This window comes from Equus quagga, chromosome 13 (assembly GCF_021613505.1).
Source record: "Equus quagga isolate Etosha38 chromosome 13, UCLA_HA_Equagga_1.0, whole genome shotgun sequence".
NCBI classification, from domain to species: domain Eukaryota; kingdom Metazoa; phylum Chordata; class Mammalia; order Perissodactyla; family Equidae; genus Equus; species Equus quagga.
This window is the reverse complement of record NC_060279.1, coordinates 99,247,606-99,319,694: the sequence shown is the minus strand read 5'-3', so window position 1 is coordinate 99,319,694 and position 72,089 is coordinate 99,247,606. Positions and strand designations below refer to the sequence as shown.

At 38.9% G+C, this 72,089-nt stretch overlaps 2 protein-coding genes across 2 annotated transcripts in view; both read left to right on the top strand.

The window, feature by feature from the left end:
* The first annotated feature begins 13,383 nt into the window (after positions 1-13,383).
* On the top strand, positions 13,384-32,336 carry LOC124249934 (zinc finger protein 585A-like). The gene is made up of 5 exons (XM_046681524.1): positions 13,384-13,445; positions 15,835-16,051; positions 24,189-24,315; positions 24,593-24,685; positions 25,961-32,336. The coding sequence occupies exons 2-5, from the start codon at positions 15,974-15,976 to the stop codon at positions 28,294-28,296; spliced, it is 2,634 nt and encodes an 877-aa protein (XP_046537480.1). The 5' UTR covers positions 13,384-13,445; positions 15,835-15,973; the 3' UTR covers positions 28,297-32,336.
* A 36,133-nt stretch (positions 32,337-68,469) lies between these two features.
* Positions 68,470-72,089, top strand: part of LOC124249935 (zinc finger protein 573-like) — a 50,406-nt gene continuing 46,786 nt past the window's right edge. Inside the window, 1 exon segment of the mRNA XM_046681525.1 lies at positions 68,470-68,484. The gene's annotated coding sequence lies outside the window, so the exon portion shown is untranslated.

Here is a 72,089-nt window from a genome sequence, read left to right as displayed (position 1 = left end):
TGGTGTATATATACCACATCTCCTTTATCCGTTCATCCATTAATGGGCACTTGGATTGTTTCAAGTCTTGGCCATTGTGAATAATGCTACAAGGAACGTAGGGGTGCAAATATCTTTCTCAATTAGTGTTCTCTTCTTCTTTGGATAAATATCCAGAAGTGAAATAGCTAGATAGTAGATTGTTCTAGTCTTAAGTTTTTGAGGACCCTCCATAGTGTTTTCCATAGTGGCTGCACCATTTTACATTCCCACCAGCAGTGTATGAGGGCTCACTTTTCTCCACATCTTCTCCAACACTTGTTACTTCTTGTCTTGTTAATTATAGCCATTCTCATGGTCATGAGGTGATATCTCAGTGTAGTTTTGATTTGCATTTCCCTGATAATTAGTGATGTTGAACATCTTTTCATGTACCTCTTCGCCATCTCTATATATTCTTTGGAAAAATGTCTGTTCAGATTTCTTTGCCCATTTTCTAATCGGGTTGTTTTTTGTTATTGAGTTCTTCACATATTTTGGATATTAACCCCTTATCAGATACATGGTTTAATTGGAGAATTCAATCCATTTCCACTTAGAGTGGTTATTGATACATGAGGACTTACTGGGTTTCCAGTTCTGCATTTCCTTTGTTTCTTGTCCCATGTATTTCAGACTGCGAATTCAGTTAGGTAGTTTTCTATGCTGGTTTTCTTAGTTTTCTCCTTATTTATTATTTATGTCTTTGTTCTGATTATTTTGTTAGTGGTTACCATGAGGTTTGTATGAAAAATTTCATAGATGAGATAGTCCATTTTCTGATAACCTCTTATTTCCTTGGATCAAGCCTAATCCATCCCTTTCCTCTTCCCCTTCTAAGTTGTTTTTGTCACTTATTACATCTTGTGTTGTGAATTTGTGGTTATGATGACAAGATTATATTTCTTTTTGGTGTCTTCCTTCCCTTTATCTTTAATGTCATAATTGAGTGTTTGCTAACCTCTTCTTACATATAGCTATAATTGTCCAATTTTGTCTACCTATCTGTCTCCTTACTCAGGGCTTTATACTCCTTTCTTTTTTTTCGTCAGGTATGAAGGTCTTCTTGAGGATTTCTTGTAAGGGGTGAGGGGGTCTTGTGGTGATGAACTCCCTCAGCTTTTGTTTATCTGGGAAATCTTTTATTTCTCTGTCATATCTGGAGGAGGTTTTCACCAGATAGAGTATTCTTGGCTGAAAGTTTTGGTCCTTCAGAGTTTTTAATATATCATTCCACACTCTCCTAGCTTATGAGGTTTCTGTTGAGAAATCCACTGAAAGCCTGATAGGGATTCCTTTGTAAGTTATTTTCTTCTGACTTGCTCCCCTAAGTATTTTTTCTTTGTCATTGACTTTTGCCAGCTCCACTACTATATGCCTCGCAGTAGGTCTTTTTGCATTGATATAATTTGGAGTTATATTAGCTTCTTTTACTTGTATTTACAGCTCCTTACCCAGGTTTGGGAAGTTCTCAGCTATTATTTCTTTGAACAAGCTTTCTGCTCCACTCTCCTTCTCTTCTCCCTCTGTAATATCTATAATCCTTATGTTGCATTTCCTAATTGAGTCTGATATTTCTTGGAGAATTTCTTCATTTATTTTTAGTCTTACTTCTCCTCCTCCATCTGAAGCACTTCTGTATTTCTGTCCTCAATATTGTTGATTTGTTCCTCCATAATATCAGCTCTATTGTTCAGAGAATCCATATTCTTCTTTATCTCATCTGTTGTGTTTGTAATCTCCAACATTTCTGATTGATTCTTCTTTATAGTTTCAATCTCTTTTGTGAAGTTCCTTAATTCATTGAACTATCTGCATTTTATTGTAACTCATCAAGTATTTTTATCATAGCTATTTTGAATTCTCTGTCATTTAGATTATAGATTTTTGTGCCTTCAGGATTGACCTTTGGGTAGTTGTCATTTTCCTTCTGGTTTGGAGATTTAATAAATTTTTTCATACTGCTTGACATCATGGATTTGTGTTTCTGCATAGTGGTAGTATTTGATCGCCACTTCCACCTGCCGCCACTGGGTGGGGGTCAAGAGCTGCATATTCTGAGCCTGCTGCGATCTGCAGCTCAGCTCCCAGTGGCTGCTTTTCTGGACCTGCTGAACTGGGATGCCAGGCAGGGGGAAGGGGGGCTTTCTTTGTCCTGCACTATCCTAGGGGCTTCTCGTTCTGCCCTCACTATCTGGTCTCCTGGAGTGTTAGCTTGATGAAGACACCCCTGCAATTGCTAGTCACCTCTGTGTGGGGCTTTCCCTTGGGCTGTGAGGGACCTCAGAGAGAAATGGTGTTCCCGTGGAGGGCTGCCCTCTCCCCCCTTTCCTCTTAGAGCTGTGCACAGTCCCTGAGTCGCTGCCCTCCAGGAGGAAGAGAAAATTCCTCTTACTTCATTGCACTTCCTCAGAGGGGCTCCAGCACCTCCACCTTCAGACGTATGGTTATGTGGGTCCCTCAGACGTCTTTTCTGTTGTATAGACGTCCTCTGTTGGTATATGAATGTCCTTTTTGTTGTATCTTAGAGGGGATAGTTTAAGGGGAGAGCTCACTCTGCCATAATGCTGATGTCACTCTGTGGGCTACATACTTTCAAAGTTTTAATTGATTGCCATATTTTCCATGGAGGTTCCAAACTAATTTTCATTTGTGCCAGCAGGATATAAAAGTATCCTGTAATCCATAACCTCCCTAACATGTGATATGTGCTTTTTAAAATTTTGGGTAATTGATCTCATTTTATTTTGTATTTCTTCATGAAATTGGCCATCTTTTCATATGCTTACTAGCTATTTGATATGCCTAGGTCTAGGGTTTTTTAAAATATTTTTTCTTTTTGTTCTCTGAGCATCTTCGATCTGTGGTTTGGTGTATATCATTAATTTTGGAAAGGTTTTGGCCATAATTACTTCAAATAATTCTTCTGCTCAGCTCTCTCTTTCTTCTCCTTCTGGTATTCCACTTATGTGCATGTTATATCTTTGGAACTGTCCCATAATTCTTGAATGTTCTGTTCTGTTTTTTGCTTGTTTGTTTTGTTTTTAAATTTATTTTTCTCTTTGCATTTCATTTTGAGAAGTTTCTGTTGACCTATCCACAAGCTCACTGATTCTATCCTTGGCTGTGTCCAGTTTACAGACAAGCCCATCAAAGACATTCTTCATTTCTGTTACAATGTTTTGGGTTTTTTTTCTGCTTTATCTTCCCAAACCCCCCGTACATAGTTGCATATCCTAGTTGCAGGTCCTTCTAGTTGTGGGATGTGGGATGCTGCCTGAACATGGCCTGATGAGTGGTGCCATGTCCGTGCCCAGGATCTGAACCCTGGGCCACCGCAGTGGAGCACATGAACTTAACCACTCAGCCATGGAGCCAGCCCCTACAATGTTTTTGATTTCTGGAATTTCCTTTAGATTTTTTCTTAGGGTGCACATTTCTCTACTTACATCACCAATCTGTTATTGCATGTTGTCTACATTTTCCATTAGAGTCTTTAACATGTTAATCATAGTTATTTTAAATAACAGATGATTTCAACATCTATGGCATATCTAAGTCTGGTTTTGGTGCTTGCTTTGTCTCTTCAAATTGTGTCTTATGTGTATGGTGTGTGTGTGTGTGTGTGGCCTTTTTTTCTGCCTTATAATTTTTTGTGGAGAACCAGGCATTTTTTTCAGGTAATAAGAACTGAGGACTTGGAATTGGGCTGTGTTTAATATTTTCTATAACTTTGGGTGCCAAAGGCTTTAAATTCCTCCTGTGTCCTTGGTTTTGTGTATTCTCTAGCTTTTGGGCTTCCCTAAATATTCATCCTCAGTGAGCATGTATATCTTATGACTCTTTCAGCTGTAATCTGCCATTATCATACAGGAGCCCTATGAGTGAGGTGGTAACGTCTGGGGGACAGGGAATGCTCTATAATTTTCCAATTAAATCTCAAACTTTTTAGTGGGCCTAGGTCTCCAGCTGATGACTTTCACAACTGTTTCTTCATAGTTTAACCCCTCACTCCATTTTGGTGAGACAGGAAAGACTAGAGGGGCTCGAGTAAGAACCCCAGCTGGGATAAGGCTCTGGTAACATTATGTTTGCTATCCTTTGTTATGGAGAGCACTCTGGGTGCATTTCTCAATGATTGCTCTTCCCCTCCCTCTCCTAGAGTCATAACAGGATCTTTCTCAGATCTTCACACTGAGAACCTGGTGGGATTCCTGGAGTTAAAACCCACGAAAGTATGGGGTACCCTAAGACTGCAGTTCCCACAAGTTTCTTGCTCTCATCCTAATCCACACTCACCATTCAACAATTTGTCAGAATTGCTATGTGTGTTCCTACAAGTTTATGGCGCCAAGGTCTTCTGCTCCAGGTAAGCAGATTTTGGCTGTGACTTTCTGGATTTCCCTCTCTCTCCAGATCTCAGGGTGGTGATTCGCCCTGCAATCTCGGTTCATCTATGGGTCCAAGAAAAAGTCACTGATTTTTGGTTTATGTAACTTTATCCTGTAAGGATGAGAGCAATAACTTCCAAGCTCTTTTTATGTCAGAGCTGAACTTTACCAGCTATTTGTCTTTCTTCTATATATTTTGTGTTCATGTCTTTACCTATATATATATTTGGGCAGGAGGGCTGGGCTTTTTGCTTTTTATTGTTGAATTGATATTCCTTTTGTTTTCTAAATATGAGTGCTTTTTCTCTTGTATATGTTGAAGATTCTTTCTGCTCTGGTTGTTTAGCTTTGTTTGTGATATCTCTTGTCATACAAATGTAAATTTTGATGTACTATGACATATCTTGTCTCAAATGGCCTTTCCTTCTTCATAGTCATAAACATAGTCTTATATAATTTTATAGTATTTTATACTTTTTTATAACTTTTTATTTTGAAAAATTAAAACATAGAAAACTTGAAAGAATAGTCTTCTGACTTATATATCTACCACCTAAATGCAACAAGTATTAACATTTGGTGTAATTATCTGCTCTGCGTCTGTGTGTGTAGACATTCTGTGCAAAAAACACCAAATAAGAGGTCATTTCTCATTATTTTAACTGGATAAAATTTAAATGATAACAATAGGCTCAAATCCCCAGGCAACTTCATAAAATGCAAGTAAAACACAATAAAGTGCTTTTAATTAAAAACTGTCATGTTAAGATATAAAATGTTTAACACCTTGCTTCTCTCCTAATCACCAAACAATTAATATAGCTGTGGCTCTGCTTTGTTGACCCTTGGCACACTTTTTATACCATTACACATTGTTCTGCTGGAGTACCATTTGTATTTAAAGTGTACACAAAGACTTTTCCCACACATCATAGTTACTTTTCCTCCATGTAATTAATCATTGACTGGAAAATGTTGTATTGCGAAATAAATATGTTCTATGAAGTTTTGGTATTAAAAAATCAAAATCAAAATTAATTCTAATCCTAGAAAACTTTAGCTGGCAGATTTTCTGTTAGGTGTGCTAACCGATTTGAATAGTAGGAAACAAACACTCTTCACTCATAAATACTTCATCCTGCATCTGCCAAGAATAGGAACATTCTCCTATATAACCACAATAATATTATCACAGCTAAGAAAAATCAAAATAGTTCTTTAATATCATCTAATATTCAGTCCATGATAATATTTTTCCATTTGTCCCCAAAATTACTTTCAGAGTTTTTGTTAAGAAACCTTTTCTTTAGAGAGGGCATGGGACCAGAATTCAGTCAAGATGCATGCATTGCGTTTGGTTGTTCTGTTTATTTAATCCCACTTGATCTGGAACCATTTTTTTCCATGATACTAAATTTTTAAGAGTCCATGCCAGTTGTCTTTTGGGATGTTCCAAATTCTGGATTTTTCCAATTCCTTACTTATAATATTCTTTAACTTGTTCCTTTGTGCTTCATATTACCTGGAAGTTAGTTCTAACAGCTTGTTTAGATTCAGGTTAAACATTTTTGAGAAAAGCACTTCAAAGATGATTTCTGTGTTTTATATTGCATCGCATTTTCCACCTTTAGTGGATAATATAGGTAAATATTTATACCTTGAGATGGGAAAGGATTTCTTCAAAGATGCAAAAATAATTGAGTATAAAAAAAGAAGATAAGTATAATGTCATTACTGAATTCTAAAGTACACATGATTCTACTTCAAGTTTTTATATTCTAATTCTATTTGCATTTTTATTAAAAAATTCTGTTTTCATAGTTTAGTTTTACATTTTAATGTCTAGTAATATAAGTCCCCCCTTTTCCTTTTGTCAGAAGATTCTTAGCTATGCTTGTTACATAAATATCTTTGTATATATATTTTTAATCACCTCATCATATTATAAAAAGTCCTCTGGGCTTTTTATTGGAATTACACTGAATGTATACGTTAATTTGGCGGGAGTTGACATTTTTCCTATATCGAGCATCCCTTCCATAAATGTGGGATATCTATCCCTTTATTGAGATCTTTTATGTCCTTCATTAAGATTTTATAGTTTTACCCATGAAAATCTTTGAACATCTCTTCTAAGAGTTATTCCTCAGAACTTAGAGCTTTTTGAGTTATTATAAAGGGAATCATCTTCCTGTTATATTTCCTAATTGATTTATTGCTTTTATGTTATTACAGTTTATTTATCACAGTTGATATTTAAATCCTTCCATCCCTGCCAAATCAGTGTATCAGTTCTATTGCTTTGTCATTTAATTCTCCTGGGGTTTGTAATTTTTGATACTTCTTATTTCCTTTCCTTGTCTTAAGGACCCAGTCTCTTTTCTTCCTGCTCTACTATCTTAACATTAGCTCTGATGAGAACCCTCTCCTTGGCCTAACTTTAGTCAGGCTACTCTGAGCCCTCTTCCTAAAAATGCTTTATCCTTGGGCTTCTGTCCTTGGCCTGCTGTGCCCTCTTCAGCATGAATCCTGCCAAGCCAGCTGAGCAAGAATCTCCTCATCTTGATACCTAACCAAGTTCCTCTTAGTAATTTTCCATCCACTGACTCCCTCAGTCTGCCTGTTGGTTAGCTGCCCAGCTGTCCCTGTTTTATTTAGAGCTGAATTCATTCTCTCTCCCCTGTTGGAATAGTTTTGACCCCTATTGCAATAGTCTTGAATAAAGGCTTCCTTGCCAGTTTAACTTGTCCAGTGCAATTTTTCTTTGACACTTCCATCTTCAAGGTCACCTCGTGATGAAATGCTTGCTGCCGCTCCAGCCAACGCATCTGCCTTCTGGAAAGGAGGAAGGAGGAAAGTGCTGGTAGAGGACAAGAAGTGTCCATCTCTCATTTGGGTCAGCTCTCTTTAAGCAGCCCTCTCAGAAAATATCACAGAAAGTACCACACAACACTTTTGCTTACACTCCCAGGACCAGAACTTAATCACATGGACACACCCAACTGCAAGGGAGGCAGGATAGGTCTTCCAGCTGGGCATATTGCTGTTTCAGTTAAAATCGGGATTCTGTTATTGAGGAGGCAAAGTAGAGATGATATCATTGGGTAGCAAGTGGCAATCTCTGCCACAGCTGGTGGAAGTGAAATTAAGGAGACCATATAGGAATTGTCGTAATTCAGATGAGACATTATTTATTTTTTTCCAGCTTCATTGAGATGTAATTGACATGTGACATTGTGTAAGTTTAAGATGTACAACATATATTTATTGTGAAAGGACTACCACAATAAAGTTAGTTAACACATCCATCACTTCACATAATTACCTGTTTTGTGTGGTGAAAACATTTAAAATTTACTGTTAGCAACTGTCAGGTATACAATACAGTATTTTTAACTATGGTCACCACGCTGGACGTTAGGTCCCAGAACTTACTCATCTTCTAACTGGACGTTTGTGCCCTTTGATCAATATCTCCCCATTTCCCCCACCCTCCAGCCCCTGCAACCACCAGTCTACTCTCTGTTTCTATGAGCTCAGCTTTTTTAGATTCCACATCTAAGTGAGATTATACAGTATTTGTCCTTCTCTGTCTGACTTATTTCACGTAACATAATACCCTCCATCTATGTTGTTGTGAATGGAACAATTTTGTCTTTTTTATGGCTGAGTAGTATTCCATCATATATATACACCACATCTTCTTTATCCAATCGTCAGTTGATGGGCACTTGGATTGCTTCCACATCTAGGCTATTGTGAATAATGCTGCAATGGAGATAGGGGTGCATAAGTCTTTTTGAATTGTTGATTTCAAGTTCTTTGGATAAATACCCAGCAGTGGGATAGCTGGGTCATATGGTAGTTCTATTTTTAATTTTTTTGAGGAATCTCTATACTGTTTTCCATAGCGGCTGCATCAGTTTGCATTCCCACCAGCATTGTATGAGGGTTCCCTTTTCTCCACATCTGTCCAACATTTGTTATTTTTTGTCTTAGTAATTATAGCCATTCTAACAGGTTTAAGGTGATATCTTAGTGTAGTTTTGATTTCCATTTCCCTGATGATTAATCTTATTGAACATCTTTTCATGTGCCTTTTGGCCATCTGTAATCTCCTTTGGAAAAATGTCTGTTCATGTCCTCTGCCCATTTTTTGATCGGGTGTTTGTTTTCTTATTGTTGAGTTGTGTGAGTTCTCTATATATTTTTGAGATGAACCCCTTGTCAGATATATGATTTGCAAGTATTTCTCCCAGTTGGTGGGTTGTCAGGAAGGATTTATTATACAAGACAAAAACGTGCAAAGGATAAAGAGAAGATTGATAAATTTAACTTCAGTAAAATTAAGAATTTCTATTCATGAAAGGATACCACTAAAAAAGTGAAAGAAAAGCCAAAAGCTGTGAGAAGATATTCCTAACCATACAACTAACAGAGTAGTATCAAAAATATATGAAGAATTCCTGATCAATAAGAAAAAGATAACCCAATAGAAAAATGGACAAAAGGTATGAATGAATATTTACGGAGAAGGAACTTGAATGTCAATAAACACATAAAAAGATATTTGACCTCATTAGTAACAAGGAAAAGGTAGATTAAAACCATAGTAAGATGTCATTTTATATCCACTAGGTTGACAAAAAGTAAAAAGTCTTATGATCAACTACTACAGTGTTGGAGAGAATTCTTGTTCACTCCTGGAGAAAATATATGTATACAGTACTGTTTTAAAAATATTTTGGGATTTTCTAGAAAAGCTGAATATGTGAAAGATGTATGGAATTCCACTTTTTTATATATATCCCAGAGATTGTACATGCATTCCAAGAGACATAGTTAAGACAGTTTATTTATAGGAGCATCATTTATAATAGGAAAAATATGGAAACACCAAAATATCCATTGATATCTGTCTCTGTGTCTTTTCATCTTATAAAAACACCAGTTATTTGATTTAGGGCCCACTGTAATCCAGTGTGACCTCATCTTAAATTAACTAATTACATCTGCAAAGACCCTATTTCCAAATAAGGTCACATTCTGAGGTTCTGGGTGGACATAAATTTTGGCAGGACACTATTCAACCCAGTACAATACTCTTATTGCTGTGTGTCACTAGTGCTCATTCATTTGACTTGGTTGATGAGCATTTGGGTTTTCAGGTTTTGTCCTTGTGAACCATGGGCTGACATAAATATCCTGTACATGTGTCCTAGAACACACATACAAGAGTTTCTTTAGGATATATATTTAGGAGTGTACTCACTGGATCTTAGGGTATGAGACTGTCCAGCTTTATAAAATACTGTTGAACTATTTTCCAAAGTGATTGCAACCAGTTAACATCCCACCAGCAAAGTATAATTTGCCCCATGTTCTATCAACACTTGGAATTGTCAGACTTTTAAATTTTGCCAAAGAAATATAAAATTAAATTATCATCTTGATTTACATTTCCCTGATCACTAATGATGTTGAAAATCTTTTTATATGTTTGTTGCCTACATGAGTTTCCCGTTATATGAAATTCCTGTTCGTGTCTCTCTCGCCATATATGTATTGGGTTTGTTATGCTTCATTTAATGATTTGGATTTGTTCCTGCTACCAGTCTCCAGTAGACTTGTGTTCTATGTTTATCCGTCCTAGTTTATAACTTACCTTTTCATTTTCTTTACGAACAAAGTTCTTGTTTTTATCAATCTTTTGATTAAAATCTTTCAATTTTTAAATTGATCAATCTTTTATATTTAATGGTTCCTTTGTGTTCTGTTTAAGAAATCTTTCCCGGGGCCAGCCCTGTGGCCAAGTGGTTAAGTTCACACACTCCACTTCGGTGGCCCGGGGTTTCACTAGTTCAGATCCTGGGCCGGACATGGCACGGCTCATCAAGCCATGCTGAGGCAGCGTCCCACATAGCACAACCAGAGGCACTCACAGCTAGAATATACAACTATGTACTGGGGGGCTTTGGGGAGAAGAAGAAAAAAAAAGAAGACTGGCAACAGATGTTAGCTCAGGTGCTAATCTTTAAAAAAAATAAAATAAAATAAAGAGACTGTTTAAAATTAAAAAGAAATCTTTCCCTCCATTACCAAAAGATCTAAAAATATTTGATATTTTTTACTAAAAGATTTAAAGTTATGTTTTTGACATTTGAATCACTAATTCACGTAGGGTTGTTTTTTGCATATGGTGCCAATTCAGTTTCTTTTAAGGTGTTTGGCCAATCCAGTTTTCTCTCCTTCATGTGGCAATTTCTTCTATATTTTCCTAGAAAACTTTCTGTTTCATTAGGCTTTTGATTACTCAAAATATCCATAGAGTTCTCTTCTTTTAATTTTTCTTCTCTGTATTCATGCCCCCTTTTCTTTCCAAGTTGTTTTCTTGTATCTCTATTTTCTTCATCTTTCTTAAAAAATGATTGTCTATTTCACTATTTACAGAGAACAAGCTCATCATGGTTTTATTAATTACCTCTACTGGGGTTTTTTTTTTCCTACTTATTTTATTAATACCTGTTTGTCACATTAATTCCTCCTTTCCAATTTCTTTGAGAGTGTTTAATTGAACTTTAGTAGAATGTGATTAAATTAAAGCTTAGTTAATTTGTTTTCACTCCTTCTACTTTCTTAATGAATGCATTTTGGGTTATAGGTTTTCTTTTTGGTATCATTTTGGCCCATCTCTTAGATTTTTGATATGAGGTACTATCATTTTCCTCTTCATTCTAAAGAGCTTGCAATATCCCCTGTTATGTTGTCCTTAACCCAAGCATTATTCAGGTGTGTATATTTTAATGTCCAGGCATTTGGAACATTTTATGGTTTCCCTGTTGTTGGTTTCTATTTTCATTTTGATGTAGTTTGAGAATATAGCTTATATGATATCAGTTTGGGAGCTTTATAATTAATTTTATGGCCTACTTTGTGGGGAATTTTTATGAGTGTTCTATGTATGTTTGTAAAAGCTCATTCTCTGGTAAAAAATAAAAAGAAAATGCAGATCCTCTATATGATAAATCAAGCAAATGATTCCTGTTATCCCAATATAGCCTTATACCTACCTTTCTTCTATTTGATCTGTTTCTGAGAGATGTATTAGTTTGTTACTGTGATTGTGGGTTCCTCAAAATGTCCCTATTCTATAAGTTTTTCCTGTACGTATTTCAGAACTATTTTGTAAGATAAATGTTAGAAGTGTCGTCTGCATCCTTTTAAAATATGGAATATCTCTATTAATATTCTATGCTTTGAAATCTGTAGTACCTAATTCTATCAACACACCTGCTTTCTTCTTGATATTTCTTTGCAAATGTTTTTAAAATTCTTTTCTTTTTGAGTTAAATTTTTATTGTGAAATTTTCATACAAATACTAAAGAAGAGAGAACACTATAACAAACTCCACATACCCAACACCCTGCTTCAATATTTGTCAACATTCTGTATTCTTGTTTCATCCATCTACCTCTCCTCAGCGGAGTTTTTAAAGATAATAGTTCACCCATAAATACTTCCACATGAATCTCTAAAAGAGAAATGTCCTTTTTAACATAACCACATTACTAACAAAATTAACAGTAATTCTTAGGCCTCTCATAAAAATGTGTATTCACTAATGGACTTTCGCAGATTTTTCCTTAGACCAGGCTTTGGGAGAAGAAAAAGAACCTGCATGAGCAGAGTCCAACCCTCTAAGCGGTCCTATGATTAAGCTGAATCCCAGAGGGAACACAACTGGCCTGAAGGGACCCGACATGCCCACATCAGAGCCCAGGTCCAGTTCCCTCAAAACACCTTCCCCACCTGCTGGGACTGAAGCTGCACTTTCGGCAGGACATAGAACCTCCTGACATTGTCAGGTAGAAGGACTTCCTGGAAGAGGCAATATTTAAGCTGGGTTTTGAGAACGTTTAGGAGTTCACCAGGTAAAGTGATTGTGGCTTTGTAACTCCCACTCGCAGTCACCCAAAAAGACGGGGAGGGGAGTGTCAGCTGCTCCAGAATTTCCATGCAGGAGCAGCTAAGGGAAGAGTCAGAGACTGGACTTGCTTCATTCACATAGTAAACACATTGTTATTACTTAGATTTTAATTTACAAATACATTTTAAAAAGCCGTTTTCTTTCGGAGCTTTTAGTCACACGTTGGTCATATTAAAGACCGTTATTATTATTATTGCTGCCTGTTATTGTTTTACTCGATGTAGCGAGGGTGGAGACTAACGGAGATTAACGGGGATTCAAGTCTCCATCCCCGCGCCCTCCACCCCACCCCTTCCAAAGGTGACACCTTCCTCGGTGGTATCTCTGAGCAGAGGACTGGACTATCCCAACTTCCACCTATTTCTCCAGGCGCTTTCTCCTATTAAAGGCTGTACACCCCTCCTGCAGCAGATTGCCCATTCTGACATGTCTCTGTCTTGCCAGGCGGCTTTGCTCAGGAGCGAACTCCCATGCTGACCTCTCCACCCTTTGCCTGAGTGGTTTTCTCCATCAGCGGGCTGTACCATCCTGACTTCTCCCTCATCCCCCAGTGGTTTCTCCCAGCAGGTATTGCTCTCCGCCCTGTGCTGTATCCCGACGGGCCATTTATGTTTTCTAAATAGAACATAGAGCGCCAGACCCCATTTCCAATACCCCCCTCCTAGACAAGGGCCAGCCTCCTGCATTCTTACTGACGGTTCCTCCCTCGCTCAGTGAAAACCCGCAGGAGGTCTCGTCCTCCGCTGTACGGAATGGACAAGCTTTCAAGATGGCGGCCCGAGCGCAGGTGCTCCACTGGGTGCGGCCATGTTCTCAGCCCGACAGCGCCGTACGGAATCTGCGCAATGTCTCCAGCAGCCTGTCTGCGCTGGCCTCTTGGCTGAATGCCCCTTCCAAGTAATTCAGAAGCATGCGCAATACCAACAGCCATAAGGGGCGGTGCTACAGGCCTGACCGGAAGCGGAAGTGGCCCTCGACAGGTTTGGTTTTTTTTTTTTTTTTTTTGGCTGCTGGTGTCTGGAGCGTCTCCGCGTTTTAATCCCAAGAGGTACCTGAGATGATTTTGGTTGGTCGCGATTAGGGATTCTGTGGGGTCAGTGACGGAGGGGTTGTCCGTGGAGTCATGATGATGGCTTCGAGGTTCAGTGACGGGGGAGGTCTGTGGCGTCCGTTGATGAGTTTTGGGAGGTTGGTGATAGGGGCCTCTGGGCAGTGGGGATCTTTGGGGTGAGTCACTGGGATTTGTGGGTTCAGTGGTGGGAGTCAGGTCAGTGACAGGGCCTGTGGCGTCAGCTCTGGGGATCTGTGGGGTCTGTGATGAGTTTACTTTCTAAACATTCACAACTTTGGTGCATAGCATTTTCTTTATTGTTCAAATCTCAGTGTTTTGGGTTTTTTAAAAATTTCAGTTATTTTTTCTTTGACCCATGAAGTACATTCTCTTTCACATAATGCCTGTGGGTAATGCTCGAGTTTAAGAATTTTTTTATGGCCTAGTTCATCGTCAGTTTTCATAAATGTCACCTCTAGTACATAAAAACGGTGTGTATTCTCTATTAATTGTATTGTTTCATATTATATTAAGCAGATTTTTGTCTGCTTAATTAATTACAGAGAAAGGTACGCTCACACTGGGCAGGTGATTTGTCCACTTGTCCTTCCTTCTGTCTGTTTCTGCTTTATGTATTTGAAACGATTATTAGGAACAGCTATGTGTATTTTTAGTAATAGATATGACTAAATAACTCAAAAGATGTTATAGCAATTCAAGCTCCCACCCACAATCTGTACAAGAGCTCATTTCCCCAAATGCTTTCCAGCACGGGATTCTTTTTGTTAAGTTTCTGCAGTATTGAGGGAGAATTACATCTCATTGCTCTGATGCATTTTCCTGTTAGTAAAGTTGGCATTGTTCTGGTTAATTGCCATTTAAATGTCCTTTCCTGTGAATTTTTATATCCTTTGTCTGTTTTTTTTCTGAGCTTTTTCTTTTTTTTTGATTGCTAGATGTTTTTTTCTTTTAAATATTAGGGATAGCCTATCATCACATATTGAAAATTTTTTGTCTGTATCTTCGTTTTGATTTATAAGGTGTATTTTAACATGTAATTAAGAAACATCATATAATCAGAAATATTTGTTCTCTTATAATTTCTGGGTTTTCTCTCAGGTGAATAAAGTCCCTCCTACCCCACTACAACATTGTACAAACATATACTCCTAAAATTTATTTTAATATTCTTTGTGTTTTTTAAAGTACATATACTTAAAATATCTGGTCCTGCTGGAATTCGGTCTAACGTACAGTGTGTGACGGGGATCTGGTGTGTTTTGTTCCAGGCGGATGGCCAGTTATGTCAGCGGCATTGACACAATGAATGTCTTGTTCACACTTAATTGTATGTCACTTTTGTCATACGTATTAATCAGTATTGTCTGGTTTGTTGTTTTACTTGTTTTGATTACATTGTTTTTGTGTTAAGTTTTAATATCTAATAGTGCATGGTAATTGCTAGTATTTATTGCCGGCTTCTTGTGTGCCGGGGGTGTATTGAGTACTTTATGAGCATCATCTCATTTAATTTTCATAACTCTATCAGGTAGGCACTTCCATTTTTGTTTTTGAAGCTGAAACTGAAATAATTTCTTCACGTTCTCATGGCTGAAAGGTGGCAGAGCTGCCATTCAGATCTTCAGGAATGTTAGTCTATATCTCATGGTTTTTCTCCTATTTTACCTTGACTAGTACCTGTCACAGGTTTTATTAAACTTTGTATTCTCCACAGGACTGGTTCTCAAAACATGATTCCTGGAATAGCATCTGCATCACCTGGGCTCTGGTTAGAAATGCAGATTCTTGGGCTCTGCTGTGGTCTGAATGTTTGTGTCCCCCCACCCCCAAATTCATATGTTGAAATCCTGACCCCCAAAAGTATGGTATTAGAAGGTGGGGCCTTTGGGAGATGATTAGGTCATGAGGGGGGAACCCTCAGGAATGCGATTGGTGCTCTTATGAGAGACCCCACAGAGCTCCCGAGCCCCTTCCACCGTGTGAAGACACGGCGAGAAGTCTCGGCTGTGAACCAGGAAGAGGGCCCTCACCAAGATGTGATTATGCTGGCGCCTTCATCTTGGACCTCCCAGCCTCCAGAACCATGAGCAATACATTTCTCTCGTTTATAAGCCACCTAGTCTGTGGTCTCTGTTAGAGCAGCCCAAACAGACTAAGACAGGCCCTACCCAAGATCTGCTGAGCGATAAATTGTGAGAGTGAGCCTGAGAATTTTTAACTAGTTTAACAAACCCTCAGATGCACACTCAAGTTTGAGAACCAATGCTCTGCGGTGTCTTGCTCAGGGAACTACACCGTGGTGTTCCCAAGGAACGTTTATGTGATGAATATTAAGTGACTGACCACGTGTACATTGTCTTTCCAGGTTCCTTGGTGTCTCTGGGGAGCCCCTGGGCCAGATCTTCCTCCACACTCCAGCCTACCTCTACCCCAGCAGCCCTGCTTGAGTTCACAGATGCCCATCAAGCTTTAGGCTCTTGAGAGAATAAAGGTTGAGACCCGACATGACCATGCCAGCTAATTGGACCTCTCCCCAGAAATCCTTGGTCCTGGCTCCTGAGGAACGTGGCAGCTCATGTGAGGTGAGGAGGAGGAGTCCCAGGGGGTGGAGAATTTATCCCAGAAACAGATATCTCTGGTCTGTCGCCAGAGCCTCAGGGCACAGGCAGACGGGCCACAGGAAGCAGCCAGACTCTCCTCCTGCCCCTGAAACATCTTGTCTTTTTGCCAAGACTGAGCCACACGTGGGTAACGTCTCCACATCTAGAGCCCAACTGTATGACAGTGAGAAGTAGAATGGCAAGGAAAACTCTTCTTTAGTTTGTCCTCATGCTGTATTGATCTTTTGACTGAGGATAAAATTCGTGTTTAGAAGTCACTTTTATGCAGAATTTTGAAAATGTTTCTTTACTTCTTCCTAAACTGCTTCCTCCCAACACAAATATTTTCACTCTTCTCTTTCTGAAGTTGCTGTTTTTTAGATGTTGGTTCTCCATTTTTTTCCTCTACTATTTTGTATTTCTTTGCTACTCTCATTTTTTATAAATAAAAAGTTTGTTAACTTTGTCTTCCAGCTCTTTATGAGTTTCTCATTACTGTTATCAATATTCTAATTCAGAGTTGTAATTCAAAGTTTTAATTTTCAAAAACTCTAGTTTGTTTTATAAATATTCTGTTTCATTAGCATCCTGCTCTTTCACAGATGTAATCTATTTCTTATCTCTCTGAAGATATTGTGGTAGTTTATTAGGAATAGTTTAGTTTTTTGAATAGGTAATATATACACTTAGTTCAGAAATTAAAGAAATGTAGGAAAGAATTCAGGGGAAAACACAATAGTGAAAGAAAATCAGGGGAACGACAGGACTGTGGTTTGCCCACCTCTGTTCCCAGCTTGCCCAAGTTGCCCCCATACAAATGACCAATCCTATTAGTTTTCTTTGCTTAATTTATTTATGCAAATAAAAACCATTATAAATCTTTTTTCTTTGCATTTCACAAAAAGTGGCATACTAGACACATTTTTGCTCATGGCTTTTCTAACATTTGGTAAAATACAATACATGTTATGAACAATGCAGTGGTGGACATTCTTGTCATGTTTTCTCTTTCTATCATATATATGAGAAGTAGTGGAATTTCAGTTCAGGCTTTTAGTTGAAGGCGATGAATCTTAGCTGAATCTCAGTGAGCCTCCACTTCTGTTGCTGTTGGGCAATTCTGTGATTGGGTATCTTAATATTTCTCTAGAAGATAGGAAAAATGGAGCGAGATGATAGCTGTAATTGGTAAAGCAGCAGCAGTCACTTGTATTAGCCAGAATAAGGGGATGTTTGGTCACTTATGTGGTTTGAACAATGTTCTGATTTTTGTCTGTGCTCAGATATGATTACAGAGTTGTCTTGGTTTTGTTCTTCATCATCACCGTCAGAGAGGGGTCTTGTTTGATGTTGGTGTTCTGTATTTTTTTTTAAAGTTACTTTCTCCAATTCTTTTGTTTATTTATTTTATTGGTGAAGAAGGTTGGCCCTGAGCTAACATCTGTGCCAGTCTTCCTCTGTTTTGTATATGGGATGCCGCCATAGTGGTGTGTAGGTCCGTGCCCAGGATCCAAACCCATGAACCCCCAGGCTACCGAATCGGAGCACTCTAACTTAACCACTACACCAGTGGGCCAGCTCTGGTGTTCTGTATTTTTGTGTAACAAGAGAACACCATGACATAACTGATCCTGCCTGGCCAGCTCCTAGCAACACTGATGACGAACTGGTAGTGCCAGGCCAACTCTCAGCTGTCAGGGGCTGCTTTTCTCCTCATTTCAAAATAAAGGAATGGAAAAATTGTCTGAGAAACAAAAACCAAAAGAAAGCTAGGGCTACAATTTTAGGAACAGATCAAAGGGAATTTAAGATGAAAAACGTCCAAAGGGGTGAAGAGGGAGTTCAAACTTACAAAAGTAGTGACATATTAATTATAAAAATTGTCAACGTTATTTAACTAATGATATACTTTGAACAATATTAAGTAAAAATGAACAGAAATCATTAAATATACCACTAACCATTTTATCAACTGTTCTCAAAAACTTATTGAGCAAAGCAAAAAAATATATAAACCTTTGCTATAATATTGATTCTGTTCTCTGACGAAGAGCATTAACTTAGAACTAGAAAACAAAAGGCTTTTGTGTAACCTTGTGAATGGACTTAATGCCACTGAACTGCACATTTAAAAATGGTTAAAATGGTAAATTTCATGTTATGTATATTTTACCACAATTTTAAGAAAATAATTTTTTTTTAAAGTAAAAGGCTAGCAAAAAGAAACCCCTATATCTGAAAACCTTAAATTTTTTTCCTACATAAATATTTTTTAAAGGAAAAATCATAAAGGATCTTCTTAGAGAATTCTTTGAGTTGAATTTAAATAAAGTACTACATTTTATAGTTGTGTGATGAAGCTAAACGGTAGATGTAGGGAAAAAATATAGATTTAAATGCCTTTTTAAGGAATGCTGTAAGTTTGGGAGTAAAAAAGACCTAAGGTATGAGTTACACTTTCATTTGAAGAAGTTAGAAAAAGGTGTGTGTGTGTAGGGTGTGACTATGCAAGTGGATGAAAGAGAAAAATTAAAGCACGTCTGGAATTCATTTTGGATTGTGTCCTTGTCACGTTTAATACTTTTTCCCTAGAATTCAGCTCTGGCCACTCAGGATGGAGGCCGCTGTTTCCTTTCTGTTGCCGTTTCCAAATGGTCCTTTGCTCATCCTCTAACTGTCGTCCGTGAGAGTCCGCGAGCATTTCTTCTGTACAGCAGTGGAAAGATGCGTTTTGTGTTACACTTCTGATGTGGATGCTTCTTTTGTACCTTTCACTCTATACTCTGTATTTTTGCTTTGTTTCTGTGTCCCTTCTGGCAGTTTCAAAGGTTTGGATTCTTTTTTGTTTGGTTCTTTTAGAGACACCTTTATAACATTAGCTTGTTGAACCAAATCTTCTAATTTCTTGTTTTAGACAACATCTGTTAAATTTGTACTGTGAATAATGGTGAGAGTTCTGTACTGCCACTTCACGGATTCTTTTGTTTCTTGGATGTCTTTATTCAACTATTTTTCTTTTTTCTATTTTCCTTTAAAAATCCTTATTTCCATTTCATGTAGCTCACTTGTCTCAGTCTACTCTTTGCCATTTTTTGTGTTTTCACAGAATGTTATCATTGCTTTCAGAGAGACCTTGATTTCTGTGTTGCTTTTTCTTTCTTTTTCACTCCTTTACTGATTTCTGCCCATTTACTTTTCAAAAATTTAAATAACCATTTCTTTAGCCTGTTTTCCCATATTTCTTCCTTAGACTCTTAATATCCCTATTTATTTTAAGTAGTTAATTATTTGAGTGAATTCCTTGAATTCGTGGTGAATGTGTTTTCTTCTAACGTGTGGCAATTTATTTCTAGCATGTTCCTTTTAATCTCCTCTCTTTTTTTCTTTCATTCTTTTTTCTTATAGTATCTTTGTACATCAGCAGATGTTTATTATTATCTGTGAGTGAGATTTTTTCCTGGACAAACTGTTTATAAGAAGCTCATTTGCTAAGGAGTCAAAGATACAAATATGACATCTTGATCCCCTGTTAAATTCTTGATGACATTGGGTTTGGGGGCTGTGGGTTTGGTGTGTGTAGGGTGTGAATATACAAGTATATGAAAGAGAAAAATTAAGGCACATATATTCTTTTCAAGTATATAGGGAACATTTTCAAAGAACCAGAAGGACCTATGATTAGAATATACAACTATGTACTGGGGTCTTTGGGGAGAAGAAGAAGAAGAAAAAAAATAGTTTTCAAGCATCTTAATTTAAGACATTAGAAACCACACGTATCTGTAATACTTTGAGTATTCTTGTCCTGCCCGCATGCTCATTCCCTCCCCTGAATTCAGTGACCTGCTGTGTATGGACAACTCCTGAATCTTCATCTCTAGTGGCTCAAGCCCTTCTCTAGCCTGACTGCAGCCTTGCTCTACACGAGTGAGAAATGCGTATCCTCTCATAGGACTGTGCCTGGGGCCTTGTGACTGATCTTCCAGTCTTGCCCATTCTAAAATACCTGTTTTGAGAATATTCTTTCCTCTGCTTGCTTTGAGTTTATTTTCTTCTTTTTCCAGTTTCGTGAGGTAGGAATTTAGATTATTGATTTGAGAACATTCCCCTTTCCTTTTTTTTAATTTATATATTATTGACATATAACATTCTGTTAGTTTTAGGTATATAACATGATTCAGTATTTGTATATATTGTGAAATGATCACCACAATAAGTTTAATTAACATCCATCACAACAGTTACAATTCTTTTTTCTTATGATGAAAACTTTTAAGATTTACTCTCTTATTAACTTTCAAATATACAATACAGTATTGTTAACTATAGTCACAATGCTGTGCGTTCCATCCCCACGACTTACTTATTTTATAACTGGAAGTATGTACCTTTTGACCACCTTCACTGATTTTGCCTACTACCCACCCCTTGCCACTGGAAATCACTAATCTGGTCTCTGTATCTATGACTTAAGGGGTTTTTTTTAGATGCCACATATAAGTGAGATCATATGATATTTGTCCTTCTCTGACTTACTTCAATTAGCATAATTTCCTCAAGGTTCATCTATGCTGTTGCAAATGGCAAGAGTTCCTTCTTTTTTATGGCTGAATAATATTCCATTGTACAAGTATGCCACATTTTCTTTATCCGTTCATCCATTGACAGACACTTGGGCTGCTTGCATGTCTTGACTGTTGTGAATAATGCTGCAGTGAACATGAGAGCACAGGTATCTTTTCGAGTTAGTGTTTTTGTTTCTTTTGGATAAATACCTAGAAGTGGAATTGCTGGATCATATGATAGTTCTATTTTTAATTTTTTGAGGAACCTCCATACTGTTTTCCATAGTGGTTACCAGTTTATACGCTTACCAACAGTGCACAACAGCCCTTTTCTCCACATCCCCATCAACACTTGTTATTTCTTATATATATATATTTTTTGATAATAGCTATTCTAACAAGTGTAAGATGATATTTCATTGTGGTTTTTTTAATTTGCATTTCTCTGATGATTAATGATGTTGAGCACCTTTTCATGTACCTGTTGGCCATCTGTGTGTCTTCTTTGGAAAAATGTTCACATTCTCTGCTCATTTTTTTAGTTGGATTGTTTCCCTTTTTCTAATTTAAACAGTGCTATAAATTTCTCTTTCAGCATTGCTTTATCTGCATCCCACAGATTTTGATGTTATTTTTTTCACTTTCTTTCAGTTATTTGTATTTTCTAAATTTCTTTTGAGAATTCCTCTTTGATATGGGTTATTTAGAACTGTGTTGTTTAATTTCCAAATATTTTGTGACTTTCCAGATAGCTTTTGTTATTATTTTCTAATATGATTCCTTTGGAGATTTTTCTGTTGTCTTTCTGTTGTTGATTTTTAGTTTGATTCCATTATGGTCAGAGAACATGCTTTGTTATTATTTTAATTCTTTTCAATTTGTTGAGGTTTGTTTTATGGACTAGGATATAGTCTATCTTGGTCATTGTTCTGTGGGTGCTTGAAAAGAATGTGTATTCTCTTGCTCTTGGATGGAGTATTGTATAAATATTGATTAGATCCTGTTTGTTCTTCTGTAACGTTGATAATTTCCTGTCTGTTATTTCTATAACTTGCTGAGTGTGGGGTGTTCAAGTCCCTATAATCATTTTTTTAAATGTTTATGACTCCACATGGAAATCACTATTCCTTCAGTTCTCCATTTTCAGATTAGATTTTTTATATGGGTGATTATGTTTATTTAGAAACATTTTATTATGGAAGAAAATGTAAATGTATACAAAAGTAAAGAGAATAGTATAAGGAGACCTTGTGTCTTTTGTACCTATTGCCCAGCTTTATTAGTCATCAACGTTCTGCCATTCTTAGGTCATCTAAAACTACCGTCTCTCCTCCAAATGCTGGGTCATTTTCAAGTACATCCCAAACACCATGTATTATCTGTAAATACTTTGATATGTATCTCTAAGAGATGAGAATTCTTTTTTCCTTCCTTTTTGTTTAACATAACCAGTAAGCCATTATCACACCTAAAACATAATAATGTCAATTTCTAGATATTATGTAATACCCAGTTATTGTTTTAATTTCTCTAAACATGCCATAAATGTCTTTTTACTGTTGGTTTGTTTTAATTGAGAGCCAAACAAGGTCCACAAGTTGCATTTGGTAGTATGAGTCTGAAGTCTCTTTTAATAAAGACAAGATTCCCCTCCAGGGACTGGCCCCATGGTGTAATGGTTAAGTTCACGCACTCTGCTTTGGTGGCTGGGGTTCACAGGTTTGCATCTCAGCCATGGAACTACACACCACTCATCAAGCCATGCTGTGGCAGTGTCCCACATACAAAATAGAGGAAGATTGACACAGATGTTAGTTCAGGGACAATCTTTCTCACCAAAAAAAACCGAAAGAAAAGAAAATTCTCCTCCATATTTTTTCTGTTTGAATTTAATTTTTGAAGAAACAGTTCATTTTCTGCCTTCTGGATTTAGCTGACATTTTGGTCTTGATATTGTTTAATATGTTCCTCTGTCCTTCACGTTACCTATGAGTGATTTGTTTGATCTGGAGGCTTAATGAGATTTAGGTTAGATTTTTCTCTTTTTTTTGGCAAGAATACTTAATGGATGGTATAATGAAATTAATTACTGTGTCATGTCCGGAGGCACATAATATCTGGTTATCTCTCTTTTTGTGATATTAAAATCGATCAGTGGATGCAGATGTTATTAGCTGATCTATCCATTATAAACTTCTCTTCAGCGTTTCACCTGAAACAGTTGAGCAACCATCAATGGTCATTGTCTAAATCTATTTTTCATTAGGAGTTACAAAATGATGATATTCTGATTCTATCCTAAGTTCTTCATTTATTAGCTAGAGTCATCCTATAAGGAACTTTGCCTCATCATTTATTTGGTTATCCTGCAATACAGATCTTATAGAAAGAAATTTTAATATAAATCTGATACCTTAATTACCTTTTCTTAAAGTAAAAAATCCAGACTTGTTCTTTGATCAGACTGTTTTTCCCACAACCACCTTCCTGACGTGTCATGCAGACTTCTCTCCATTTGCAAAGAGCTGTTTGCTGTTCCTCAAACTCATCATGTATTTTCCTTTCTCCACAGTTTCACTTTTTTATTTTCTGGGAAATGAACTACCTCTCCTCTCCATTCTGTATTACACTTCTCATCCTCCAACTTAAATTCTTCAACTAATATAAACTTGTTCCCCCATGCAGCCCTTTTTGGGCCCTGAGTGTGTTGCACATAGAGGTTTACTTTTTGTCACCTTAGTGAATTTGTGTCTTCTTTTTCTCTTCTTTTAAAACTTAGGTCTTGTTTACTTTCCAAGTCTTTTAATTGTTAGACGATTAGAAACATATATAATTATCTCTGTGTTCCCAGGACTAGCATAATGGCTGGTCCTAGATTGCTCAGAAACTGTATCGCATGTGGTTCATCTAGTTGCTGGAAGACTATAAAAGAGCCTATTTCAATCTTCAGTTTTGAAAAACAATTGACTGTAATATGGAACAAATAGCAGAAGTTCCTTATTGGATTTCTTTCTTCTACAAGATATTATGTAAAAGTAGATATTTAGTATGCACCCTATATGAAATATCATTTTTTAAAAGTTCCTGGATTATGCAGGTATATGCATTTGTCAAAACTGAAAATGGTACCCTCAGGATTTGTACATTTCATTTTTTGTAAATTTTACTTTAAAAAAAGGTAAACAAATGTTATACTCTAGTCAATGTTTTGCATTCTGAAGTATTTAGGAGGAAGTGTACTGGCATCTACAGTTTACTTTGAAATGCTCAAAAAAGTAAGATATCTCTACGGATGGATAAAAACGTATGGCTAAAATGTGTGATAAAACAAGTAAAATGTTAGTGATAGAATCTAAGTGTTGGGTATATAGGTTTTCACTCTGCAATTCTTTTAAATTTTCTGTATGTTTGAAAACTTTCATAGTAGCATATTAGGGAAATGGGAGTGAGTTAAAAAGAGGGGGTAAATTAACAAAATCTGCATTCCATATTCTTATAGTTTTTCCATCCCCCAAAGGTAACCATTCACATTGAACAGGAATCTGCTCTTACAGGGATCAGTGTCCTTCAAGGACGTGGCTGTAGATTTCAGCAGAGAGGAGTGGCAGCATCTAGACCTTGCTCAAAGAAACCTGTACCGAGATGTGATGCTGGAGACCTACAGCCACCTGCTCTCAGTAGGTAAGCACAGTCACCTGCGTGTCTGAGAGAAGGCCCCACTGAGAGTGTTTCCAAATTCTCAGTTGCTGAATGCTGTGAGACATCTGAAATATGTGATGATCTGTCCTTGATTTGTCCAGGATTCTTTATCCCTTTTGAGCACTCTGAATATTCCTCTATTCCCATAGATGTATGGTAACTTTCCTGAAGAACAAAGCCTTGTTGAACAAGGCTTTATTGATTGGGCTCAGAAATACAGTTAGCTGGACCCAGACCTTTTCTCCTTTCTCTTGAACAGGGTATCAAGTTCCTGAACCAGAGGTTTTCATGTTGGAGCAGGGGAAGGAGCCATGGGCACTGCAGGCTGAGAGCCAGTATCAGAGCTGTCCAGGTGAGTGAGTATGACGCAGACTGATGGGAGACAGGGGAGTAAATCTCAGCTGTCTTGAGAAAGACTGGCATCTTTGAAATGTGATTAAGATGACTCTTCTGGAAGGTTCTAAATTTTTTGTACTGCTTGAAGACCCTTGAGATTGGCCTCTCAAATAACTAAATACCTTCTACACAAATGCCTTTTGTCATTTCTAACTATCTTCTTCCTTGGCTTTTTGGAGTCTGTATATCATGTACCAATCTGCCTCATTAAAGATTTTTTTTCTTGGTTGTGCTTCTTTTCTGTAACATTCTTTTTCTCTCTACCTTCCCCATTGTCTGAGATTCTTTCTTTATGGCTTCAGGCATTCATGGATCTTCTTTCTTTCAAAGTTCGTATATGTCACACAGTTCCACTGCTGCTAGTCCTCTTTCATTTCTTTTTTTCTCACTGTGAGACGCTTCAGAACTTTATCCAACTAGGCTCTCATCTCATTTTCTCCATAGATGCTGACATGAGATTTCTCACTTCCTCATTCCCCATGCCTTTCGTCCAAGTGATAACTTAGGGGGTCACTGTCACGTAACCTGTAGGAGTATCTGACTTTTCACTTGAGTGACTTCACCTTGACTGGAGTCTCTTTGCTTGCTTGGCTGATTATTGTAATCACTTTATTTCTGTACTTCACATGACAAGTTGACTTTGATTGTGGGCCTCATTCAGGGGATGCTATCACCATCGGTCTAAGGATTCTGTATTATTTTATTTTTTAATTTATTTGTTTTTCTTTCTTTCTCCATGCCCATCTCACTTACCACTGTAGGCAATTGTTTTATATGATGGAGACATTTTTTAATTCATGCATGTTCTTTTAAAATTTAAAGTGACTTGAGATATGTATTATTGGGTTATATAAATGTTATCGTGCTATGTATCTTGTTCTTTGTCTTACTTTTTCCACTTCTGCCCATGGTGCAATGTGTTCATAAAGTTTATTTCCTCTGACTGCTAAATTGTGTTCCAGAATGTTTCCTGTCACCACTATCACCAAGCCTCCTGGAGGAGCCAGTGATTCACCCTCATCCTTTTCTCTGGGTTCAACCTGAATGGGCCATATGACCCTCCCCTCTAGCCTCTGCTAGCTGCTCTTTGAGCTAAAATTATCTCCTCATTTTCCTTTGAGAAGGAGCATTTGGGTTTCAAACCTCACAGCAGATAATTTCTGAAAAAGCTTTCTACACTCAGAGGGAAAGTGATGCTATACAAGTGATGTTTTGTTGTATTTCATTCTAGAAGAATTGTGGCAGATTGGTGACGAGGTAAAGAGCTGTCAGCCAAGAGAAAACAAATCTTTAAGAGATGTTGCTTTCATCAAGAAAATATTGACTACAGAGAGAGATTATGAATATAAGAACATTAGGAAAATAATTCATGTGAACCGAAACATTTCTTCCCTAAGACGACCCCATCAGTGTGACTCATTTGGAAATGCTTTGAAGCATAATTTAGATTTACACAGTCATAATAGAAACAGTGCATCAAAGAACATTAATAAGATTACCGAATATGGTAAAATTTCTTCCTGTACTGACCATGAGTGTACTCCAGCAGGAGAGAAATTATGGGACCATAATCAATATGGAAAAATCCTCAGCTATAAACAAGCACCCTCTCAACATCAGAAAATTCATACTGGGGAGAAATCTTATGAATGTGCTGAATTTGGAAAGATCTTCACCCAGAAGCCACAACTCAAGGTACACCTGAAAGTTCACACAGGAGAAAAACTCTATGTATGTATTGACTGTGGGAAGGCTTTTGTACAGAAGCCAGAATTCATTACACATCAGAGAACCCACACTAGAGAGAAGCCCTATAAGTGCAGTGAATGTGGAAAAGCTTTTTTCCAAGTATCTTCTCTTTTCAGGCATCAGAGAATTCATACTGGAGAAAAACTCTATGAATGCAGTGAATGTGGGAAAGGCTTCTCTTATAACTCAGATCTCAGTATACATCAGAAAATTCATACGGGAGAGAGACATCATGAATGCACTGATTGTGGCAAAGCATTCACACAAAAGTCCACACTCAGGATGCATCAGAAAATTCATACAGGTGAGAGATCCTATATATGTATTGAATGTGGCCAGGCCTTCATCCAGAAGACACACTTGATTGCACATCGAAGAATTCATACTGGAGAAAAACCATATGAATGCAATAACTGTGGAAAGTCCTTCATTTCCAAGTCACAACTCCAGGTACATCAACGAGTTCACACAAGAATGAAACCCTTTATATGCACCGAATATGGGAAAGTCTTCAGTGGTAGCTCCAACCTCATTACACATAAGAAAGTTCAAATTAGAGAGAAATCTTCTGTTTGTACTGAATGTGGTAAGGCCTTTACCTATAGGTCAGAGTTGATTATACATCAGAGAATTCACACTGGAGAAAAACCTTATGAATGCAGCAATTGTGGAAAAGCCTTCACTCAGAAGTCAGCACTCACAGTGCATCAGAGAATTCATACAGGAGAAAAATCATATGTATGCCTGAAATGTGGGCTAGCCTTCATCCAGAAGGCACACTTGATTGCACATCAAATAATTCATACGGGAGAGAAACCTTATAAATGTAGTCACTGTGGGAAATCCTTTACTTCCAAGTCACAACTGCACGTGCATAAACGAATTCATACAGGAGAGAAACCCTATATGTGCACTAAATGTGGGAAAGCATTCACCAACAGGTCAAATCTCATTACACATCAGAAAACTCATACAGGAGAAAAATCCTATATATGTCCTAAATGTGGCAAGGCCTTCACACAAAGGTCAGACTTGATTACACATCAGAGAATTCATACTGGAGAGAAACCTTATGAATGCAGTACCTGTGGAAAAGCCTTCACCCAGAAGTCACATCTCAATATACACCAGAAAATTCACACTGGAGAGAGACAGTATGAATGCCATGAATGTGGGAAAGCTTTCAACCAGAAATCAATACTCATTGTGCATCAGAAAATTCATACAGGAGAGAAACCCTATGTTTGCACTGAGTGTGGAAGAGCCTTCATCCGGAAGTCAAACTTCATTACTCATCAGAGAATTCATACTGGAGAAAAACCTTATGAATGCAGTGATTGTGGGAAATCCTTCACCTCCAAATCTCAGCTCCTGGTGCATCAACCAATTCACACAGGAGAAAAACCGTATGTGTGTGCTGTGTGTGGGAAAGCCTTTAGTGGCAGGTCAAATCTCAGTAAACACCAAAAAACTCACACTGGAGAAAAGCCCTACATCTGTTCTGAATGTGGGAAGACCTTCAGACAGAAGTCAGAGTTGATTATACATCATAGAATTCATACTGGAGAGAAGCCTTATGAATGCAGTGACTGTGGCAAATCTTTTACTAAGAAATCACAGCTCCAAGTGCATCAACGAATTCACACAGGAGAGAAGCCTTATGTGTGTGCTGAGTGTGGGAAGGCCTTCACTGACAGGTCAAATTTGAATAAACACCAGACAACACACACTGGAGACAAACCCTACAAGTGTGTGGTCTGTGGGAAAGGCTTCGTTCAGAAGTCAGTGCTCAATGTGCACCAGAGTATTCACACTTGAGAGAAACAGTATAAGAAAACCTCAGTGAGAGCAGGTCTGATTGTACATTATTGAATTCATGCAGCAAAATAATATATATGTTATCGTAAGTAGAAATGCCCATCAGAATGTTGCATATTACAGAAGAGGACCACTGAGAGGGCCCTGAATGAGGGATGCTCTTCTCACATTGTCACCGGCCTTATTAAACCTTGGGGCATTCATACTGAGAAGGAACTTTGTCCGTTTGATATGTTAGAAGAAGCCTTCTCATGAAAAATACAATGGAACACTGTTACCAAATTCGGCATAGGACAGATTATGTTACATCATGTTAATGATAATCCTGTTTACTGTGGGATAGGAAAAGTCCAACAAGTTGAATGGTAGGACAACATAATATATACGATAGTGACAAACCCTAAGTTCTGTGAGATATTTGTTGCAGAAAACATTGTCTAACAGAAGTTGGGGTATTTTTTCTTTTTTTTTTTTCTTGACTCTAACATGGTTGTGCATATCCAATCCCCCATCAATTATTTCCATCAAGAAAGAGATACCACAATAAAAAACAGCTCTTTATGTGTACAGACACAAATCTCAGAGTATATGTTGACTCCCTGTTATCCTCTAGCACCATGACTTGTAATCCCCCTTCTATTAGCCACCAGTAGAGTGCCTCTGACCTTTATCAGTCTCCAGCACATTGCTTTCTGACCCCCATAATTGCATATGGCTGCCCATTAGTGCTCAAGACCATGTTTGCTGACTGCTGTTATCTCCCAGACAGTATTTGCTGACCCTCATTTAGCCCCCAGTGTAGTGTCTTGTGAACTCCTGCTACCCTCAGGAAAGGTTCTGAGGTAAGAATTTTCAGTTCACCTTGGTCAACTCTTCACCCTAGTCTCCCTTTTGCTGTCACAGTTCTTCTGCCTCCTTTGCCTTACTTAATGACCTGACCTGCATAATAACAAATCAATAACTCATTAAAACAAACCCCAACATATCTTCACTGTCTTCTGTGTTCATCTTCATGCCACGTACTCCACAGGCACCTTCTCCCCTATGTGTCTCAAAAAGCATCACTTTAGGTCCTGCCTCAGGGACTTTGCATCTGCAGTGCCCTCTTCAAAGAGCACAGTTCCTTATTATATCTGTGTGGTTCACTGCATGTCTGTCTTCCAGAGGTACCTCTTCACAGAGGCCACCTTTGCCCTTCCCTGCCTGCCTGGTTTAAAGTTCCAACCCCCGACCCTTCCTCCTTTATCCTTTTCCATAACACTTTCTACCATGATGCCCTGTATATTTCACTTATTTGTCTATGGCTCCCACACTAGAATGTTTGTCCCTGTTTTGTTCACCATTGTGAGCCTAGACCCATGCCTGACATAGAACAGGTATTCCATAAATGCATAGTGTGGAGTGTTGGCCCTGCTCATTCCATGACTTCCCTTAGATCCTTTCTGTGTTGCAGCATTAGATGCTCCGAAGGGGAGAACCAACTTACCTAAAACACATCAGACTTTTTCACCTCCAGTCTTTGCCTGAGCTGTGCCTCCTTCCTAGCCCTAAAGCTGTAACATCACTGTAAACCTTTTGGCCTCATGCCGACCTTTTACAGAAGAAAGAACTGAGGCACAGGAAATCCCTCATAGGTGCTTGGCGTTCCAGGATTCCCTGCCATGATTCTGGAATACTACCATCAGCTTCAAAGTGATTACGAAAGAGCCCGTTCACTCTGCCCCAGCATACACCAGCCCAGTTACACCTTGGCAGGGCCTAGCTGATCCCAGAACCTGACCTACAGACCTGCTTATCATGCCCTGACAGGTATGCCCAGCGCTAATAGTACGGAGGGGTCAAGAGCAGACGGGTGGACCTTCCTTGGAAGTTAGGTGTCTGACCCAAGACTGGGGCAGCAGCGACCTCTCAAATGTGGGCAGAGGGTCTGATTGAATGCCCAGCTGCTGGTTGGCTAAACTGGAACTGGCAGAATGGTTCCTTCAGGTCAGTCCTTTGGCAACACTGAGTAGGAAATAGTTGGGTTGTGCAGAGATGTTCTCACCTTTGTGAGTGGCAGCCTGGGAGTTGAGGATGGGGGCAGAAGCTGGTCAAGGGGACAGGGCTGGGGATTCCACTTTTAACTCCCAAATTGGGCGGTGCTTAGTGACACATCCCATTACCCCACCTTAGATCAATGTCTAATCCATCATTAGCGTCCCTTCATCTCACCCCTTCAGAGTATCTGATGATCCACCATATGCCCTTCCCTATCTTAGAACAATGTCTGGTGACCCACTATTACCTCCTTTTACCTCATCCAGCACTGCATCTGAGGCTTCACTCAATGTCTTGTGACCTACTGTTATCCCCCAAAATAGAACAACGTTTGCCACCCCCAGGAGGGTGTCTGGAGGTCTTTCCATTACCCTCTTCTTACCCCACCCCAACACAATGGCTGGACCCCCTCCATTACCCTCTTACCTTACTCTAGTACTGTGTTTGTCACCCTTCATTAATTCCAGGAAGTAGTGTCTGGAGAGCTTTTCATTACCTCTCCCACAATTACCCCCAGCATAATGTGTGTTACTTCGCCCCACTTGTGACAAAGCCTGGTAGCCTCCATGCTCCCTGTTTATTCCCACTTTCACATAAGTAGTGATTGATGACCACTTATTACAATCCTCAGAGTAGGGAACCATAGTACATATTCCCCACCCAACCCAACTATAAATATTATCTCCTGATGCTTTCATTATATGTCTAGCAGGATGGCTTGTGTCCCCCTCTTACTTGTCCATCACAGTAATGGTGACCAGTTATCTTCCATTATCCACCTTGTAGTGTCTGTAACCATCCCCAACACAGCCTGTGGTAATGGTCCCAATACTTCTCTGAACACTGGTGTGTGCCGTTAGCCTGCTTCCCTCCCCCAAGGAAGGGCAATTGACTGATACTGCACCATAAACTCCACATGAGCCATCTACATTTTGGAGCCTTCACTGCCTTCCTCTCTGTAGGACCCCCATTAACAACCAGCACAATGTCTGTTGATGCCCATTACCCACTAACACCATATCTGTGACCCCTCCATTAAATCCTTGTAGTGTCTGCTGTTTCCCTATTGGCCCCCACCACCACAATGTCTGCTGAGTCTCCATTGCCCACTGCTTCCTGAGGCCCCTCAGTGTGGTTACTGCAAGTTCCCTGTTATTGCTTCTCCACTGTTTGCATGGATAGGACCCTGGGGGATGGAAGAGGAATGAGGATGAGGTCCTAGCCTCATAGATCCCTCCAGGGAATTATTGACCTGGAGTGGGCTGGGGAGGATCTGGGGGCCCCAAGAGATCACACGCTGAGCCTCTTCCCATTTACTACACCAAGAGTGATGCAAGCAGAATAGTGAAAGCTGTGGATGTGGATTCAAATCCTGGTGCCAACACTGATCTGCTGAGGGACTCTGGGCCAATGCACCAACCTCCCCCCAGCCTCAATTGCTTGACTTGTAGAATGGAGTTATGGATGATGAAGTGACTTAATATGGGCCCCGTGAAGGGAGTAGGGCCGGTGGAGACCAGAGAGTGTCCTGTTGTTAATAATATTACTAGTTACAAGTTGACACAAGTATCTGACCAACCTCTGCATGGCTGTCCTCAAACCTCACAGAGGGAAACACCTTATTTTACTGTCAATTAGTTTCAATTATTTCTCATTTATATTTATTATAATGTTATAGTACTGAGATATTTTTGAAGTCAGATTTATGAAGTCTAATTTATATACAGTAATATTCACCCTTTTTAGCATACAGTCCTGAGAGTTTTGACAAATATATACAGTTGTGTAATCAACACCCTAATCAAAACAGAATAGTTCCTTCAACTCCCCTAAATTTCTTCTGTTCCCCTTTAGTCAGTCCCTCTCCCCACTCCCAGCCTCTCACATTCACTGATCTCTGTTTTCTACCTCTATAGTTTTGCATTTTCCACAATGTCATTTAAATGTGGAGATATGTATATATAGCCCCTTTTGAGTCCAACTTCTTTTCATTTAATGTCATGTTTTTGAGATTCATCCATATGGTTGTATGAGATACAAATGGAAAATAAGCTGATTAATAGATACCCAACATCATTAGTCATCATCAGGAAAATGTAAATTAAGACGATGGTGAGATAACCACTAATGTGCCTATTTAGAACAGCTAAAAAAATAAAAAATTAAAACATGGTACCAAAAGTTGGCAAAGGTGCAGAGCAATGGAAATTTTCATGTGTTGTTGGTGAGAAGGTAAAATGGTATACCCACTCTGGACAAAAGTTTGGCAAGTTCTTGTAAAGTTAACCATATACTTCTATGATCCAGCAATTGGTCTTCTAGGTATTTACTCTAGAGAAATGAAAACTTATACACATACTTGAATGTTCACAGAAACTGTATTCCTAATTGCCAAAAGATTGGAAATGACCCAAATGTCCATCAATGGGCAAATAAATTATAGTACATCTGTACAATGAAATATACTCAGCTGTAAAAAGGCTGATTTATGACGCCATAAAAAGGAATGATTTGACACAAGCTACAACATAGACGAGTCTCAAAGTATTATGTTTCACCATGTGACAATTTGAATTATATTTGATATGATTATTTATTAGATACTAGATTATAAATATAAATAGATTTGTATATTAGTTATAATTTTATGTGCATATCATTATATACTATAGTAATATTGTGCTTATATAGCACATTATAATATTATATATTCCTTATTACAATAAAATTTCTATTTTATATGATAGAAATATGTATTGTAAGATTATATATTAGATTATGTAATTTTTATATTTTGTATGGCAAACTTTCACATAACATTTCAGTTATTTGCATTTTTACATGTTTACATTTAATGTTTGCAATGTAAAGTTACAACTATAATAAAAGAGGGTATAAGGAGAGCCTGTTGTTGTAGCTGGTCACCGTTTTTATTATTGTCAACAAACCCAATTCTGGCCGTTCTCAGCATCAAGGAAGCCAGCTCCGCTTTGGGCCTGGCCGTATTCTCTGAGGGCGCTCAGCTTCCCAGTGCTCGTGCAGCCTGCTGGTCTTCCCCTCTTTGGAGAGCCCCCAACCTACACCATTGTATCTGAAGTAACACACTTCTTGGCATCACTTCCTATTTTGTACTGCCTTTGTGTTGCAAGTGCCACTGTCTGACCCGATATTAAATGTTTTTTTTGGTTTCTCATTCCCTCCTCCCCACTGGACCGTCAACCTCATGATGCCCGGACTTTGTCTTGTTCCTTCTGTGTCCAAAGCACAGCATGGTGCCAGCACAAAGTAGACAATCAGTACAAGTTTGTTAAGTGAATGAATGAATGATAGCAATAGCATCAAGGTTGACCAAGTGCCCCACACAGAGTGAGCTAAATGCGAGGGGAGCTGCCTGGGGGAGGGGGGTGGGTTGGTTATAGGTCCTGTAATTCGAGATCTAATGCCTCTCCCCATGCCCCAGCACACCTAAGCCCTAACCTTTCCTTGCCCAACCACCCTATCCTTCCCCTCCCCAGTGTATCTGACCTGTGTCCTCCCCCAGTGTCCACATGGTCAGTGTTATGTCTCCTTACTCAGCCTCTTCCTGGTTGTGGTGGGCAGGCTGTGTAGAGCAGGGAAGGACAATAGTGAGAATCACACAGGCAGGGGGCCATCCTGGCAGCATCCACCCCAACATTTTCAATCTTACATCCTATCATCCTGTGCAGTCCGCCCTCCCCCACTCCACCAGAGGAGCCACTGGTGAATATGAAACCCAGGGGACAAGAGAAGGGTGGCAGGGCTGAGGGTTCCGGACCTCAGATGCCCTGCTGGACAATGAATGTGACACACTGTGGCAGGTGTTGACCCCGTGGCTAAGGTCTGGTTAAAACCATGGCTGTCATAGGCACTTGCCCTAATGTCAGGATGAGCTGAGCCCTCCACCCTGAGCCTTCAATCCTGCTACTGGGGCTGATGTGACGATTATATCATACCCCACCCAACTTACCATACCATACACTATACCATACCACTTATTAACTATTTTACTTAATTCCACAGTTATATTGACTCTATTATTGATTTGAAATATAATTATACAATTATAATTTATAATTAATATTAAAAGTCTTGTCATTATTTATTGTATGCCTCTAATTATTAAGATATCATGAATAACATATCAACTCTGATGCTAAGAAATCCTGTGTTCCTTCTGCCTTCTGCCATCTTCAGGTTGGTGTTTGCCTGATACTAACACCAACAATAGCCCCACCTCTAGGGGCGATGGTTTCTCCCCTCTGTGAAATCAGCACAATTACTCTTTAGTGATATTATTATTGTGCTATTTTAATGCTTGTTATAATAATAAGCATTGCTATTAAAACAAAAACTAGTGTTCTCTACTCCCATCTGTGAAACAGGGCAATGTGAGCACCACATTAATACAATAATTTGAATTATATTAAATTTATGACTATAATTAATACCAATTCTGAGAACCTATGGTGTGTTTCATTACACTATGGAGAATGGCATTTATAATGAATTACTGTCTACAGTATTTATCGCTATGTAACAAATTACCCAAAACTTAGTGGCTTAAAACAATGAACATTTATTTATTCCTTCACAGTTTCTGAGGGCCATAAATCTGGAATAATAATAATTATTATAGCTGAGTAGCCTGGTGTTGGGCCTTGCTACTCATATCCAAATTACCTGGATGGTTTTTTCATACATAGATTTCTGGGCCTCACCACCAGTTTCTGATTCAGCAGATGTGGGCTGGGGGCCACAAGTCTGCATTTCTCACAGGTTCTCAGGTGATGCTGATGCTTCTGGTACTCAGAACACATTGTGAGCAACAGAGGCCTAGAGAGGCCAGTGGTTCACTCAAAGTCATAGAGCTTAGTAAAATGTAGAGATGGAACTGAAGCCAGCAAGTGTGAGTCTGGAACTAAGGGATATCTGAGAGAGAGGCTGGATGGCAGAGGGTCAACAAATGTCCTCCTGCCAGAGGCTTGGTAAGCTTGACCCAAGGAATCTTTCCTGGACCCCCAGACAGTGAAGTTGAAGAGCATGTCTGAGGCCATGGGGAGCGAGGGGGACACTGGAAGGGAATTTAGTTGTATTAAGAATGAGATGTTGGATGATATAGAAATAGATAAATGTGATTAAAACCATGACTATGCTTAGAAGAAAACATAGACGTAAATCTTTGTAACCTTGGATTAACCAACAGTTTCTTAGATGTGACACCTAAAGCACAGGCAAACAAAGAAAAAATAGGTAAATTGCACTTCATCAAAATTAAAAACTTTTGTGACTTTGAGGACACTATCAAGAAGATGAAAAGACAAGCCACAGGATAGGAAAAATATTTCCAAACCATCTCTCTGATAGGAGTCTATTATCCAGAATATATAAAGAACACTTACAAGGTAACAATAAAAAGACAAAGAACTCAATTTTAAAATAGACAAAGTATTGAAGACATTTCTCCAAAGAAAATATACAAATGGCAAATAAGCCCATGGAAAAATGCTCAATATCATTAAAGAAATGCAAATCAAAACCACAATGAAATACCATCTTACACCCACTAGGATGGCCATTAAAAATATGGAAAATAATGTGTTGGTGAGGTTGTGGAAAAATTGGAACCCTCATGGATTGCTGGCATAGATTTCATATACCTATTGGCCACTTGTGTGTCTTCTTGGGAGAAATGTCTATTCAAGTCTTCACTCCATTTTTTAACAGGGGTATTAGGTTTTTTGCTATTAAGTTGTACGAGTTCCTTATATATTTTAGAAATTAACTCCTTATCTAATAGATGTCTTGCAAATATTTTCTCCCAGTCTATATGTTGCCTTTTCACTCTGTTGATTGTTTCCTTTGCTGTTCAGAAGCTTTTTAGTTTGATGTAGTCTCACTGGTCTATTTTTGCTTTTGTTTCCCATGCTTTTGGTGTTATACCCAAGATGTAAAACTTTTCACCTATGATTTCTTACAGGAGTTTTACAGCTTCAGATATTACATTTAAGTTTCTAATCCATTTTGGATTGATTTTTATGTAGGTTGTAATATATGAGTCCATTTCATTCTTTTGCAGGTGGACATCCAGTTTTCCTAACACCGTTTATTGAAGAGACTATCCTTTCCCCATTGTGTATTCTTGCCATCCTTGTCAAAGATCAATTGACCTTATAAGTGTGGATTTATTTCTGGGTTCCCTATTCTGTTCCATTGATCTATATGTCTGTCTTTCTACCAGTGCCATACTGTTTTAATTACTAATGCTTTATAATATATTTGGAAATCAGGAAGCGTGATGCGTCCAGCTTTGTTCTTTCTTGAGATTGCTTTGGCTATTTGGGGGTCTTTTGTGGTTCCATACAAATTTTAGGATCATTTGTTCTATTTCTGTGAAAAATTCCGTTGGAATTTTGATAGGGATTGCATTGAATCTGTAGATTACTTTGGGTAGTATGATCACTTTAACAATATTAATTCTTCTAATCCATGAGCATGGAACATCATTCCATTTGTTTGTGTCTTCTTCAGTTCTTTCATCAATGTCTTATAGTTTTCAACATATAAGTCTTTCACCTCCTTGGTTAAATTTATGCCTAGGTATTTTATTCTTTTTGATGCAATTGTAAGTGAGATTTGTGTGTGTGTTTTTAAAGAGTGGCAACTGAGCTAACAACTGTTGCCAATCTTCTTTTTAAAAAAAATTCTTCTTCCCAAAGCCCCTCAGTACATAGTTGTATATTCTAGTTGTGAGTGCCTCTGGCTGTGCTGTGTGTGATGCTGCCTCAACATGGCGTGACGATCGATGCCATGTCCGTGCCCAGGATCCGAACGAGCAAAACCCTGGGCGGCTGACGGGTAGCACGCAAACTCAACCACTCAGCCACGGGGCCAGCCCCGAGATTGTTTTCTTAATTTCTCTTCCTGATAGTTCATTGTTAGTGTATAGAAATGATGTATATTGTACATTTTTTATATTGCTTTTGTATCCTGCAAATTTGCTGAATATGTTTATTAGTTCTAACAGTGTTTTGGTGGAGTCTTTAGGGGTTTTCTTTATATATACTGTCATTTCATCTGCAAATAGTGACAGTTTTACATCTTCCTTTGAGATTTGGATGCTTTTTATTTCTTTTTCTTGCCTAATTGCTCTGGCTAGGACTTCCAATACCATGTTAACAAAAGTGGCAAGAGTGAGCATCCTTGTCTTGTCCTTGATTTTAGAGGAAAAGCTTTCGGTTTTTCACTCTTTAGTATGATGTTAGCTGTGGGCTTCTCATATCTCGCCTTTCATATGTTGAGATACATTTTCTGTTTTCTGAGAGTTTTTATTATACGTGGATGTTAAAGTTTTTTGATGCTTTATCTACATCTGTTGAGATGATTGTATGAGTTTTGTTCTTCATTTTGCTAAGGAGGTAAATCACGTAGATTGATTTGTCAATGTTGAACCATCCTTGCATCCCTGGAATAAATCTCACTTGATCATGATGTATGATTCTTTTTAACTGTTGTTGAATTTGGTTTGTTAATATTTTGTTGAGAATTTTTACACTTGTGTTCATCAGGGATATTGGCCCATAATTTTCTTTTCTTGTGGTGTCCTTGTATTGTTTTGGTATCAGTGTAATGTTGGCCTCATAAAATAAGTTTGGAAGTGTTCCTTCCTCTTCTATTTTTTGGAATAATTTGAAAAGGATTGGCTTTAATTCTTCTTTAAATATTTGGTGGAATTCACCAGTGAAACCATCTGGTCCTGGACTTTTGTTTGTTGGGAGGTTTTTGATTACTGATTCAATCTCCTTACTAGTAATCAGTCCGTTCAGATTTCCTCTTTCTTCATGATTCAGTCTTGGTAGCTTGTATGTGTCTAGGAATTCATCCATTTCTTCTAGCTTGTCCAATTTTTTGCTGTATGATTATTCGTGGTAGTCTCCTATGATCCTTTGTATTACTGTGGTATCAGTTGTAATGCCTCCTCCTTCATTTCTAATTTTACTTATTTGAGCCCTCCCTCTTTTTTTCTTAATGAGTCTAGCTAGAGCTTTCCCTATGTTGTTTATATATTCAAAGAATCAGCTCTTAGTTTCATTGATCTTTTCTGTTGTCTTTTTAGTCTCTATTTCATTTATTTCCACTCTGATCTTTCCTTTCTTCTACTAACTTTTTTCTACTAACTTTGGGCTTTGTTTGGCATATTGTATTTCCATTTTCTTTGTCCCAAGGTATTTTTTTAATTTCAGTTTTGATTTCTTCTTTGATCAATTGGTTGTTCAGTAGCATCTTGTTTAATCTCCACATATTTGTGAATTTTCCAGTTTTCTTCTTGTAATTGATTTCTACTTTCATACCATTGTGGTAAAAAAAAGATGCTGATAGGACTCCAATCTTCCTAACTTTATTAAGGCTTGTTTTGTGGCCTAACATATTGTCTGTCCTGGATAATGTTTCATGTGCACTTTAGAAGAGTCTGTATTCTGTTGCTTTTGGATGAAATGTTCTCTATATGTCTGTTAAGTACATCTGGTCTAACATGTTGTTTAAGGCTAATGTTTCCTTATTGGTTTTCTGTGTGGATGACCTATTCATTGATGAGAGTGGGGTATTAAAGTCCCCTACTATTATTATATTGCTGTCTATTTCTCCCTTTAGGTCTGTTCATATTTACTTTATATATTTAGCTGCTCCTATGTTGCTGCATAAATATCTACAAATGTTATATCCTCTTGTTGGACTGACCCTTTTATCATTAATGACCTTCTTGTCTCTTATTAGAGTCTTTGTCTTAAAGTCTGTTTTGTCTGATATAAGGATAGATATCATGGCTTTCTTTTGGTTTCCACTTGCATGAAATATCTTTTTCCATCACTTCACTTTCAGTCTATGTGTGTCCTTACATCTGAAGTGAGTCTCATGTAGGCAGCATATAGATGGGTCTTTTTTATCCATTCAGCCACTCTATGTCTTTTGACTGGAGAATTTAGTCCATTTACATTTAAAGTAATTATTGATAGGTATGTACTTATTGCCATTTTGTTAATTGTTTTCTGGCTGTTTTGTAATTCCTCTCTCCTTTCTTCTCTCACTCTCTTCCTTTGTGATTTGATGGCTTTCTATGGTGGTAGGCTTAGATTCCTTTCTCTTTCTCTTTTCTGTATTGACTATAGGTTTTTGCTTTATGGTTACCATGAGGCTTACATAAAACAGCTTGTAATTATAATAGTCTATTTTAAGTGGATAGCAACTTAAATTTGAACACATTCTAAAGTTGTACATTTTTACTCACCTCCCCCCACGTTTTGTTTTTTTTTTTAAATTTGAGTTCATAATATTTTACAACATTGTGAAATTTCAGTTGTATATTATTTCTTGTCTGTCACCACCATAGGTGCTCTCCTTCACCCGCTGTGCCCACCCCCCACCCTCCTTCTCCTGATAACCACTGAACTGTTTTCTTTGTCCATGTGCTTGTTTATGTTCCACATATGAGTGAAATCATCTGGTGTTTGTCTTTCTCAGAATGGCTTATTTCACTAAGCATAATTCCCTCCAGGTCTTTCCATGTTGTTGCAAGTGGGATGAATTTGTCTTTTTTTCTGGCTGAGTAGTATTCCATTGTATATATATGTACCACATCTTCTTTATCCAATAATCAGTCAATGGGCACTCAGATAGTTTCCATGTCTTGGCTATTGTGAATAGTGCTGCAATGAACATAGGGGTACATATGTTACTTTAGATTGTTGATTTCAAGTTGTTTGGGTACATACCCAGTAGTGGGATAGCTGGTCTTGTGATAGTTTTATTTTTAGTCTTTTGAGGAATCTCCATACTGTTTTCCATAGTGGCTGCACAAGTTTGCATTCCCACTAGCAGTCTTTGAGGGTTCCCTTCTCTCCACACCCTCTCCAACATTTGTTATTTTCAGTCTTAGTGATTATAGCCATTTTAACAGGCATAAGGTGGTATCTTAGTGTAGTTTTGATTTGCATTTCCCTGATGATTAGGGATGTTGAACATCTTTTCATGTGTTTATTGGCCATCTGTATCTTCTTTTGAAAAATGTCTGTTCATATCCTCTGCCCATGTTTTGATTGGGCTGTTTGGTTTTTTTTGTTGTTGTTCAGTTGTGTGAGTTCCTTATATATTATGGAGATTAACCCCTTGTCAGATATATGATTTGAAAAAATTTTCTCCCACTTGCGGGTTGTCTTTTGGTTCTGATCCTAGTTTCTTTTGCCTTGCAGAAGCTCTTTAGTCTGAAGAATTCCCACTTGTTTATTTTTTCTTTTGTTTCCCTTATCTGACAAGACATGGTATTTGAAAAGATCCTTTTAAGTTCAATGTCAAAGAGTGTACTACCTATATTATCTTCCAGTAGTTTTATGGTTTCAGGACTTATCTTCAAGTCTTTGAACCATTTTGAGTTTATTTTTGTGTATAGCATGAGATATTGTCTGCTTTCATTCTTTTGCATGTGAGTGTCCAGTTTACCAAACACTATTTATTGAAGAGACTGTCTTTTGTCCATTGTATGTTCTTGGCACCTTTGTCAAAGATTAGCTGTCCATAGATGTGTGGTTTTATTTCTGGGTTTTTAATTCCGTTCCTTTGATCTGCGTGCCTGTTTTTGTACCACTACCATGCTGTTTTGATCACTATGGCTTTGTAATACATTTTGAAGTCAGGGAATGTGATGCCTCCAGCTTTGTTCTTTTTTCTCAGTATTGCTTTTGCAATTCGGGGTCTTTGCCCTGTATGAATTTTAGGATTCTTTCCTCTATTTCTGTGAAGAATGTCATTGGGATTGCCTTGAATCTCTACATTGCTTTGGTTAGTGTGGACATTTTCACTATGTTTATTCTTCCAACCCATGTGCATGGAATCTCTTTCCATCTCTTTATGTCATTATCTATTTCTTTCAATAATTTCTTATAGTTTTCATTGTATAAGTCCTTCACCTCCTTATTTAAATTTATTCCTAGGTACTTTATTCTTTTTTTGCGATTGTAAATGGAATGGTATTCTTGAGGTCTCTTTATATAAGTTCGTTATTAGAATACAGAAATGCAACTGATTTTTGTTAAGTTGATTGTACCCTGTAACTTTACTATAGTTGTTAATTATTTCTAATAGTTTTCCAATGGATTATTTAGGGTTTTCTATATATAAGATCATGTCATCTGCACACAGTGAGAGTTTCACTTCTTCACTCCCTATTTGGATTCATTTTTTCCTTTCTCTTGCTCTGGCCAAAACCTCCAGTACTATGTTGAATATGAATAGTGATAGTGGGCCTCCTTGTCTTGTTCCTGTTCTTAGAGGTATGGCGTTCAGTTTTTCCCTATTATGACCTTGCTGTGGGTTTGTCATATATGGCTTTATTATGTTGAGGTAATTTCCTTCTATCCCCATTTTGTTAAGAGTTTTTATCATAAATGACTGTTGGATCTTATCAAATGCTTTCTCTGCATCTGTTGAGATGATCATATGGTTTTTATTCCTCATTTTGTTAATGTGGTGTATCACATTGACTGATTTGCAGATGTTTAACCATTCCTGTGTCCCTGGAATAAATCCACTTGATCATGATGTATGATCTTTTTGATATATTGCTGTATTCAGGTTGCCGATATTTTGTTGAGGATTTTTGCATCTGTATTCATCAGTGATATTGGCCTCTAGTTGTCCTTTTTTGTGATGTCCTTGTCAGGCTTTGGTATCAGCATGATGTTGACCTCATAGAATGTGTTAGGAAGTGTTCCATCTTCCCTAACTTTTTGGAATAGCTTGAGAAGGATAGGTATTAAATCCTCTCTGAAAGTTGGTAGAATTCCCCAGGGAAGCCATCTGTCCTGGCCTTTTATTCTTTTGGATGCTTTTGATTACTATTTCTATCTTTTTCTTTGTGATGGGTCTATGCAGATTCTCTATTTCTTCTTGATTCAGCTTTGGGAGGTTGTAAAAGTCTAAGAATTTATCCATTTCCTCTAGATTTCCCATTTTGTTGAGGTATAGTTTTTCATAGTATTCTCTTATAATCCATTGAATTTCTGTGGCATCCATTGTTATTTCTCCTCTTTCATTCCTAATTTTATTTATCTGAGCTTTCTCTCTTATTTTCTTTGTAAGTCTGGCTAGGGGTTTGTCAATTTTATTTATCTTCTAAAAAACCCAGCTCTTGGTTTCATTAATCCTTTCTACTGCCTTTTTTGTTTCAATAGCATTTATTTCTGCTCTGATTTTTATTATTTCTCTCCTGCTGACTTTGGGCTTTGTTCTTCTTTTTCTAATTCAGCTAGGTGTAGTTTGAGATTGCTGCTTTGGGTTTTTTCTTTGTTAAGGTGAGCCTGTATTGCGATGAATTTCCCTCTTAATAAGGCTTTTGCTGCATCCTATATGAGTTTATAGTATGTTTTCATCACTTGTCTCCAGATACTTTTTTGTTTCTCCTTTAATTTCTTCAATGATCCATTGATTGTTCAATAGCATTTTGTTTAGTCTACACTTCTTTGTCTTTTTCTCAACTTTTTTCCCTGTAATTAATTTCTAGCTTTATAGCGTTGTGATCAGAAAAGATACTTGTTATTATTTCAATCTTCTTAACTTTATTGAGGCTTGCCTTGTTTTCCAACATATGGTCTATTCTTGAGAATGTTCCATGCACACTTGAGAAGAATGTGTATTCTGCTGTTTTGGGATGGAGTGTTCTATATACGTCTATTATGTCCATCTGGTCTAGCTTTTCACTTAATTCCACTGTTTCCTTGTTGATTTTTTGTCTGGATGATCTGTCCATTGATGTGAGTGGAGTGTTGAGGTCCCCTACTATTATTGTGTTATTATTAATGTCTTCTTTTAGGTTTGTTAATAGTTGCTTTATGCACTTTGGTGCTCCTGTGTTGGGTGCATAGACATTTATAACTGTTATTTCTTCTTGATGGAGTGTCCCTTTGATCATTATATACTGCCCCTCTTTCTCTCTCTTTACCTGTTTCTTGAAGTCTACTTTGTCTGATATAGATATTGCAACACCTGGTCTCTTTTGTTTGCCATTAGCTTGTAGTATCATCTTCTATCCCTTCACTCTGAGCCTGTGTTTGTCATTGGAGCTGAGATGTGTTTCCTGGAGGCAGCACATTGTTGGGTCTTGTTCTTTAATCCATCTCCCCACTCTGTGTCTTTTTATTGGAGAATTCAATCCATTTACATTTAAGGTGCTTATTGATATATGAGGGCTTAATGCTGCCATTTTATCACTTGTTTTCTGGTTCTACTGCATTTCCTTTGTTTCTTGACCTGTGTATTTTGGTCTCCCAATCGAGTTATGTAGTTTTTATGTTGTGTTTCTTTGTTTTCTCCTTATTTATTATTTGTGTCTCTGTTCTGCTTTTTTGTTTAGTGGTTACCCTCAGGTTTGTATTCAAGATCTCGTGGATAATATACTCCCTTTTCTTATGCCCTCTAATTTCCTTAGCCTTAACCAATTCAGTCCCGTTCCTCTTCCCCTCCTAAGTTGTTTTTCTCAAATCTTATTCCATCTTGTGTTATGAGTTTGTGGTTAAAATGACAAGATTATCTTTGTTTTTGGTGTTTCCCTTCCCTTTGTCTTTAATGCTATACCTGAGTATTTGCTGTCCTGCTCTGATTCTGTCTACATATTTAACTCCTTACTCTGTGCTTTGTAATCCCTTTCTCCCTTTTTTTTTCAGGTATGAGGGCCTTCTTGAGGATTTCTTGTAGGGTGGGTCTCATGGCTATGAATTCCCTTAGCTTATGTTTGTCTGGGAAAGTTTTTATTTCTCCATCATACCTGAAGGATATTTTTGCTGGTTAGAGTGTTCTTGGCCGAAGATTTTTATCCTTCAAAGTTTTGAATATGTCATTCCATTCTCTCCTAGCCTGTAAGATTTCTGCAAGAAATCTGCTGAAAGCCTGATGGGGGTTCCTTTGTAGGTTATTTTCTTCTGCCTCGTTGCCGTTAGTATTCTTTCTTTGTCATTCACTTTTGCCAGTTTCACTACTATATGCCTTGTGGTAAGTCTTTTAATATTGACATATTTAGGAGATCTGGCAGCCTCTTCCACATAGATTTCCTTCCCTAGATTTGGGAAATTCTCTGCTATTATTTATTTGAACATGCTTTCTGCTCCACTCTCCTTCTCTTCTCCTTCTTGAATACCTATAATTATTATGTTGCATTTCCTAATTGAGTCCGATATTTCTCAGAGACTTTCTTCATTTCTTTTTAGTCTTAGTTCTCTCTCCTCCTCTATTTGGAGCATTTCAACATGTCTATCTTCGATTATGCTGATACACTCCTCTATGGTGTCCCCTTGAGTATTCGTTCAGGGAATCCATATTTTGTTTTATTTCTTCCATTGTATCTTTCATCTCTAATATTTGATTGATTCTTCTTTATAGTTTCAATCTCTTTTGTGACGTATCTCCTAAACTCGTTGAATTGTTTCTCTACATTCTCTTTTACTTCATTGAGTTTTTTGATGATAGCTATTTTGAATTCTTTGTCATTATATTTCTGCATCCTCAGGACTCATTTCTGGGTACTTGTCATTTTCTCTCTGGTCTGGAGATCTAATATAATGTTTGATATTGCTAGAGGGAGTTGTTATGTTCTTTTGCATCCTGGCATTATTTAATCACAGTTACCACCTATTGCAGGGGTCAAGAGCCACATATTCTGAGCCCTCTGCTTTCAGCCGAAATCCCAGGGGCTGGAGCCACACTGAACAAGTGAAAGGAGGGCGCTTTCTCCTGTATGCTCTCAGGGTTTTCTCCCTCTACTCTCTTGGGCTGTTGACTTGATAAGGTCACCCCCTGTGAATGGTTTCACCCCAGTAGAGGGGTTCCCTTTAGGCTGCTACAGCCTTTGACATTCCTTGACGTCAATGTGAATGAACATCCCCTCCCCCATTCCTTCCCTCTCGGAGGCCCCCCATGGTCCCAGATGGCAGTCTTTAAGCGGAGGGAGTGAAGACTTCTCTTACCCTGTCTCACTCCTCTGAGGGGGGCTCCAGCCTCTCTGCCCTCCATTGTATGGCTGCGTGGGTCTTGCCAACATTTTTTGTGTTGTGTTTGGATGTCCTCTGTTGGATTATGGATTTTTTTGTGATATATCGGAAGGGAGAGATTTCTGAGAGACCTCACTCCACCATGATGCTGATGTCACTACTTTTTATGTTTTTGATGTCACAATTTACATCTTGGACCTGGAGCAAGGCAGCAGGAGGGCACGAAGGTGATGTGAACCAGCCTCTATCTTTGGAGAGTTTTTCAGTAGGCCCCTAGATTAAATTAGATTCCTGCCCCTCAGGCCAAATATTTAAGATAAACTAATAAGCCTCTTTAACAGAAAGACTGGGTGTTTTTCAGTCAGCTGCCTCTGTGATGGGCCCTCAGGTGGTTGAGTCCATGTGAGCCCCTTAAGAACTTTCTCAATTCACTAGCCTTGTGGTTCTTGCAGACATAAGCCCCATTGGTCTTCAAACCTAGATGTTTTGGGGGCTCATCTCTCAGCTGCAGGTCTTAAAAGTTGGGGTGCCAGCTATGGGATTCAAACTCTCTGTTCCTCAGGGAGAAGTTCCAGTTGATGAGTTCCCTCCTATTTATGGGGTTTATGGTGGGATTGTGTCTCACCCTCTCTTATCTGTTCAATGTGGGTTTTTTCTCATTCACCCAATGTATAGGAGTCACTCAGCTAGTTTCTGGATTTCTTTCAGAGGAAACTGTTCTGTATGTAGCTATAAATTTGACATGCCCATGGGAGGAGGTGGGTTCAGGATCCTCCTATGTTGCCATCTTGAATCCTACTACTATAGTTTTCTTTTCTTGTGATGTTTTTGTCTGTCTTTGCTATCAGGGTAATTCTGGCCTCATAAAATTAGTTTGGAAGTATATCCTCCTTCTCAATTTGTGGAAGAGTTTGAGCAGGATTGGCACTAGCTGTTCTGTAAATGTTAGATAGAATTCACCAATGGAGCCATTTGGTACTGAGATTTTCCTTCTTGCAAAGATTTGAATTACTCATTCTAATTCCTTACTACTTGTAGGTCTATTCAAATTTTCTATTTCTTTTTGATTCTGTCTTGATAGGTTGTATGTTTCTAGGAATTTATTAATTTATTATACATTATACAATTTGTTGGTTATCATCATTTACAATAATCTCTTATGATCCCTTTTATTTCTGTGGCATCAGTTATAATGTCTCTTCTTCCATTTGTAATTTTGTTTATTTAGTCTTTTTTTAGCAGTCTGCCAAAAGGTTTGTTAACTTTATCTTTTGAAAAACCCAACTTTTAATTTCATTGATTTTTCTATTTTTAAAATTTCTGCTCTAATATTTATTATTTCCATCCCTCTGCTAACCTTGGGATTTGCTCTTCATTTTCTAGTCCCTTGAGGTGTAAACCTGTGGAATGTTTTTTCTTTTTGAGATCTTTCCTCTTTTTTAATATAGGCATTTATTGCTATAAAATTCCCTCTTTGTACTGCTTTTTCTGCATCTCATGAATTTTGGTATATTGTATTTTTGTTTTTGTTTGTCTCTAGATATTTTCTAATTTCCCTTTTGATTTATTCTTTGATGCACTGGTTTTTCAAAAGTGTGGTTTTTCATTCCCACATAGTAGTGAAGTTTACATTTTCTTTCTGCTACTGTTTTCTACTTACAATCAATTGTGGTTGGGAAAGATACATCTTACCTAACCATAGTGCAAAGATCAAGAAGAGGAAAGTAACTTTGAGACAACCTTCTCAACTAAAATGCAGATCTTACAGCAAATTCACCACTTTTTCACTAATGTCCTGTTCTCTGCTCTTGGATTGGCATAGCAGTAGGAAGTAATTTCTCCTCAGCTTCCTCTAGCCTTTAAAATTTTCTCACTCTTTCATGACCTTAAATGTTGTTGATTTGGTATAACTATTAAGAAGAAAGGTTTCCTAATGAAAGAATGCCAAAATTCTTTGGTAGCAGTTTTCCTTATTGGCATATCTTTCTTTTTTATTTTTTTTTTTAAGATTTATTTTTTTATTTTTCCTTTTTCTCCCAAAGCCCCCTGGTACATAGTAGTGTACTTTTAGTTGTGGGTCCTTCTAGTTGTGGCATGTGGGACACCACCTCAGCATGGCTTGATGAGTGGTGCCGTGTCCGCGCCCAGGATTCGAACTGGCGAAACCCTGGGTTGCCGAAGCAGAGCACACGAACTTAACCACTCGGCCACGGGGCTGGCCCCTGGCATATATTTCTGAATGACTGGGCAGGTGTCTGGATTGAAATGCTTTCTGCATACAAAGCAACTCTTGATTTCCATACCAAATCACAGGGCTGCATGTAAATCACGGAATGTATATACCCCACCTAGGCTGTCCTTCACCTTCTACTTTATGTTTCTGGGTATTTCATTTGCACTTTCCTTTCCACTTTCCAGTGACAGATTTCCAGTTTCAATTTACCTGTGATTTCTTGTTCATGAGCATTTAATCTTCTGACTTTAACTTTTCAAACTGACAAGTCATCTTCGGGGGTCCTTGGGATGAGAGTTTCTCATTTGAAAGCACTCCTTTACTGCTTTTTCTCCTCCCTTCCTCCTCTCTGAAAGCCTCTCAGGTCTTGGGTTGGCCTTCAGAGCATTTCCTCTCGTGGTCCTGGTTACAGTTTCCATTCATGACAATTGTTGGGGTTCTTTGTGGGGTTAAAAGCACGATGTGGGGTCATGGTTGATCCAAGGATCCTCAAATGCTGTCTCTAAAACACACTTTCTCTTTCCCTCTTCCATTCTTTCCAGGATCCCAATTTAACATGTGTCAGACTTACATTTCTGTACCTCATGCTTGTGTTTCTCTTCACTATTTTCCATTATTTGCTCCTCCTACTTTAGGGTGCACCTGTATTATTCCACTGGGTTAATTTTTCCTTCTGCCATTTCTAACCTGTCCTTTGAGGAAACTGTTAGTGAAAATCACAGAGGTCTGGAAGAAACTGCTTTTTCTTCATGACAGATCCTTTGATAATGGCTAGAGCCCTTTTATCATTATCATCACTGTGGACATGACAACAGACTGACAGAGAATTTCAGTCAGTGGCCCAAGCGCCCACCATTGCTATATGTCTGAGCTGGGATTCAGACACAGGAGGCATCAGACTCCAGGCTCTTGACCACCAAGTTATCCCTACTGTCTGCCCTAAGACACACCTAAAACAAAGACATCTTATCCTGAAACAAACTGAGGCGAGCCAACCTCCAAACACACTTAGTTCTTACTACAGTGTCATGTCTTCCCTCCAGAAACCACTGCCTGTTGCCTAAAACACTGGGCCCCCAAACACAACCAATTGCCACCCATGACTACCTCTCTAAACAAAGTCCTGGCCACTCCCTCACTGAAGCCACTCTAACCTGGCCCTGTTTGCCAAGTCCAGTTTGGGGAGGAGATCTGCCAGCTGGTTCCACCCAGGCCTCATTTCTTTCTTGACAAAACACAATCTCACACCACAGCTTGAATGTTTCCCTCTAGGAGGAGGAAAATCCTTTTCAAGACAGAAGGCTAAGAAAGACTTGCCCAATGAATATGGGGCACTAGGCAGGCCACCTAGGAAATGGAGAACCTGTGAGGCTGGCTCTTCCATCAGCAAGTCCCACCCCCTTCTCTGGACCTCAGCCTTCAGGTGGAGCAATGCTTTCCTGCCTCCTAGGGCGCTCATCTTGGGAGAAATACATCACCAGGGGATGAGAAAGGCATCAGGAGGCTAGATGCCATTCCTGACTTCCATGCAGGAATTCAGACTAGTCCCTCCCCTGGCCCTCGCCCTGAGTGCACAGATATGGGCAGAGGGCGAGGAGCAGCATATGGCTTGCCTGCTTCGTCAAAGGGAGGCTTGTCGTCTCTGCCACCTGTGGCAACAACCTGTCAAGGGAACAACTACTAAGGAAAGAGCCCTGGGTCCTGGAAGGCTCCTGGAAAGTATCACCACCCCTGTTGAAGGAGGAAGGTGCTGGGAAACTGGTGTGCCCCACCAGGGAGTTAGTGCCCTGCACGGCCAGGTCCTCCACTGCCATGCCCAGGTACCCCAGGGAGGGTGGTGGTGGTGGGAGGCGGGGAGTTTTGGGAGAGAAATGTGAACGGGTGAGGAGGGGGCTTCCACAAGTATCCTAGAAGGCACTGGGAGAGTCGAGAACACCTAGGCGTGTGACACCAGGACAGGGGCCTCCTCTGCCACGTCTAAGGGAGGTACCGGTCTCAGAATCAACGGGTTTTGGGTGGACAACACCTCCTCAAGCGGGACTCGGGGATCTTGACTGTGCACTGCCCCTCGCAGGACTTTACCCTTCCCTCCCAATCTGACCTGATTCCTCCCACATACGCCAGTCCGGATTCAAGGCCACAGAGGTGCCTGGCGGGTCTGCAACTCACCACCAAGTCAGGCCAACCACCGAGGCAGTGGCGGAGGAGACAGTGGCCATGGAGGGGCGGTGGCAGTGGAGGACTGGGATTTCCGGGACCTGAAGAGAGGAAGGTGCACCCCCATCTCCCATCCATCTGCATCTCCCTGCCTTCAGGGAGTCCAGCTTCCGGGAGAGGAAGCCGGTCCTCCAACTGCGCATGTGTAGGCAACCATTGTCTCTGGCCTCACAATGACCCCCACGGTTGCTAAGCAATGGGTCCACGGGGCTCTGAGGGTAAGGGTGAACCCTCTGGCAGTGGATATGTGCAGGTGCACATGCAAGTGCATGCTGTGGCCTGCATCCTTGCATGGGTCCTGCAGGTACATGGATGGATGGAAGGAAGAATGGATAAATAGATGGATGGTTGGGGCTCTTGAGTGGAGGAAGGCCGGGCAGGGCCAAGCTGATCAAGCAGGATCAGGAGCCTAGCAGTGGTATCTCTTCCTCAGGTCGGCGTTGATGTGCCTGGCTCTGTCCCTGAAGGGGTCTGCCCTGTGACCCCAAGATAGGACTGCCTCTATGCTTCTGTCCGGCTTTGGTTAATTAGGGACTTCAATGCCTGGATCCACAGGCTGAGTCCATGGAGCTGCCTGTGCTGGGGGAGGGATGGGGCTTGGGCCTCCCTGCAGTCATTCCTCCCAGAGACCTTGTGGCTGTGTGGCTGTGTTGGGCTGTGTGGCTGAGTGTGATTCTTTTTTTCCCTCCTTGTCTTTCCTGGATGTTCTGAAGATGTGCCTGACCCGGCCATGGCTTCAGACTGGTGGTTGGAAGAAGCCCCTCTCCATCCTGAGAGACAGTTTTCCAAACACAAGAAACCAGAAAACCTTATCAGGAACTCATTTTTAGACTTATCTTTGATTATGGAAAATGCTTTTTAAAAAACCTCAAATGAAGTAATTTTAAAGGATACACATATTCTTACATTTGTGTAAATATTTTAAACACAATATTACATTTTTTAAAGAGATAGATGCCTAATACTGCAGAATCATGCGTGGTAATGATATACACCAACTTTAACATGAGTACCACATAAGAGGGAGATGGGGGAATGTGTAAGGATGAGATGTTAACCTGTGAAGCTTTAAGTTAATGCAATGAGAGATCTACAGCCAATATGTAAACTTATTGTCATCAGTTGAATCTGAATACTGGCTACATAATGTCTGTAAGATTTTGGAATTTTCTTTACATTTTAAAACTCATAATTAAAAAGAAATAAGTATATCTTCAGTTTTACACATTATAGCTTGAATTAAATATGCCACGTAGACATCTCAATGGAAGCAGAAGAAATTATTTTATAAAATAAAACACAAATTAGAAATTAAAAATTCTGGGTAAATAAGTGGAGAATTATATTTTAGCACTGGAGACTGAGGGCTAAGGGGAAGAAAGAGGTTCTGTCATGGAAGCCAAGTTATATAGGGATATAACAGAAAGGAAATGATAAGTATATTAAATTTGCTGTGGTCCATTGAAATAAGGACCAAAAATTGCCTATATAAACTAGTGACATGGATGAAGATGAGATATAATATGGAAATTCAGAGGCAAGTGAGTAAGAGTTTTTGAAGAAAAAGCTGAAGATTTATCTTATATCAGAGGCATTTGGTTCAAAATTTAAAAGATATAAAAATGTTTTCAGTCAAACGTATAACTGTTTCCTTCCCCTTTCCCCAGCCATCTATTTCTTTTCCCCAGAGACCAGCACTATTACTAGATTCTTACATATCCATTTAAAGATATTATACTGATAATCAGAAATCATATGTGTATTTCCATACATATGACAGCCTATAAATACTGCTGTACCGCTTGCTTTTTTATTTTGAAACATCCATTCAAAAATGGTTTTTTCTACTAAATATAGTTAATAATTTTTTCAGTGTAAACATGTGAAACTATTTGAGTAGTTTAAAAATACACTTAAGTAAAGAATTAGAGTTGGTGGATGGAAAAAATGACACCTTATTTACCTGCTCCCATATTTCTGGAGCTAACTTGATGCTTGTGTTGTTTTAAGTGCTCCGAATTCCATTAATTTCAGTTTTTTCTTAAACTATCTCATGTCTGTTTTTCTTTCTTGCAACTTTGGTTCATACCAGACTCACTAAGGAGCATTTAATTCCCACAAATATTATTTGTATTTCATAAATGACATAAACGTAAAGCACAAAGAGGAAGTTAGTTTTAATGAAAGAAATGAGATATTTATTAATAATTGGTTAAGGCAACACACAATTATCATCATGTACCATTCAGAGAGAGTGTGAATCATTTTGTCAGTCCTTACATAATCGAAATAGAAAGAAATTGGTCAGTTTAGGCTAAGTTATGCTGTATTAAGAAGGAACCCTCAATCTCAGTGATACGTAATGTATGTTTATTTCTTGCTCTTGCTGTATCTCCAACATTTCTAGGTTTAAGTCTTTTCTGTGCTGGTCTTCATCTTGGTATCCAGGCTGAAGGAGTAATCTCTATTTGGGATACTGGAACAATATTTTAGCAGAGGAAAAGAAGAGATAGTAATCCTATACAATGGAACACAAAACTAATACTTGTAAGTGGCACATATCAATTCTGTTCGTGTTTCACTGGCCAAACTAAATATAATGGCTAATCTTGATGTCAGTGGGATAGGAAAATATAATCATCCCCTAAGGTGGCACATTGCAAATCGTATGGCTAAGTATGACATCAAGAGTGGGAGGAGATAGAATCTTCCTGTTGGGAAGGACAATGAATATTTGGAAACAATAATATAATGAACTGCCAGAAGTAAAACATAGTTGTCTTACATTCCACTGACCATCATTAAAAGACCACATCCTTATATGAACTCCACATCATGTACAGTACTTATCACAATAAGGCATATTCCTTCTAATTTATTAATTGAAAATCAAATGATGACCTCAAGAGAGGCAGAAAAAGCACTTGAAAAAATCTAACATACTTCCTCATATAAACTCTAGACAATGACATGAGGAATACAATGGTGTTTCCTCATCTGATAGGGGACATCTACAAAAAACCTACAGCCAACATTACTCCTAATGGTGAGTGACTGAATGCTTTCTCCCTAACATCAGCAACGAGGCAAGGAGGTCTACTCTCACAATTTCTATGCAAAATTGCACTATAGGTACCTACCCATACAATAAGGCAAAACTAAAAGAAAAAAAAGCAACCAGAATGAAAAGGAAGAATTAAACAGTCTCTTTTCACAGATGACAAAATCCTATCAAATATACAAAAAAGTTATTAATAAGTGAGTTTAGCAAAGCCAATTTTATTTCTCACTAAATCAACCATATTCCTTAAAACTAGCAACAAACACTTGGAAATTAAAACTAAAAAAAAAATTTTTGATAACATCAAATATATGAAATACTTAGTGGAGAAACCTGACCAAAAATGTACAAGATCTAGACACTGAAAACTACAGAACACTGCTGAAAGAAACTAAAGAACACCTAAATAAACAGAGAGATATACATCATATTCATGGATCAGAAGACATCACATTGTTAAGATGTCAATTCTGCCCAAATTGATCTACAGTCAACACAATCCGAATCAAAATCCCAGCAGCCTTCTTGATGAAATTGATAAACTGACTCCAAAATTCATATGGAAATGCAAAATACTTAGAATACTCAAAACAACTTTGAAAATGAACAAAGTTGGAAGACATATTTCCTGACCAGAGTTTAAGTGACAGCAATCTAGGCTGTGACACTGCCTTCAAGACAGAACAACAGATTAATGGAACAAAATACAGAGACCAGAAACAGGCCCACATATACATGGCCAACTGGATTTTTACAAAGGTAATTCATTAGAGAAAGAATAGTTGGGTCAACAAATAGTACTGGAACAACTGGATATACATACTTAAAAACGTTACCTTCAATCTCTACCACTGAGCCATTTCAAGTTTATCCTAGGATGAATATGGATCCAACTACCTTCCTTCCATCCTCTTCTTCCTTCCCTCCTTCCCTTCCTCCCTTTCTTTATTTCAAGAATGGATATCCAGTTGTCCCATAATCATCAATGAAACTGGTAATCTATCTGGGATGCCACATTCAAAGTATACCAAATTTCCTTATGTTTTTGGATCTATTTCTGGATTATATATCCCATTCATTCTGTTCCATTGGTCTGTTTATGCATCAGTATGTTATTCTTTTAGTTAGGGCTAGTACACTCTCACTCATCTTTTTCTTTTCAGAGTTCACTGTCTATTCTTACATGTTTATTTTCCCATATGAATTTTAAAACCATCTTAACTAATTTAAAAAAAGATGCTGTGGGTATTTTTGTATACATCTCATTAAATTAATAAAATGGCTTAGGGAGAATTGGTATCTTTATGAAATGCATTTTCCTTTCCAAGACTATGGCATGTATTTCCATTTGTTGAAATCTTCTTTTACGTCCTTCAATGGTAATATTCTCATGAATGTTTTACACAGTTCTTATATTTATTTCAAGGTATTCTACTTGTTGCTTACTGCAAAGCATATTTTCTTTCATTAAATCTTTTAGTTGGTTGTTTTTTACATAAGTCTACAGATTTCTTTCTTAATAACTTTATCATTTAAATTTAAATGCAAAGTAACTGCTGTGAAATACTCACAGGAAAGATCTCTGAGAGAAGCAATATGCTTTGTGACATCCCAAAGACACTGTGGCCTGGGGAAAACTGGAACAAATTGGCAGTTTAATTTCATTTGCCCCCTTAACTCAGATTTAAAATCTGGTCTAGACTCCTGGAGAAATGGTGCAGCCTTAAATAGCCTCCTTAAAAGGATTTCTCTGAGCCAACGTTTTCTCTTCAGATCCTGGGGTTACAGTGCCTCACCTAGAATCTCGAACCCCAAATTCTAACCAGTGGTAGTCAACGTTGCCCCTTATAAATTATTCCTTAATCCGGGGCTTCTCAAACCAGCTACACCAACGTTCCCTAAACAATAGTGTAATTCCTACTCTGAGGGTCTGACACAAAAGCAGAAATCTCATAAAAATAAGTTTCTTTAAAATATTTCTCCCTGTCTCTATTTAAAAGTTATACTAATTTGATATTCTATGCAATAACATCTTTTTTTTATAATTTTTTTTTTTTTAAGGATTGGCACCTGCGCTAACAACTGTTGCCAATCTTTTTTTTTTTTTTTTCCTGCTTTATTTCCCAAACCCCCCTGGTACATAGTTGTATATCTTAGTTGCAGGTCCTTCTAGTTGTGGGATGTGGGACGCCGCTTCAACGTGGCCTGACGAGCGGTCCCATGTCCACGTCCAGGATCGGAACCCTGGGCCGCCGCAGCGGAGCGCGCGAACTTACCCACTCGGCCACGGAGCCGGCCCCGCAATAACATCTTTTATGCAGAAATCCTGTTTTACATTATTCATTAGATCCATGATGTAGCTTTTTCTCTTCCAAATTTTCGTGTAAACCGACGTCCGGAAGAAGCGTCCTTATTTTCACCATTTTACACTCGAAGAAACGAGGACCAGAGGCCATGACTCGCTGTCACCCACATTCACATAGTGATCGCGCACTCTCTCACTCTCATACAATCACACCCTCCATGCAGCTTTTCACTCAAAACACCCAGTCACTCTCGCAGTCACACTCAGGGTCACACAGCCAGAATCCCCACGGAACGCATCTATGCACATCCCCAGCCTCCTCCCGGAATGCGGCTGCGTCTCCCAAAGCCACCAGGCCAGCCCGCGTCTAAAACTCCCAGGCCTCATCTTCCCCACTGCACACCGCTTGAAATCGATAGCCACACAGCCCTACACAAAAGCATAAATTGTAACTGATGCGTCTGCTCACTCTGAGGACGATCGAGGGCTCCCAAAATCTCCAGGCGCGGCCTGGGCGACTACTGGTTAGGTCAGGTTGGGCATCAAGATCATTGGCTACAAACTCTCTCCGGTCAGTTCCGCCATGTTTGGGGGCCATAGTCTGGACTACATTTCCCAGAAGGCCGTGCTGCCTTAATCAATTTTCCGCGAGAACTTCAATGTCCATGGGACTATGGTCTTCTGAACGTGAATAAGCAGTCTCGGAGGAAGATAACAGAGATATGATGAATTTTCTGGAATAGAGATCTCTCATAGAACCTGGGCTAGGGTTTCGCGAAACCTCCAAGGCATTTCACTTCAGGCTGGGATGGAGTTTTTTGGTCCAGGATCAGTCTTGTGGCAAAGAGGGACTCGACGACCCACCTGGACTACATTTCCCAGAGGCCTTCGCTGCCCGCGTGCTTTCCACCGGAACTCAGCCAGCTGCTCGCCAGAGGACCGTTTGGTGGAGCTCCTCGAGGCCTGGTGCTCAGGGCAACGTGGTCCAGGGCTGCCCGACGTGTGGAGTCCCACTGCCGGAGCGGTCCAGACCGAGGTCTGCAGCCAGGCAGTGGAAAGATCGTGTGTGTCTAATAAGACTTTTAAATCCGCCTGGGACATCTGTCTCTTTTAACTGCAGCATTTAATCCATTTACATTTAATGTAGTACCAGTAGATTTAGATGTGAATATGCTGTTTTACTTTTTACTCTGTGTTGCATGTTTCCTTTTTCCTTTGTTTCCTTTTTTTATGTTGGATTGATTTGTTTTTATTATTCCAATTTTTCCCTTTATTCGTTTGTAAATTCTTTTAGTTATTACACCAGGAATTCTTGTCATACTTATCAAAGTACAAGGTCATCAGTATGCTTACTCTCTTCTCAGATAATGCATTTAATTTCATTTACCCTCTTAACTCAGGTTTAAACTGTGAGATATCAATTACTATGTATCTGTTTTATTGAAACATAGATATGTACAATTACTCAACTTTATGTACAATTTTACTCAAATTATGTACAATTAAACAGTGCGACTACTGTTTTGTTTGTCAGTGTTCATTTACATTTACTCAAAACATTGTCTGACACAGTGGTCAAACAAATAGAAAAGTTAGGTCTTGTGAAAGAGTAACAAAGCAGGACACTAGTTACAGGCAGTAAAGAAAGGTTCTGTTCAGTAAAAACTACTGTAGTAGAGAAGAGAGTTCAGTGTAAACTGAGCTCAATTTTCCTGAAACAAAAGGCAGAAGACTTTTTAAATACTGGCATGTGCTAAAGAAAAGACAGTAAGGGTGTTGGGGGGAGGGAGGGTTGATCCATGTGACAGAGCCATCTGGATTTGCTAATTTGCGCTTATCCAGAGGAGAAACAAATGTCTCGTGTCTTTATGACAGGAGGTGCGTGTGCAAGTTGGAGCAAGGTGCCACCGAAGTTAGGCCATTACCCTCCCACACAGACCAGGTGCCAGAGCAGGAGCTGTTTCTTCAAATAGCTTGAATTCAAAAAGATGGCTCCCAGGTCCTTGAGGAGATGGTGACGGTAGAAAATCTACATCTTAAGGGACAGAGAAAGCATTTATAATTACACACTTTCTAAAATAACTTCTCTGAGAGAGACCTATCAGCCTATTATCAGGTTTTGGCTTAAACAATAAATTCTCAGGGAAGCATTGAGCCTTTTGAGGCAGGCATTGTAAGGGAGCATGAGAGACACTGCCTGAAGCTCCTAGAAGCCATGCCAGAATTGGTCAAGTCTCTTAGTGTGAGGATATGTACAGAATCGTTTGTGCCAAGAGATTTTGCAGTTCTCGATCTTCCTGTCATAAGATAAAATATGTTGTCTTGATAAGGAAAAATGTTTACAACATTAGCTAATACAGTGTTTCAAAGGAATAACCATTTTAGGGCTGTGTGGGACTGTCCTGGCATTACAGGAGGTTCAGCATCCCTGGCTCTTAGACATTAAATTCTGTTAGCATATTTCTGTCATTGTAACAACGCAGAATATGTTCCCACACGTTCCCAAATCCTCCCTGGAGGAGGACGTGATCACCCATGGAGAACCATTTATGTGGTGATAAACGTGAGTTTATCTAATCAGAATTTATACAGATACGTGATGCTAGAGAAATACAGCAACTTGAGCTCTCTGAGTAAGATTATACCTGAAGATAATTTAGAATTTGTCCTCTGAAATCCTCACATCCTCCCGTGTACAGTTCTGTTGGCTGAATTTCTGCTCATTCATGAGGGAGAAGTTAGCTGTCTTCCCCATCTTGCAAACTATCACAGTTTGCCCTTCCTAGAACTGCTTCTCTGAGGCAACTGGACTTGAATTCTAGAATACCTTCAGCATGATCATATACTATTTCTTTCCTTATAAGCAGACCTTTTTATTAAGTCAGACAATCTCCTCTTTGGAGCGAAGGAAGGAACCACAAGAAATTGTGAGGGATGGGACAAAAGGACATCTCCATTGAGTGAATCATCACCACAGGAGTGGAAGCCATTGCAGGTGAGACCCCAATGTATCCGTGAGGAGTCAACACCTTTCAAATGTCTGAGATCCCCCCTCAGGGTCCTAAACCCTGTGATGGAAAGACCTGAGTCATAGGGGAAAATGCATTATCTTTTCACATTGGATCTTAAGGGAACTTTACTTTCATGACCACCTACCCTTTCCATGCTTTTCCTTCACTTGTATTGTCTCACTTTTCAAAAGGGGATATGCTTCTTCCCCAATGATTGCCCTTTCACCTCAGTTTGTCCTTAGTTTTCAGTAGTTTGACTAGGGTGAGCCTAGCTATGGTTTTCTTTCTGTTTTTCCACTTTATATTTCTTTGTATTATTCCACTTGCATCTGTAAAGTTATGTCTTTCACCTGTTAATTTTCACACACATTTGTCAAACTGCACCTGTGTTGCCCGCAGCCACAAAGGGCAAGGAATGATGGGTACCACCAAGGCTAGTTGGTTGTTTAAGCAATCAAAGTTTATTGATAAAGGGAGACAGAACAAGGAGCAGGGATAAAGGGGAACAACAAATCAGTACTTACAATATCCACACCACAATCAGCCAGGGAAGTCCCAATAGTCTGTATGGTGGGCAGGAGTGCCGATTGTCTGGGTCTGAGGCAAAGCATCCTTTCCTCAGCGAGACTCCCAATTGTTCTATGCCTGCAACTCCCTTTTATCCTAAGGTTTCTCTGGGTTCTGACTCAGGGTTTTAGACATTTGGATATTTTGAGTTATTTCTTCTTTTTCCCATGGATGGGGTGTTTCTAAAGTCCTGTCAGGTGCCCATCAGGGTGGCCAGCCCAGACAAGGAACATGATGCAGGACATATTCTTTGTAACTTGTGTCTTAGAGTCAGGGTCAAAGTGGCCATCTTTGGCCCCAAGCCCAGACACATTCCTTTGTGTAGGGCCCAGGCCCAGTGTCCTTGGAAGGTGGGGGGGGGGGGGGGGGGGGGGTCAATGAACTCTGTACAACCTGTTATTACTTCAAAAATTTTTTATATTATCCCACAGGTAACTGAGGAGGATCTGTTAATTGTTTTAAAATCTTTTTCTCTGTTCTTCAACTTGGACAATTTCTATTGATCTATAAGTTCACTGACTCTTTCTTTTGTCATTTCAAATTGGCTGGCAAGACCATCCAGTGATGCTTTTTTCAGACACCCTATTTTTAGTTCTATAATTTAATTTGGTTCTTTTTAATACATTCTCTTTCTTTCCTATCTGTTCATTCATTACAAGCACATTTTACATCCTTGAGCATAATTATAACAAGTGTTTTTAAAAGCCTTATCTGCAGGGCTGGCTCAGTGGCATAGTGGTTAAGTTCTTGCGCTCCACTTTGCTGCCGGGGCTTTGCTTGTTCAGATCCTGGATGCTGATCTATTCACTGCTTATCAAGCCATGCTATGGTAGGCGTCCCACATATAAAATAGAGGAAGATGGGCACAGATGTTAGCTCAGGGCCAGTCTTCCTCAGCAAAAAGAGGAGGGTTGGTGGTGGATGTTAACTCAGGGCTAATCTTCCTTAAAAAAAAAAAAAGCCTTATCTGCTAATTCTACCATCTGGGCCCTCTTGAGGTTAGTCTCCACCAGTTGCCTTTTCTTTTAAGTATGGGCAGCATTTTCCTCTTTCTACCTTTATCTAGTAATTTTATGTTCTATCGTTGACAATGTTAATGATGTATTGTAAAGACCTTGGATTTTGTTATATTCACTTAAAGGTTTTTTGTTTGTTTGTGGAATTTTGTTGGGCTTGGACACAAAACTGTCTCCTCGTTGGTATCAGAAACTGAAATCTATTCACTTCTTCAGCCTTAAGAACTTAGGGCCCCATACAGTCTGCTCCACGCATGCAGAGGTCAGGAGTCCCCCAAAGATTTGGGTAGAGTTTATACAAAGAATTTGCCCCTGCCCCAACTCTGTCCTTTGTGGAATTCTCCCTTCCCATTCCTCCTTCACTGTTTTCCAGCTGCTGTAGTCTTCCTGAAGAAGGATAGCTTCTGGTTCTTCAAGCCAGTTATACCTGCTGATTTTTAGCTGTCCTATGTGGCACTGCCTGGGACTTGCCTTCAGGAAAAAAGGTGCTTCTTTAATTTTAGAAGAATATCAAGCCTAGTAATTATTTCATGCCTTCTCATCAGGGTGGGGACACCCCCACAGGGGCAAAAATTGCTTCTTGGGGGATTAAAAAAAAATTTAGATGACTTTGGTTTGCGGCCCTCCAAAGGACCACAGTACATAAACAGATATATATATATCTGTACTATTAAAATTTTATGGGGGAGGGGTTAGAATTAGGAGGAAAATACCTAAAAAGTCTTCTGGGAGAATAATGAAAAAGATTAAGAAAAAAATTAATTAATTGATAATTTATAGGTTCTTTAGGATTTTCTATGAACATAATCTTATCTGTAAATAATGACACTTTATTTCTTTCAAATCACTATACCTTTTATTTGTTGCCTTACTGAACTGGTTGGAATCTCAAGTACAATATTAAACAGACAGCATGAAAGCAAGTAAGTTAGTCTCATTCTTAGCCTCCAAGGGAAAGCTTTCCCCATTTCACCATTAAGAAGGCTGTTTTCTCTAGGAATTTTATAGATAACTTATGTGACTGAGGAAGTTCCCTTCTTTCTGTCTTTGCTGAATGGATGAATTCTATGAAATGTCTTTTCTCCATCTGTGGAGGTAATAATACATGATGATTCTACTTCATTCTGTTAATGTGCTAAGTTACATTGATTTTCAAATGTTAGAACTACTCGGCATTCTGGGAGTAATCCCAACTTAGTCTTGATACATTATCCTTTTAAACATCGCAGGATTTAATTTATTATTATTATATTTTTACATGCATGTTCATCAGTGACAGTAACCTATAAATTTCCTTTGTCTTGAACGTCCTTGTAAAGTTTCAGTATCCATGTTTGCTTACTTAATAAAATAAATTGTAGCATGTTCCAGCCTTTATCAGTTCTGTGAAGACTGTATAAGATTAGTTGTTGTTTTTTTCTTTAAATTAATGGTAGAATACAACAAAGAAGCCATCTGAGCCTGAATTATGTTTTGGAAAGGTTTGTGATAACCAATTCAGTTTCTTTACTAGGTAGAGGACTCTTCAGATTGCCAATTATTCCCCCTGGCAAAGTTGGTTTGTTGTATGTTACTAGGAATTTGTCTGTTTCATCTTAATTTTCAAATGTAATGGTATAAATTATGTATAAAGTCCTTTTATTTTTAATGTTTGCAGAATTCATAGTAACCCAATTTTCATTCCTACTTATTTTTCTCTGTCTCTCTGTCCCTCTGACAGAAATGGAAAAGTAAATGTGGCATGTTTATATGAGGAAAAATAAATGTAGCAACATGACACAGAAATGAATAATCTAGAACTACATGCAACAACATGCAATGGGTGAATCACACAGACAGTGTTGAGCAAAAGAATTCAGACACAAAAGAGTATATACCGTATGATTCCATTAATATAAAATAAGAAGATTGTGAAACTAAGCGTTGCTGTTAGAAATTTGGATAGTGATCATCCTTGGTGAGTGAGAAAAAGAATAGAAGAGATAATTTTGGATTCTAGTAATGTCCCGTTTCTTGATCTGGGTACAAATTAAATAAATAGATGTGTTCAGTTTCTGAAAATTCATGTAGCAGTACACTTAGGCTGTGTGTGCTTTTAGGAATGCACATTTCACATCAAAAAAGCTACTGTTACAAAATCAGGAGGACTTTCTGCTCTAAAATGTAAAAAGCTTGTAAATCATCACTCCTGTCCTAACAGCAAGAAAAAAAGCTAAACAAACTGAAACCTAACAGCTCTTATATCCCTCAGAGAACTGAGTTACATAACAGGGCAAACCTGTGGTCTGAAAACTGGAGAGACAGACAAAGAGAGTTGCAGATTACCTGGAGTAGAAGCTGCTGGAGCCAGGAACTGGAAGGAATTGATGAACTGCTGGAAACTGGACATGGACTAGCTCGAGAGTTAAAAACTCCTTGGGGCCCCCACCTTTTCTTGAGTTTTACCTGCAACAGCAGCACCAACTTCTCAGAGTGAAGATCAGAGAAAAACCCCCTCATGCTTCTAGTAGGGGGAGGGGAAAGTAACCATTTTGAAATATTTCCAGATATTCTGTTGTCCACCTGTCCTCAAGGGAAACTGATGTACCAGAGGCTAACCAATGTGGAGGGAGGGAAATACCCAGCCCCCTCTAGCCCTCCTGTGTCACCTAAAGCTGGTTGGGGGGGTGGGGAGGGACCTTAAAAGAACTTGCAAAGGTCACAGTCCAGGGTAACAGGCAAACTAAAAGACTAAGACCTAATTATACTAGTCTAAAATGCTTCACCACCCCTACACTTCCACTGCATAAACAAGGACTCTTGTATGAGAACAGGATTATACCTGAAAAAAAAAAATGATCATCTCAATTGATCACAAAAAATACTTGACAAAATTCAATACTCTTTCATGATAAAAACATTAAACAACAAAATCCCTGCAAGTTATTTTGTGGATATCAACAAACTGAAACTAAAGTTTATATGAAGAGGCCAAAGACCGAGGACACTCAACACAATATTGAAGGAGAACTAAGTCAGAGGACTGATACTACCGGACTTCAAGACTTTCTGAAAAGCTACAGTAATCAAGATGGTGTGGTATTGGTGAGTGAATAGGTAAATAGATCAATGGGACAGACTAGAGAGCCCAGAAATATACTCACACAAATATAGTCAACTGGTCTTTGACAAAGGAGCAAAGGCAATACAATGGAGAAAGGATAATTTTTTCAACAAATGGTCCTGGAATAACTGGACATCTTAAGGCAAAAACATGAATCTAGATACAAACCTTACACCCATCACAAAAATTAACTTAAAATGGATCATAGACCTAAATGTAAAATGCAAAACTGTAAAACACCTATAAGAAAACACAGAATAAAATCTAGATAACATTAGGTGTGATGATGACATTTTAGATACAACACCAAAGGCATAATCCATGACAGAAATAATTGATAAACTGGATTTCATTAAAATTAAAAACTTCTCTGTGAACAATACTGTCAAGAGAATGAGAAGACAAGCCACAGACTGTGAGAAAACATTTGCAACAGACGTATCTGATAAAAGACTGGTTATCCAAAATATACAAAGAACACTTAAAACTCAAAGATAAGAAAACAAACAACCTGATTTAAAAATGAGCAAAAGACCTGAATAGACACCTCATCAAAGAAGATACACACATGGCTAATGAGTGTGTGAAAAGATTTTCAACACCACATGTCATAAAGGAATTGCAAATTAAAACAACAAGATGGCACTACACACCTATTAGGATGTCCAAAATCCCAAACACTGACAACACCAAATATTGGCTAAGATGCGAAGCAACAGAACTATCATACATCGCTGGTGGGAATGCAAAAGGGTACAGCTACTGTGGAAAGCAGTTTGACAGTTTCTTGCAAAACTAGACATATTCTTACCATGCAATCCGGCCATCGTGATCCTTGGTATTTGCCAAAATGAGTTACAAACTTATGAGCACATAAAGACTTGCACATGAATGTTTATAGCAGCTTTATTAATACTTGCCAAAACTTTGAAACAACCAAGGTGTCCCTCAGTAGGTGAATGGATAGACTGTGCCACAACCAGACGATGGAATACTATTGAGAGCTAAAAAGAAATGAACTACCAGGACATTAAAGGACGTGGAGGAAACTTAAACACATATTACTAAGTAAAAGAAGCTAGTCTGAAAAGGCTACATATTGTATGATTCCAACTATACGACGTTCTGGAAAAGGCAAAATTAAGGAGATGGTAGAAAGATCAGTGGTTGCCAGGGGTAAGGGGGAGGGAGGGATGAATGGGTGAGTGACAGTGAATTTCTAAGACAGTGAAACCATTCTATATGATACTACAATGGTGAACACGTAATTATACATCTGTAAAAACTCATAGAATGTACAACAGCAAGAGTGAACCCAGATGTAAACTATGGACTTTGGGTGATAATGATGTGTTAATGTAGGTTCATCTATTGTAACAAATCATGCTGCTGCCAGATGTTGATAGTGGGAGATGTTGTGCACGTGTGGAGGCAGAATGAATATAGGAACAACATACTTTCTGTTCAACTTTGATGTGAACCTAAAACTGCTCTAAAAATAGTCTGCTAAAAAAGAAGAAACCCAGACAGAGTGACACAGGTGCCATATCCCGCCAGTCTGCTGGGTTCCTTGCTCTCATCTGACGTGGAGAGCTCTCGCTGTAACCTCTAAAAGCATCTCCCCCTGTATGTCTATCACACGTTGTATGTGTTCACTGCTGTTGAAGGGAGAGCTTCAAGTCAACAACACCAAGCTCAGTGGATGCCATTTGGCAGTTGAGGGACCAGGACTCAGACATTCCCCTTCATGATCATGACCTCACGATGCATGGGACAGAGAAATCTTTTTCTCTACTTGGCCAAGTTTGAATATCCTTCAAGATTACAGAGTTTGTGCAATGAGTTACACACCTATACACTAGAGTATCTACAAGATTTTTGCTTCCAGCTTTTGGCATTGGAGGGGAAAAAATGGGCACCTTTGCGGATCAGTCAGAGTCACAGGCACTATCAAGAGGTTGTTCACAAGGAATGAAATAATAAGATCTCTCTTCTTTCCCTCAAGGACTTTAGTTTATTTATTCTCTTCAACTTTCTGGCACTCCCAGGCATTCCCATGTAAATTCATTATAGGAATAATTGAGTTTCCTCTGAACTTCTTATTAGAAATTTTCTAAGTGGTGAGACAAAAGTATTTAATGGGGTTGTGGGTGGGCAAGAAGGTAGCCCTCTGTGACGAGTCTTATAGATGCAGATTTCCTACATGAAATAAAGAGAAGCACACTGTTCTAACTAGGTTTCATGTCTTGTTTGAAAAGAGTTGCTTCCGTTAAACATTGTTCTTGAAAACAAGACAACACGATGTCAGCAGTAGGTGGAATAAGAAAATTATCCTGAAATAAGCAAAAATATAAGCTGGGAAACCAAGCATTTTGTATCAGCTTACCACTGTGGTTCCTCCAATGAGAAACATGGCGGCTGGAGAGATTATACAGTCACCTGGGGATAAGAGAAAGCTCACGGCTCCCATTAGTGATGTGCCAGCGATCGGGGAGAGCAAAGTGGATGGAATTATTAAAATTTGAAGAAAAGAACATAAAGAGAAGAGGGGAAGGCAATCTAGACCCAAGAAAAGACCCAGAGCCTGAACAATGAGAAGTTTTGTGAAAAGAGATATTCCTCTTCAAATACAAACTGAAACATGCATTCACATTCAAATTTCTGTTATGAATAATATTAATAAACTCAAGAATATTTTTCTCTCTTCTCCAAACGATAATGAGTAATAAATATTAGCTTTGCTTTGTATGATTTCTGCTCTGAGACAAGCAGAGAAAAGAGCCCAAACAAACTTAAACTCTGTCAAAATAATCCTGGAAAGTATGCAGTCAAATTTACTTTGAAATATCGAGGCAATTAGATTGCAATTTATGGACCCAGAAGTCAGGCTGAGCTAGTTACTTACGTTTTAAAAAATTACCTTAAGGGGCCGGCTCGGTGGCATAGTGCCCAAGTTCGCACACTAAGCTTCAGGGGCCCAGGGTTTGTGCGTTCGGATCCCAGGCGTGGACCTACATACCACTCATCAAGCCATGCTGTGGCAGAGTCCCACATATAAAATAGAGGAAGATTGGCACAGATGTTAGCTCAGCCACAATCTTCCTCAAGCAAACAGAGCAAGATCTGGGTCAGTCTTCCTCTCCAAAAAAAAATTTTTTTTAATTACCTTGGAAACTGATGAGTAGAAAAATGTTTCCTTTCTCACTCCTTTCCTCTATTGCATTTTATTGTGAAACATACAAATACAAAATATGGATACAATGTAAATGAGTTGTTATTCAATAAACACCTGCCTGACTCCTAAACAGGTAAAGAAATACAGCACTACCCACTCCCAGAAGTCCTCTGTGTGTCCCCACTGATGCTAAACTCCATCCCCCCAGTGGTGACCAACAACATCCTTGTTATTATTGGGAGCACTTTCTTGCTTGTCTTTATGCATTTATTACATATTTTTACATACCTAAAGTATCTAATTTTGCCTGTTTTTTCCCCTGCATAATTAGAGAAATTCGGTATGTATTCTGTTGCATCTGGCTTCTTTCACTCAATATAAAGTACTTAAAATTCATGTTCAGTGTTCTGAGTTATCCCCTTCTATTAATATACTATTTGTTTATCTCTTTTATTGTTGGTAGACATTTGAGTTGTTTCCATTTTTGGTAATTACAAAAAAAATTATGCTGTTACATTCTTGTGTGTGTATGCAGGTCATAGTTAACATGCATTTATGTAGTGTATAAACCAAGGAGTGGAAATGTTAGAAGGGAAGGTACGTTTAATATCTTCAACTTTACCAGATACTGCCATTTTCCCAAGTCATTGACAGTCCCACAATGTATAATTCCCATGACTTCACACTCTTGTTGACAGTTAATATTATCAAATATTTCACCTGAGCCTCCTGGGATGTGTGTGGTGGTGATCATAATGTTAATTCCCCTAGCCTTTCCTTCTCTGTAATTCTGTCCCATGTCAAGATGTTTAAGTGTGGCAGGGGTACAAAAGGGGGCTCTAGATTCCTACATCATCCTACATGAAAGTTTGTGGGGCATAGATATTTTCATTTTACTTGGTATTTCAAGCACACAGCCCGGTGGTATGGTCGGGGCACAGAGCCACTTCTCAAGGACCATACAGACTCTAATCCTCTTGCTTCCTTTTACGATATGTTCTTTCCTCCACATGATAAAGCAACATCAACTAGTCTTCAGGGAACACAAAATCCTCACTATGCCCAATCATGGGTCTGGTCCTTTCAAATTATTTGCTGGCTTCCCCATATCTTATATTTGAATACTGAAAGAGAAGATTCAAACTTCGTTTCCTTCTTTCTGTTTAACCTCACCAAAACATCATGGATCTCACGGCTTATTACTAAATGCAGGATTTAGCTTGAATAATGTACAGAGCTGAAGAGAAACCTCATTGATAATTTATTATATTATCATCATATGCATGGAATTCTTCAATGATGCTAACGAAGAGACTGGGGTGACCTATAAAAAAGTGTAAAGAAAATATACTTGATGTCTTAAGTGAGGAAAATGAATCTACAGAAAGTAATTATGAAAAAAAGGGAAGTATTAAAAAGCACCTGTAGATTCAGGAGTATTAAGGAGAAAAAAGGAGTGTGACCAACATTTTATAGGTTGCTCATTACGGAGAGTATGATGAATTCCTAAAAGGTCAAGTGACTGTGACACTGATATATATGCTGGTAATTTACATTTCTAGAGTTGTAAACAGGAAATTTATGATCATTGTCCCTTTTCCACTTAGATTACTATTATCTTATTGAGAAAAATTTGAATTAAGATTATTAACTGCGTACTCATTATATATGTTAAAAATAAGTATCGAATTTTTGTCTACGGTTTACTTTTATTAATTAATTGCCAATCAGGTGATTAGGATGATTACAAATAATTATCCAGTCAAATCTTAATATTTTATAACATTTCTCTCTTTGGTTATACTTGGGAAAATGTATCCCTAAATCAGTATTACGAACCATAAACAAGATTTTCGCTAGATCACCCTTACATTTAATGACTCAGCCCATGTTGAATATATCGTAATGCGAAATATTAAGTTAATATTACTTCACTCCTACACACCGTTGTTAAATGTAGTTAACGCGATTTATTGAATAAACGAGCCCATTCCTGGAGGTATCAAAGTCACTAGGCTGCAGTCACCGCGAGGACACGAGCCGGAGTCCCGCGCGGGCTCTGCCCGCGAGGCCGGGGGCTCGGGCCGCGGGGTCGCATCGCCTGGCTCAGCCTGCTGGGCCGCGTGGCCTCCTCTGGCCCCCAGGACACGCGCACGGCCCCTCGGCTCAGGTCCCCGCCGGGGCTCCCAGCCCTGGCGTGCCGCCCTCCCGATGGAGCGACCGGAACCCCGGGGTGCCTGCCCTGGGCGGTTCTCGCGGCGCATTGCGGTCTAGACGTCGGGGCGCCGGGCTGCTTTTCTGACACCGAGGCGCCCGCGGAGGGTCAGGCTCGAACTACATTTCCCAGAGGGCAGCGCTCCCACCGGATCTTCGGCTTCCCTTCCGTTTTCCCGCGGTTCTCGCGCTTTGCAAGGTGAGTTGAAGTCGTTTTGGGATGTGATAGGCGCGGGATGCTCGCAGGCTGGACTCTGGGCGACCCAGTTGACCCGGAGCCCGACCTGAACCGACAGGGGTGGTGGAGGCAGCCCCAGGTCGGGGAAGCCCGTAGTATGGACGGCCAGTCGCTCCGGGAATTCGGGCCTGAAGGGCAGAGCAGCGGGATGTGTGTCCGCGGGGACGGACGGGGGTGTGTGGGAGTGTGTGTATGCGGGAGAGAGACTGCGTGCCCCTGGGGCGGTTGTGAGGCTGTGACAGGTGCGTGGCTGTGCTGGGGGGACGGGGACTTGGTTGCATGTCGCTTACCTGGGCGGCGATTGCTGTGGCTCCAGGTTTCCTGCGGATTCCTCCGTCTTCTCACAGCTACTCGCAGATGCCGCCGAGAAACGACCGCAGGGTGGAAGTCGGAGGCTGGGAACACCTGGGAAGTTCTCTTTTGGGGAACTTTGAGGGGCAGCTACGTGTCTCAGAACCTCGGCGTTCCCAACGCTCTGACCCCAGGAACTTGCTGTAAACGCATATACATAGTCCAGGCTCTGTCCTGTTTTCCACTTGTTGATGATGTGTGTGAGCAGGACGGGTGTAGACCTGGAGAATGTTGTATAACGAACTCATTCTGTGCTCCAAGAAAAGCCTGGCGTTCTGTGACTCCCCACCCCGTCCTGCCATTCCCAAAGGAAGGACCCTCATGAAGGGAAAGACTTGGTTTACATCCAAAAATCAGTGTTTGGGGTAGTTGGTTTTTGGTTTCATACAATTAATTGGGTTTAGGGCATACTTTCCTTCCTCTGAAACGCCCTAACGGTGATCTGCTTTCTTTCCAGTGGATGTTGGGTGCCACTGGGGTGAATCTCGTTAACATTCTCATATTCATTGGGCATATAATTCATATCCTCCTGTGTATTCTTTCATTGTAAACAGAACCCAAAAAGATTTAGATCCTTTCGTCTAAAATCAAGGACAACAATTTTCCTGTTTGTGATATGAAAAATTAGTGTTCAGGATTATGGAAATGTTTAAGTAAATGATTAATCCGTATGGTTGAATATTATGCAGCTAATAAGATTATCTTTATACAGGGTTAGACCTGAGAAGGAAAATGTGCAGTATGTACTGTTCAGCAATATTCATATTTATCAACAGTAATACCCAGAAAAATTTAAATTATATATGAATCCCACCTAAGAAGGTCATGTTGTGAGAAGTTTTGCAAGGATTGCATCTAAAATAATATTTTAATTGTTTATTGAAGAAGGGTAGTGATGTGGCTACATTTATTGAGCATCTGTTGTGTACCAAATACTCTTCTACCTTTCATACATTCTCTGATGCAGTCTGTAAGTGCCACACACCTGTATTGTGTTCGCAATAGAATCTTGGCAATGCAAGTGTTTATATTGATTGGGGTGCTGTAACTAAAGGATATTCAAGGGCTGTGGGTGCAATTTGTTTCCCTTGTAGTGTTTTCCCATTTTACGCATAGGGTTCAGGCTTCATAAATACAAGAATAAACACCTGTTCTATAGTATTTTTTCTCTATAATATTTTCAAATATGTTTGTCATATGTTGAAATGTCTTTTGAAATATTTTGAAATGTATATTCTGGTAATGGCATTCATGAAGGCTTGTTGCAAAAAAAATGCAGTATCCTAAGGAACTTATGATAAAGAAATATAAAATATTCTTATTCCCGCCAGCCACAGATACGCTATTAATATTTTTTCATTGATTTCCATTGAGTATATGTGTTGTTTTGTTTTTGACAAGTAGGATCACATTAGTTGAATATGAGAGTCAAACCATAAAGAAACAGGAATAGCTCTGAGTTTGCAAAAGGAACCCATGCATTTCGTTATATATTTGTGCACGTGAGGAGAAGAGGAAAGTGACAAGTTCGTTTAAAAAACCTTCCAGATATTTACACCTAAAGATGATAGAAGTACTATTAAAAATCAATTACCAGGGTAGCAAATATCAAATAAGACAATCTTGCAGAATTAGATTTTTAAAGAGATTTAAGGTTAGTTTTATAAAACTTTGCAATAATGCTGATTTTTAGGTGTCTTCCAAATAACATGTCCAAGCATGGATTGCAATAAAAGAAAAAAAAAGAATAATTGTATTTATTCACATTTCTTTCTTTCACAGATTAAGGGTATTGAACTTTTTAATGTTCTCACTTTATGAGACACTTGATCAGATCAGATTCCTTGAGCAAGTTATGATTAGAAAAAGTGTCTTTCTTTTTTGCTGCTGCTGTTGGGAGAAGGGAAGTTTCCTCCTCCTCTTTCCTCTAAGTCTTAATGTCTTATTAATAAACGCATTCTCAAACTGAAGTCCTCAATTTTTTTTTGCTGAATGTTATAAGAGCAGGGCTGAGAAACACAATTTTACTCTAAAAAGGAGATAGCAGAATTGTTTCTTATAAAAGAAATTAGGGGACAATAATCAATTCGGGAACATGAAATGTTCTATAACAATGCTAGCATATTAATACAGTATTACAACATACTATTAAATTTTTATATAGGTTATCTTTCTCCAAGATATTCATACTTAGGAGGTGTTCTTGTTTTTTGTTTTTTTTTAAAGATTTTATTTTTTTCCTTTTTCTCCCCAAAGCCCCCCGGTACCTAGTTGTATATTCTTGGTTGTGGATCCTTCTAGTTGTGGCATATGGGACGCTGCCTCAGCGTGGTTTGATGAGCAGTGCCATGTCTGCTCCCAGGATTCGAACTAATGAAACACTGGGCCGCCTGCAGCAGAGCGCGCGAACTTAACCACTCGGCCACGGGGCCAGCCCCGTTGTTTTTGTTTTCTTTCCTTTTCTCCCAAAGCCCCCCGGTACATAGTTGTGTACATTTTTAGTTGTGGGTCCTTCTGGTTGTGGCATGTGGGACACTGCCTCAGCATGGCTTGATGAGTGGTGCCATGTCCGCACCCAGGATTCGAATTGGTGAAACCCTGGGCCACTGAAGCAGAGCGCACAAACTTAACCACTGGGCCACGGGGCCGGCCCCAGGAGGTATTCTTTATAGTCTTGATTTTACTGATGAAAAACCAAGGCACTAAGATGTCATGAACTCTACGGACACAGTTTCACATTTAAAATATCTGATAACAGACTCTGTATCTCAAATTTCAGCAGGATACCATTCCCACATTATGTATACTTATTTAAAGCCTGGACCAGTATCATCCTGATCGATAATGGTGTACATGCTGTCATAGCAGAACCAAATTAATTAACCTGTTACCTACTGTTAGATTTTTATGTTTCTAATTTGTGGTTATCAAAAATTGTTTTGAACATCCTTGTACATGCATTTTTTTTTGTCTTTCTATAGATATTTAACTAATACAAATTCTTAGGAGTAGAATTTAGGGTCAAACAACTAGACTTTTAGTAAGGGCTTATATGCCAGACCATACAGTCTTAGTATTTGGGGTGATAAAAAGACTCAAATGACACAATTGCTACTTTTTTTTTGGCTGGGGAGAATTCGCCCTGAGCTAACATCCATGGCAATCTTCCTCTGTTTTTCAGTATGTGGGCCACCAGCATAACATGGCCACTAACA

What these genes read in the sequence shown, in the direction of transcription:
- LOC124249934 (XM_046681524.1), top strand. Translation starts at nt 15,974, where the DNA reads ATGACCATGCCAGCTAATTGGACCTCTCCCCAGAAATCCTTGGTCCTG. An exon ending in CAGCCACCTGCTCTCAGTAG is followed by an intron (nt 24,316 to 24,592) that starts GTAAGCACAGTC and finishes TCTCTTGAACAG; the next exon opens with GGTATCAAGTTCCTGAACCA. An exon ending in CCAGTATCAGAGCTGTCCAG is followed by an intron (nt 24,686 to 25,960) that starts GTGAGTGAGTAT and finishes ATTTCATTCTAG; the next exon opens with AAGAATTGTGGCAGATTGGT.